At 43.0% G+C, this 72,089-nt stretch overlaps 4 protein-coding genes and 1 pseudogene across 5 annotated transcripts in view; 3 read left to right on the top strand and 2 right to left on the bottom strand.

Annotated features, from left to right (window-relative positions):
- Window positions 1-15,568: 15,568 nt before the first annotated feature.
- On the top strand, window positions 15,569-24,118 carry LOC111982738 (period circadian protein homolog 2-like; annotated as a pseudogene).
- A 2,847-nt stretch (window positions 24,119-26,965) lies between these two features.
- On the bottom strand, window positions 26,966-28,754 carry LOC111949916 (transcription cofactor HES-6). The gene is made up of 4 exons (XM_023967259.2): window positions 28,403-28,754; window positions 28,199-28,285; window positions 27,978-28,053; window positions 26,966-27,849 (listed from the first exon to the last, which is right to left on the bottom strand). Exons 1-4 carry the CDS (start codon window positions 28,484-28,486, stop codon window positions 27,395-27,397), a joined length of 702 nt encoding a protein of 233 aa, XP_023823027.1. The 5' UTR covers window positions 28,487-28,754; the 3' UTR covers window positions 26,966-27,394.
- A 3,166-nt stretch (window positions 28,755-31,920) lies between these two features.
- LOC111982836 (transcription factor HES-1) lies at window positions 31,921-33,938 on the bottom strand. Its single transcript, XM_024014460.2, has 4 exons — window positions 33,659-33,938; window positions 33,424-33,519; window positions 33,229-33,307; window positions 31,921-32,662 (listed from the first exon to the last, which is right to left on the bottom strand). Exons 1-4 carry the CDS (start codon window positions 33,719-33,721, stop codon window positions 32,280-32,282), a joined length of 621 nt encoding a protein of 206 aa, XP_023870228.1. The 5' UTR covers window positions 33,722-33,938; the 3' UTR covers window positions 31,921-32,279.
- A 10,658-nt stretch (window positions 33,939-44,596) lies between these two features.
- LOC111982834 (calcium-binding protein 39) lies at window positions 44,597-58,006 on the top strand. 2 transcript variants are annotated; one of them, XM_024014458.2, is made up of 9 exons: window positions 44,597-44,797; window positions 49,281-49,441; window positions 49,995-50,159; window positions 50,767-50,885; window positions 52,764-52,932; window positions 53,081-53,140; window positions 53,585-53,650; window positions 54,043-54,186; window positions 54,294-58,006. In XM_024014458.2, the coding sequence occupies exons 2-9, from the start codon at window positions 49,328-49,330 to the stop codon at window positions 54,480-54,482; spliced, it is 1,026 nt and encodes a 341-aa protein (XP_023870226.1). In that variant the 5' UTR covers window positions 44,597-44,797; window positions 49,281-49,327; the 3' UTR covers window positions 54,483-58,006. The 2 variants fall into 2 exon arrangements, with proteins under 2 accessions (XP_023870226.1, XP_023870225.1); XM_024014457.2 differs by having other exon boundaries at window positions 44,598-44,802.
- A 9,017-nt stretch (window positions 58,007-67,023) lies between these two features.
- Window positions 67,024-72,089, top strand: part of LOC111949509 (integral membrane protein 2C) — a 10,572-nt gene continuing 5,506 nt past the window's right edge. Inside the window, exons 1-4 of the mRNA XM_023966745.2 lie at window positions 67,024-67,249; window positions 69,066-69,212; window positions 69,514-69,702; window positions 69,814-69,924. Coding sequence (XP_023822513.1) covers window positions 67,154-67,249; window positions 69,066-69,212; window positions 69,514-69,702; window positions 69,814-69,924 — 543 coding nt within the window. The 5' untranslated portion in view covers window positions 67,024-67,153. The remainder of the gene's footprint in view (window positions 67,250-69,065; window positions 69,213-69,513; window positions 69,703-69,813; window positions 69,925-72,089) is intronic.

The following is a 72,089-nucleotide window of genomic DNA, read 5'->3' as shown; positions in this document are numbered from 1 at the left end:
CAGTTGACTGCCTTTAAACAGCTTGGAACATTCCAGAAAATTATGTCATGGCTTTAGAAGCTTCTGATAGGCTAATTGACATCATTTGAGTCAATTGGAGGTGTACCTGTGGATGTATTTCAAGGCCTACCTTCAAACTCAGTGCCGCTTTGCTTGACATCATGGGAAAATCAAAAGAAATCAGCCAAGACCTCAGGAAAAAAAGTGTAGACCTCCACAAGTCTGGTCTTCCTTGGGAGCAATTTCCAAGCGCCTGACGTACCACGTTCATTTATACAAACAATAGTACGCAAGTATAAACACCCATGGGACCACGCAGCCGTCATACTCCTCAGGAAGGAGACGCGTTCTGTCTCCTAGAGATGAACGTACTTTGGTGCGAAAAGTGCAAATCAATCCCAGAACAACAGCAAAGGACCCTGTGAAGATGCTGGAGGAAACCGGTACAAAAGTATCTATATCCACAGTTAAACGAGTCCTATATCTACATAACCTGAAAGGCCACTCAGCAAGGCAGAAGCTACTGCTTTAAAACGCCATAAAAAAGCCAGACTACAGTTTGCAACTGCACATGGACAAACATCATACTTTTGGAGAAATGTCCTCTGGTCTGATGAAACAAAAATAGAACTGTTTGTTATGTTTGGAGGAAAAAGGGGGACGCTTGCAAGCTGCAAAGAACACCATCAACACTGTGATGATGGGGGTGGCAGCATCAGTTTGGGGGTGCCTTGCTGCAGGAGGGACTGGTGCATTCACAATAGAGGTGCTCATGAGGGATGAAAATATATGTGGCTATTATTGAAGCAACATGACATCACAGTCAGGGGAAAGTTGAAGCGTTGGGATCGCAAAATGGTTCCTTCCAAATGGCCAATGACCCCAACGCAATGACCTACCAAAATGGGTGGCAAAAATGGCTTTAACAGACAACAAATGTCAATGTCATTGGGCGAGGCCATCACAACAGTGCCCCTTGACCTCAATCTACAGAACATTTGTGGCAGAACTGAAAAGCCGTGTGCGAGCAAGAGAGGCTTACAAAGCTGACTGCGTTACACGCCAGCTCTGTCAGTAGGAAATGGGCCAAACAATTCAACGCACCTTATTGTGGGAGCTTGTGGAAGGCTACCTGGAATGTTTTGACCCAAGTTAAACAATTTTAGCAATGCTCCCAAATAACTAATTGAGTGTATACAAGGATCTGTTACACTTCTGACCCACTGGGAATGTGATTAAAGAATAAAAGCTGAAAATAAATAATTCTCTATATTCTAACATTTCACATTCTTAAAATAAAGTGGTTGATTCCTAACTGACCTAAAACAGGTTATTTTTTACTCGGATTTAAATGTCAGGAATTGTGAAAAAACAGTTTAAATGTGATTTGGCTAAGGTGTATGTAAACTTCCCACTTCAATTGTACATGTCAGTACATCCAGTCACCCAAGTCAGACTGTTATCTCTGCTATCGCATGGCAAGCGTTACTGGAGCTCCAAGTCTAGGACTAAAAGGCTCCTTAAAAACTTTTACCCGAAGCCATAAGACTGATGAACAATGAATCAAATGGCCACCGGACTATTTACATTGACAACCCCCCCCCCCCCCCCCCCCCCTGTCGAGCCCCCCCGTCGGTGGGTCCGTCGAGACCTGGGCATGTCCAACAGATGGAGCCATCGCCTCATGATGTATACTCCGTCTGTCACCAGGCCTCGGGACGGTCTCCCCTGGTGGCTACCTGCTGTATGCCGACACTACATGATTAAATTACCTCAACTAACCTGTACCCCCGACCAACTACTCGGTACCGGTACCCCCTTGTATATAGCCTCGTTATGTTTATTTTATTGTGAGACTTTTTATATATTTTTACTCATTTATTTGGTAAATATTTTCTTAACTCTTCTTGAACATGCCACTGTTGGTAAAGGGCTTTGTAAGTTTAAGGCATATCCCCACGGGTAAGGTCTACACCTTGTTGTTATTTGGCGCACTGTTGACAAATAGTTGATTTGATACGTACAACAAGTAGTTCACGTGGGCAACGGGATGCTGATGTTCAAACATTTGTGAAACAGGTGCGTCATGTGGGGTTATTGGTGATGGGCAGGCATAAACTACGGACAATGAAACCAATTGCACAAGGCAATTTGAATGCACGGAATACTGATGAGGATCCTGAGGCCCATGTCGTGCCTTTTATTTTTTTTTCCGCCTGCCATTCCCTCATGTTTCAGGCAAGGATCTGTACACAATTTCCTGGTGATGATGAAGTAATGTTCCAGTTCTTCCATGGCTCTGCATACTCACCAAGACATTGTCACCCATTGAGCTGCTTGGAATGCTCTGGATTGACATGTACAACAGGTCGTGTTTCATTCCCGTCAATATCCAGCAACTTTCAGAAAGCCATTGGAGAGGAGTGGAGAACATTTCCACAATCAACAGCGCTGGATCAAACTCTGTTGAAGGAGATTGTCACCTGCAGTGACGGCAAATGTGGTCACACAAGATGACTGACTGGTTTTCTGATCCATTGCATTCCTTTTTAATTAACCTCTTATGGGAATCCCTGTCACGCGCCAATCCCTATACGGGATCGATTTGACAACATCCACGTGGAAATGCCAGCGCGCCAAAATTCAAACTACAGGGAATATCAATATTCAACATTCACGACAAAATATGTGTAATACATCAAAATAAGCTTAACTTCTTGTAATCCAGCCGCCGGTTGTGTCGATTTCAAAAGGACTTTAACGGCGAAAGACACACATGCGGTGGTTACTTGCGAGGACAGCGCCCCGCATTACAAACACATGAAAAAAAAATCATTCAACCGAGGCAGGTGCGACACAAAAGTCAGAAATAGCCATATAATAAATGCCTTACCTTTGAGATCTTCTTTTTGAAATCCCAAATGTCTCATTTGACACAATGTGAATGGCCCATTTTGTTCGATAAACATCCTTCTTTATATCCCCAAAATGTCCATTTATTTGGCCGTTTGATTCTCAGAAAATAACCGGTTCCAAACTCGCCCACTGACTTACAAAGTATCTAATCAATTACCTCTAACTTGCCAAACATTTCAAACAACGTCCTAATCCAACCTCAGGTATCCTTAAAATGTAAATGATCAATAAAAAATCATACGGTATTTAACCTGGTTTCTTAATACCTGGATAAAAACAACGGGAAGCGCGTTCCAGTTCACGCGCACCAAAACAGTAAGAGTCCACCTGCGAGCGGAACACTTACAATGAATAGCCCTACTTCTTTCATTTCTCAAAAGAAAACATTGAACAATTTTATTAAAGATGTTGACTATCTAGTGGAAGCCAACCAGGGTTTCCTCATAAATAGGGCTTCCGTATGAAAATCATTGGGAAATTCCTATGACCTCAAGTTTGTTTTTTCCCCCTGGATGGTTTTTGTCCTCTGGGTTTTTGCCTGCCAAATCAGTTCTGTTATACTCACAGACTTATGTAACAGTTTTAGAAACGTTTAGAGTGTTTCCTATCAATCTTACCAATTATATGCATATCCTAGCTTCCTGCGGCCTGAGTAAAACAGGCCGTTTACTTTGGGCACGTTTTTCATCCGGATGTCAAAAATACTGCCCCCTAGGCCTTAAGAAGTTTTTAAAGGTATTTATGACCAATTATACATAATCTTGTATTCCCAGTTGTGAAAGTCCATAGGCTTATAGGGCCCTAATAGTTTATTTTCACTGATTTCCTCTTTATGAACTGTAACTCAGTCAAATCTTCTGGAAATTGTATGCATGTTCGTTTATTATTTTTGTTGGGTATATTACAGTGCAAGAAAAAGTAGCGTGAACCCTTTGGAAATTACCCAGGTATTTTGCATAAATTGGTCATAAGATTTTATCTGAGCTTCATCCTAGGTCACAACAATAGACAATCACAGTTTGCTCTTTGACGGCTAGGGTCAGATTTGTTTAATTTTTTTAAATTAACGTTCCCAAAGGTAAATGGACTATTTCTCAGGTCCAGATCGTTAGAAATATGGCAATATAATTTACAGGATTAGGATGAAACACTCCAAAGTTTCAGGAACTGTTCAAATATTGTCTGTGAGTATAACACAAACTGATTCTGCCAGGCGAAAACCTGAGAATCTAAACCGGAAGTGATGTTTTTTTTTTTTTATCTGTGTTTCCTGGCCGTCTTTTCTTCCAATATTAAAGAAGTATCAACCAGATTCCTTTCCAATGGCTTCCTTCAGGGCTCCTGCCCAGGCTTTTAGACATAGTATTCAGGCTTTTTATTTTTAAAAATGAGCGGAGAATTTTATTCAAAACAGGTCAGGTGTCCTCTGATTAGTTCCTGCGCGCGAGAGGGTATCTCTTTTTGACCCAAGTTAAACAATTTTAAGGCAATGCTCCCAAATACTAATTGAGTGTATACAAGGATCTGTACACTTCTGACCCACTGGGAATGTGATTAAAGAAATAAAAGCTGAAATAAATMATTCTCTAWTATTCTAACATTTCACATTCTTAAAATAAAGTGGTGATCCTAACTGACCTAAAACAGGTTATTTTTACTCGGATTAAATGTCAGGAATTGTGAAAAACAGTTTAAATGTATTTGGCTAAGGTGTATGTAAACTTCCCACTTCAATTGTACATGTCAGTACATCCAGTCACCCAAGTCAGACTGTTATCTCTGCTATCGCATGGCAAGCGTTACTGGAGCTCCAAGTCTAGGACTAAAAGGCTCCTTAAAAACTTCTACCCCGAAGCCATAAGACTGATGAACAATGAATCAAATGGCCACCGGACTATTTACATTGACAACCCCCCCCGTCGGGGGTCCGTCGAGACCTGGCATGTCCAACAGATGGAGCCATCGCCTCATGATGTATACTCCGTCTGTCACCAGGCCTCGACGAGTCTCCCCCTGGTGGCTGACCTGCTGTATGCCACACTACATGTATAAATTACCTCAACTAACCTGTACCCCCGAACACTGACTCGGTACCGGTACCCCCTGTATATAGCCTCGTTATTGTTATTTTATTGTGAGACTTTTTATTATTTTTTTACTTCCATTTATTTGGTAAATATTTTCTTAACTCTTCTTGAACTGCACTGTTGGTAAAGGGCTTGTAAGTAAGCATATCACGGTAAGGTCTACACTTGTTGTATTTGGCRCATGTGACAAATAGTTTGATTTGATACGTACAACAAGTAGTTCACGTGGGCAAGCGGTGCTGATGTCAACATTGTGAACAGTGCGTCATGGTGGGGTTATGGTATGGGCAGGCATAAACTACGGACAATGAAAACAATTGCACAATGGCAATTTGAATGCACGGAGATACCATGATGAGATCCTGAGGCCCATTGTCGTGCCTTTTATCCGCCGCCATCCYCTCATGTTTCAGCAAGGATCTGTACACAATTCCTGGGAGATGAAAATGTTCCAGTTCTTCCATGGCYTGCATACTCACCAGACATGTCACCCATTGAGCTGCTTGGAATGCTCTGGATTGACATGTACAACAGCGTGTTTCAGTTCCCGTCAATATCCAGCAACTTCAGAAAGCCATTGGAGAGGAGTGGGAGAACATTCCACAATCAACAGCCTGATCAACTCTGTGAAGGAGATGCGTCACCCTGCATGAGGCAAATGTGGTCACACAAGATACTGACTGGTTTTCTGATCCATGCATTCCTTTTTAATAACCTCTTATGGATCCCTTCACGCGCCAATCCCTATAGCGGGATCGATTTGACAACATCCAGTGAAATGGCAGCGCGCCAAATTCAAACTACAGGAATATCAATATTCAACATTCACGACAATATATGTGTAATACATCAAAATAAAGCTTAACTTCTTGTTAATCCAGCCGCTGTGTCAGATTTCAAAAAGGCTTWACGGCGAAAGCASACCATGCGGTTATCTGAGGACAGCGCCCCGCATACAAACACATGAAAAARAWMATTCAACCAGGCAGGTGCGACACAAAAGTCAGAAATAGCCATATAATAAATGCCTTACCTTTGAAGATCTTCTTTTTGAAATCCCAAATGTCTCATTGACACAATGAATGGCCATTTTGTTCGATAAACTCCTTCTTTATATCCCCAAAATGTCCATTTATTTGGCGCGTTTGATTCAGAAATACACCGGTTCCAACTCGCCCAACATGACTACAAAGTATCTAATCAATTACCTCTAAACTTGGTCCAAACATTTCAAACAACGTTCCTAATCCAACCTCAGGTATCCTAAAATGTAAATGATCAATAAAAATTCATACGGTATTAAACTGTTTCTAATAMCGGATAAAAACAACGTGAAGCGCGTTCCAGTTCACGCGCACCAAAACAGTAGAGTCCACCTGGAGGGACACTTACAATGAATAGCCCTACTTCTTCATTTCTCAAAAGAAAAACATTGAACAATTTATAAAGACTGTTGACATCTAGTGGAAGCCAACCAGGTTCCTCATAAATAGGGCTTCCCGTAGAAAATCATTGGGAAATCCTATGACCTCCAAAGTTTTTTTTTCCCCCTGGATGGTTTTTGTCCTCTGGGTTTTTGCCTGCCAAATCAGTTCTGTTATACTCAACAGACATTATTGTAACAGTTTTAGAAAACGTTAGAGTGTTTCCTATCAAATCTACCAATTATATGCATATCCTAGCTTCTGGGCCTGAGTAACAGGCCGTTTACTTTGGCACGTTTTTCATCCTGGATGTCAAAATACTGCCCCCTAGCCTTAAGAAGTTTTTAAAGGTATTTATTGACCAATTTATACATATCTCTGTATTCCCAGTTGTGAAATACATAGCTTATGGCCTAATTAGTTTATTTCACTGATTTCTCTTATGAACTGTAACTCAGTTAAAATCTTTGGAAATTGTATGCATGTTCGTTTATTTTTTTTGTTGGGTATATTACAGTGCAAGAAAAAGTAGGTGAACCCTTTGGAAATTACCCAGGATTTCTGCATAAATTGGTCATAAGATTTTATCTGACTTCATCTAGGTCACAACAATAGACAATCACAGTGCTCTTGACGCTAGGGGTCAGATTGTTTAATTTTTTTTAAATAACGTTCCCAAGGTAAATGGACTATTTCTCAGGTCCAGATCGTTAGAATATGCATATAATTTACAGATTAGGATAGAAAACACTCCAAAGTTTCGAGAACTGTTCAAAGATTTGTCTGTGAGTATAACAAAATGATGTCTGCAGGGCGAAAACCTGAGAATCTAACCGGAAGTGAGTTTTTTTTTTTTATCTGTGTTTCCTGGCCGTCTTTCTTCCAATTTAAAGAAGTATCAACCAGATTCCTTTTCCAATGGCTTCCTCAGGCTCTGCCCAGGCTTTAGACATAGTTTCAGGCTTTTATTTTTAAAAATGAGCGAGAGATTTTTCAAAACGAGTCAGGTGTCCTCTGATTAGTTCCTGCGCGCGAGAGGTAGCTCTGCCATTTTCTTTTTTCTCTCTTATTAGAATAGGTTACGGTCCGGTTGAAATATTATCGATTATGTTTGTTAAAAAACAACCTGAGGTTGAGTTATAAAAAAACATTTGACATGTTTTACGACCATTATGGATACTTTTTGTGGAATTTTCATCGAACGGGAACGAGGCTTTGGTTTTCTGAACATAACGCGCAAACCCAATGGCGTTTTTTTTGTTATAAAAATAATATTTATCGAACAAAAGAACATTTGTTGTGTAACTGGGAGTCTCGTGAGTGCAAACATCCGAAGGTTATCAAAAGGTAAGCGATTAATTTTATTGCTTTTCTGACTTTCGTGACCAACGCTACCAAGCTAATATAAGGCTAACTGCTCTAGCATTGATTGATACACTCACAAAGCTTGGACTGCTTTCGCACGAAAGCATATTTTCAAAATCTTGACACGATAGGTGGATTAACAACAAGCTAAACTTGTTTTGTGTTATTTCACTTGTGTATTGCATGATTATAAATATTTTTTAGTAATATTTTTGAATCTGATACGTTTGGGAATTTTCTTCTGCCTTTCGGACCGGAACGAGGCTGTAGTTTTCTGAACATAACGCGCAACCCAAAATGGCGTTTTTTTGTTATAAAAGTAAATATTTATCGAAGAAAAACTAACATTTATTGTGTAACTGGGAGTCTCGTGAGTGCAAAACATCCGAAGTTATCAAAGGTAAGCGATTAACTTGTATTGCTTTCCTGACTTTTGTGACCAGCTAATTTGGGGCTAGCTGTTCTAGCATTGATTGATCACTCACCAAAAGCTTGGATTGCTTTTCGCTGTAAAGCATATTTTCAAAATTGACACGAATAGGTGGATTAACAACAAGCTAAGCTGTGTTTTGGTATTTTCACTTTGTGATTGCATGATTATAAATATTTTTTGTAATATTTTGCACCCCTGCAATTCAGCGGTTGTTTAGGAAAATGATCCCGTAAAAGGGATCCGTAGCGGCAGCAGAAGTTAAATGTAAATAACACATAACAATTATATGTTTTCATGTCTTTATTGAACGGACTGTGTAAACATTCACAGTGCAGGGTGGGAAAAGTACATGAACCCTTGGATTTAATAACTGGTTGTACCCTGCTTGGTGCAGCAAATAACCTCAACCAAACGGTTTCTGTTGCAGATCAGACCTGCACAGCAGTCAGGAGGAATTTTGGACCGTTCCTCTTACAAAACTGTTTCAGTTCAGCAATAGTCTTGGGATGTCTGGTGTGAACTGCTCTCAAGGTCATGCCACAGCATCTCAATCGGGTTGAGGTCAGACCTCTGACCGGGCCTTTCCAGAAGGCGTATTTTCTTCTGTTGAAGCCATTCTTGTTGTTGATTTACTTCTGTGTTTTGGGTAGTTGTCCTGTTGCATCACCCACACTTCTGTTGAGCTTCAATTGGCGGACAAATAGCCTAACATTCTCCTGCAAAATATCTTGATAAACTTTAATACATTTTTCCGTCGATTATAGCAAGCTGTCCAGGCCCTGAGGCAGCAAAGCAGCCCCAAACCATGATGCTCCCTCCACCATACTTTACAGTTGGGAGGAGGTTTTGATGTGCTGTGTCTTTTTTTTCTCCACACATAGTCTTGTGTGTTCCTTCCAAACAACTCAAATGTAGTTTCATTTTTCCACAGAATATTTTGGAACATCCAGGTGCACTTTTGCAAACTTCAGACATGCAGCAATGTCTCTTTTGGACAGCGGTGGCTTCTTCCGTGGTGTCCTCCCATGAACACCATTCTTGTTTAGTGTTTTACGTACGTAGACTCGTCAACAGAGATGTTAGCATGTTCCAGAGATTTCTGTAAGTCTTTAGTGACACTCTAGGATTCTTCTTAACCTCATTGAGCATTCTGCACTGTGCTCTTACAGTCATCTTTTGCAGGATGCCCACTCCTAGGAGAGTAGCAACAGTGTTGAACTTTCTTCATTTATAGACAATTTGTCTTACCGTGGATGATGAAACATCAAGGCTTTTAGAGGTACTTTTGTAACCCTTTCCAGCTTTATGCAAGTCAACAGTTATTAATCCTAGGTCTTCTGAGATCTCTTTTGTTTGAGCAATGGTTTCACATCAGGCAATGCTTCTTGTGAATAGCAAACTCAAATTTTGTGAGTGTTTTTTATAGGGTTAGCTGACTCCTGACTCCAATTAGCTTTTGGAGAAGTCATTAGCCTAGGGGTTCACATACTTTTTCCAACCTACACTGTGAATGTTTAAATTATGTATTCAATATAAACAGGGAAAATACAATCATTTGTGTCTTATTAGTTTAAGCACACTATGTTTGTCTATTGTTGTGACTTAGATGAAGATCAGATCAAATGTGATGACCAATTTATGCAGAAATCCAGGTAATTCCAAAGGGTTCACATACTTTTTCTTTCCACTGTGTAATTTAACCACTGATTTTATGTAACATATTGCATGGATATGTATTGCTTRATCATATCTTTCCATAAATGTTCCTATGGTTAGATGCTCCCAGATCTACGATAAATAGAATACATTGTACAGTAATATTGGGGTGTGCTTTAAATGGAGAGGATTTCTGGTTAAATAAATCTGTTCTATCACTAAGTACTGCTGGTAAGAGATACACACCCACCATCTAGTTGTTCTGCTGCAGTGACTCACTTCTCACCCTGCTTATGGAATCCCACTGGGGTCTAGGTCCACTCGGTCTCTGGGTACAGGACACTCGAAAAGGATGTGTCATAGTGTGAGTGTGTATTGTGTGACATAAACAGTGCATTTTTTAATAAAGAACTCAGTCTGGGTYTCAACTTACTGTTGACAGTTAGAATAGTACAAGGTGCAATTTGATTGTGCAAGGTGCAATTTGATTGTGCATCAGCAGTTTTTCTCTTGTTATATCCAGTCACTGACAGTCACTCAATTAGCCATGTCAGCTAACATTTTTTAGATTGGTAAGTTAGTCTAGCCAGCTATCTAAACGTATCTAATCATGGTTGAATTATCGACCGGCATCGAAAGGCAAGTGCCCAGGGGCCCTGACCTCTAGGGGGGCCCCATTGATTTTGTTAGTCTCTCTCACTCAGATATCATATTAACATGGCGTAAGTCATGCAAAATGTGTAGAATTGCAGGAAATTWGCTTAAAAACTGCAAAAGATTATCTCGACTCTATGACAAGATATGTAGAATTGCAGGAAATTGCCTGTAAAACTGGAAATGTTTCTCTCCGCCGCATGGAAAAATATGTAGATTTACATCAAACTTGCTTTATAACTGCAACATTTTCTCTTCACAGTGAAGATGGGGACTAATAAAATGTTTTACCCTCGAAGTGGGGGGCCTCCAAACCAAATCTCACTTCGGCCCCCAAGAAGCTAGGGCCGGCCCTGTATGTAGGCCATCAACTTTTCAACAATTTAGGTTAATTTAGAAACCTCAAAGTAAGCGCTTTTTTATATTGTTTTCATTGTAGGCTACCATGGACATCTCATTGCAACACTTCTGTTAAATAATAGTAACTAACAATAGACCACTAAAGCGCAATGTRATCTGAGTTATATCACTTATTGTAGTCTGATCAATACTTTAGTGACAATTTACACTTTTTTTCAATTTGTAATTTCACCACTGACTGTTGTTTTGGACCATCTCTATTTATAGCTAGCAGATTGTAACGGGCTAATATGATGCTCCATTAGCCGTTACAGGCAGTGGCGAYCCGTCATTTTGAGCCCCACATTTTTATGGGKGGGGGGGGSKYTYYYSTKTTKYRYRTKWTWTTKKSGYKWWWAYRYGTSWCAYATMWSWKTKYRMAMAMWRTRWAAAAAAAAWAATCKAAWTCATTGASTTAATAAAGCCRCAGTCAAACATGGTCTCTTTTTTGCTTTCTTGAGTAAGGCAGCTCCAAAATGCAGGTGTTTCAGCCTAGCTCAATGTTTTCTGTGGTGGTGGTACAAGCTAGCAGATTGTGTTATTGTGTTTTGGAAGGTGTTTTATGTTTTTCTGTTTTGTAATGGTTCAAGTCTATTGTCTATAGCGGCATGTATGTATGCTCATGTCTAGCTGGTTAATGTATGTAATGTAAGGGGTGGGTAATATAACTGAATGTCAGACCATTCTGACATGCAGCTAGCTATGTCATATTTCACATTTAATGAAGTCTCGGAAATATGTGTGTGTGTGTGTTAGTGTGTAAATCAAATCAAATGTTATTTGTCACATAACATGGTTAGCAGATGTTAATGGCAGTGTAGCGAAATGCTTGTTGCTTCTAGTTCCGACAATGCAGTAATATCCAATGAGTAATCTAACATAACAATTTCACAACAACTACTTATACACACAAGTGTAAAGGAATGAATAAGAATATGTACATAAAAAAATATATGAATGAGTGATGGTATAGAACGGCATAGGCAAGATGCAGTAGATGGTATAGAGTACAGTATATACATATGAGATGAGTCATGTGGGGTATGTAAACATATGAAAGTGGCATTGTTTAAAGTGACTAGTGATACATTTATTACATCAAGATGCAGTAGAGATGGTATAGAGTACAGTATGTACATATGAGATGAGTAATGTAGGGTAGTAAACATATATGAGTGGCATTGTTTAAAGTGGCTAGTGATACATTTATTACATACTTTTCCCATATTAAAGTGACTGGAGTTGAGTCAGTATGTTGGCAGCAGCCACTCAATGTTAGTGATGCTGTTGAACAGTCTGATGGCCTTGAGTAATACTGTTTTTCAGTCTCTCGGTCCCTGCTTTGATACACCTGTACTGGTTGATGCACCTGTACTCACGCTGCTGCGCGCTTCTTCACCACGCTGTCTGTGTGGGTGACCTTTCAGTTTGTCCGTGATGTGTACGCCGAGGAACTCAAAACTTTCTACCCTCTCCATTACTCTCCCGTCGATGTGGATAGGGGGTGCTCCGTCTGCTGTTTCCTGAAGTCCACGATCATCTCCTTTGTTTTGTTGACGTTGGTGTGAGGTTATTTTCCTGACCACACTCCGAGGGCCCTCACCTCTCCCTGTAGGCCATCTCGTCATTGTTGGTAATCAAGCCTACCACTGTAGTGTCATCTGCAAACTTGATGATTGAGTTGGAGGCGTGCATGGCCACCCAGTCATGGGTGAACAGGGAGTACAGGAGAGGGCTGAGAATGCACCCTTTGTGGCCCCAGTGTTGAGGATCAGCGGGTGGAGATGTTACCTACCCTCACCACCTGACGGCTAGCCCGTCAGGAAGTCCTGGACCCAGTTGCACAGGGCGAGGTCGGAGACCCAGGGTCTCGAGCTTGATGACGAGTTTAGAGGGTACTATAGTGTTAAATGCTGAGCTGTAGTCGATGAACAGCATTCTCACATAGACATTCTTCTTGTCCAGATGGGTTAGGCAGTGGCCAGTCTGATTGCGATTGTGTCATCTGTGGACCTATTGGGGCGGTAAGCAATTGGAGTGGGTCTAGAGTGTCAGGTAGGGTGGAGGTGATATGGTCCTTGACTAGTCTCTCAAAGCACTTCATGATGACGGAGTGATGCTACGGGGCGGTAGTCATTTAGCTCAGTTACCTTAGCTTTCTTGGGAACAGGAACAATGGTGGCCCTCTTGAAGCAGTGGGAACAGCAGACTGGGATAAGGATTATTGATATGTCCGTAAACACACCAGTCAGCTGGTCTGCGCATGCTCTGAGGACGCGGCTGGGGATGCCGTCTGGGCCTGCAGCCTTGTGAGGGTTGACACGTTTAAATGTTTTACTCACGTCTGCTGCAGTGAAGGAGAGCCCGCAGGTTTTGGTAGCGTGCCGTGTCAGTGGCACTGTATTCTCCTCAAAGCGAGCAAAGAAGTTVTTTAGTCTGTCTGGGAGCAAGACATCCTGATCTGCGATGGGGCTGGTTTTCCTTTTACAGTCTATGATTGACTGTAGACCCTGCCACATACCTCTCGTGTCTGAGCCGTTGAATTGCGACTCTACTTTGTCTCTATACTGACGCTTAGCTTGTTTGATTGCCTTGCGGAGGGAATAGCTACACTGTTTTTTATTCGGTCATGTTTCCGGTCACCTTGCCCTGATTAAAAGCAGTGGTTTGCGCTTTCAGTTTTGCGTGAATGCTGCCATCAATCCACGGTTTCTGGTTTGGGAATGTTGTAATAGACGCTGTGGGTACGAAATCAGTAGTGCAGTGYGGAACATATCCCAGTCCACGTGATCGAAGCAATCTTGAAGCGTGGAATCCGATTGGTCGGACCAGCGTTGAACAGACCTGAGCGCGGGAGCTTCCTGTTTTAGTTTCTGTCTATAGGCTGGGAGCAACAAAATGTAATCGTGGTCAGCTTTTCCGAAAGGAAGGCRGGGAGGGCCTTATATGCATCGCAGAAGTTAGAATAACAATGATCTAGGGTTTTGCCAGCCCTGGGTATGCTGATATATATCGATATGCTGATAGAATTTATGGAGCCTTGTTTTCAGATTAGCCTTGTTAAAACCCCCAGCTACAATAAATGCAKCCTCAGGATATGTGGTTTCCAATTTACATAGAGTCAAATGAAGTTTTTTCAGGGCCGTCGATGTGTCTGCTTGGGGGGGAATATACACGACTGTGATTATGATCGAAGAGAATTCTCTAGGTAGATAATGCGGTCGTCTTTTGATTGTGAGGAATTCTAAGTCAGGTGAACAGAAGGACTTGAGTTCCTGTATGTTGTTATGATCACACCACGTCTCGTTAATCATAAGGCATACATCCCCGCCCTTCTTCTTACCAGAAAGATGTTTGTTTCTGTCGGGCGATGCGTGAAGAAACCAGCTGGCTGTACCGACTCCGATAGCGTGTCTCGAGTGAGCCATGTTTCCGTGAAACAAAGAACGTTACAGTCTCTGATGTCTCTCTTGAATGCAACCCTTGCTCGGATTTTGTCTACCTTGTTGTCAAGAGACTGGACATTGGCGAGTAGTATGCTCGGGAGTGGTGCGCGATGTGCCCGTCTACGGAGCCTGACCAGAAGGCCGCTCCGTCTGCCCCTTCTACGGCATCGTTGTTTTGGGTCGCCGGCTAGGATCCGGTCCATTGTCCTGGGTGGTGGGCAAAACAGAGGATCCGCTTCGGGAAAGTCGTATTCCTGGTCGTAATATTGGTGAGTTGACGTTGTTCTTATATCCAATAGTTCCTCCCGACTGTATGTAATAAATCTAAGATTACCTGGGGTAACAATGTAAGAAATAACACATWAAAAAAACKAAATACTGCATAGTTTCCTAGGAACGCGAAGCGAGGCGGCCATCTCTGTCGGCGCCGAAAGTTYGCCGACAGAGATGTATGTAACAGGATAGCTGTTGTCTCACCTTTAGGACCTCTCTTTTAGAAATGGTTGAACTGGATCGAACTGGTATGAGACTTAGTCTGGTTGGAGAAGGGCAGGGAATGGTAAGAAAAATTTGAATAAGTATACAATACATCATCTTTTCCTACACTGGAAAGACCAAGGCACTTAGACTTCRATGGCCTGGCCTTCAAGGGTGGACTGAGGCTTCGACTGTGTGTGTATTGAGGCGGCAGGTAGCCTAGTGGTTAGAGTGTTGGGCCAGTTACTGAAAGGTTGCTGGATTGAATCTGCGAGCTGGCAAGATAAAAATCTGTCATTCTGCCTCTGAACAAGGCAGTTAACCCACTGTTCCCCTTTAGGCCATCATTGTAAATAAGAATTTGTTCTTAACTGACTTGCCTAGTTAAATAAAGGTCCAATTTTAAAAATTAGTTTTCCTGATCAGGGCCATTTTAATACCGTTCTGACTGACTCTCTCCTGATGACAGCTCTGGTTTTCCTGATCAGGGCCATTTAAATACCTTTCTGACTCACTCTCTCCTGATGACAGCTCTGGTTTTCCTGATCAGGGCCATTTTAATACCTTTCTGACTGACTCTCTCCTGATGACAGCTCTGGTTTTCCTGATCAGGGCCACTTTAATACCTTTCTGATGGATTCTCCTTTAATAGGTTTTTGTTTTGTCCAATAGGATATTTTTGCTGTGGCTATCTCTCTCATCACAGGGAAGATGGTGTACAATGCTAAGTTTGTAGAGTTCCTGACCCCTCAGGATGTCAGTGTGTTCTACAGCTTCACCACACCCTACCGCCTGCCCTCCTGGAGTATGTGCACTGGAACAGGTACCTATGACCCTTCTACTCATGCAGACGTATCTCTTCCCTTCTACGCACTCAACGATACAAGCTGTACAGTAAATCAAATCAAATGTATTTATAAAGCCCTTCTTACATCAGCTGATGTCACAAAGTGCTGTACAGAAACCCAGCCTAAAACCCCAAACAGCAAGCAATGCAGGTGTAGAAGCACGGTGGCTAGGACAAACTCCCTAGAAAGGCCAGAACCTAGGAAGAAACCTAGAGAGAAACCAGGCTATGAGGGGTGGCCAGTCCTCTTCTGGCTGTGCCTGGTGGAGATTATAATAGAACATGGCCAAGATGTTCAAATGTTCATAGATGACCAGCAGGGTCAAATAATAATAATCACAGTGGTTGCCGAGGGTGCAACAGGTAAGCACCTCAGGAGTAATTGTTAGTTGGCTTTTCATAGCCGATGATTCAGAGTATCTCTACCACTCCTGCTGTCTCTAGAGAGTTGAAAACAGCAGGTCTGGGATAGGTAGCACGTCCGGTGAACAGGTCAGGGTTCCATAGCCGCAGGCAGAACAGTTGAAACTGGAGCAGCAGCACTGCCAGGTGGACAGCAARGAGTCATCAGGCCAGGTAGTCCTGAGGCATGGACTCATGCATATGCATGAGGAAGCACATCTACACTCATATCCTGTGGATATTGATGAGCAGCAGGTAGGCTGTTGGAAATAGACTCAACTGGATTCATCTGGCTGCTTGGATATATATTCATCCTCTCGCTCTCTCTCTCTCACGGAATCGTCTCCCACAGAGTGCATGCAGGTGAAATCCTTCTTCTACTGTGAGTTCGAGATGAGAGATAGAGCAGGAAACTATCGATCATAGTTCTAACAGTCTGACTCAGAGGAGTGAGAAGGGGGGGAATAGAGTGGTAGGGAGAGAGGACGGATGTGAAGGGGGATGAGGGAGTCAGTTTTGTTATTTTATCCCCACCTACTGGTCAGGGACTGAGGCGATCTGTATGGTGTAAAGAAGCAATTTAGTCTTGTACAGGGGGAGGTAGGATTGGTGTGTGTGTATATATACAGTGCCTTTGGAAAGTATTCAGAACCCTTGACTTTTTCCAAATTTTTATATGTTACAGCCTTCTAAAATGGATACACACAATACCCCATAATGACAAGCGAAAACAGGTTTCTGCACTTTTCATAAAAATAAAAAACAGAAATACCATATTTCCATAAGTATTCAGACCCTTTGCTATTAGACTGGAAATTGAGCTCCAGTGCATCCTGTTTCCATTGATCATCCTTGAGATGTTTCTACAACTTGATTGGAGTCCAAATGTGGTAAATAAAATGTACTGGACATGATTTGGAAGGGCACACACCTGTCTATATAAGGTCCAACAGTTGACAGTGCATGTCAGAGCAAAAACAAAACCATGAGATCGAAGGAATTGTCTGTAGAGCTCCGAGACAGGATTGTGTCGAGGCACAGATCTGGGGAAGGGGACCAAAACATTTCTGCAGCATTGAAGGTTCCAAAGAACACAGTGGCCTTCATAATTCTTAAATGGAAGAWGTTTGGAACCACCAAGACTCTTCCTAGAGCTGGCCGCTTGGCCAAACTGAGCAATCGGGGGAGAAGGGCCTTGGTCAGGGAGGTGACCAAGAACCCGATGGTCACTCTGATAGAGCTCTAGAGTTCCTCTGTGGAGATGGGATAACCTTCCAGAGGGACAACCATCTTCRCAGCACTCCACCAATCATGTCTTTATGGTAGTGGCCAGAYGGAAGCCACTCCTCAGTAAAAGGCACATGACAGCCCGCTTGGAATTTGCCAAAAGGCACCTAAAGACTCTCAGACGATGAAAAACAAGATTCTCTGGTCTGATGAAACCAAGATGGAACTCTTTAGCCTGAATGCCAAATGTCACGTCTGGAGGAAACCGGGCACCATCCCTACGGTGAAGCATGGTGGTAATGTGGGGATGTTTTTCAGCGGCAGGGACTGGGAGACTAGTCAGGATCGAGGCAAAGATGAACAGAGCAAAGTACAGAGAGATCCTTAATGAAAACCTCCTCCTCGAGCGCTAAGGACCTCAGACTGGGGCGATGGTTCACCTTCCAACAGGACAACGACCCTAAGCACACAGCCAAGACAATGCAGGAGTAGCTTTGGGACAAGTCTCTGAATGTCCTTGAGTGGCCCAGCCAGAGCCCGGACTTGAACCCGATTGAACATCTCTGGAGAGACCTGAAAATAGCTGTGCAGCAATGCTCCCCATCCAACCTGACAGAGCTTGAGAGGATCTGCAGAGAAGAATAAGAGAAACTCCCCAAATACAGGTGTGCCAAGCTTGTAGCGTCATACCCAAGAAGACTCGAGGCTGTAATCACTGCCAAAGGTGCTTCAACAAAGTACTGAGTAAAAGGTCTGAATACTTATGTAAATGTGATATATCAGTTTTTTATTTGATTTTTTATAAATTAGCTAACATTTCTGAAAACGTATTTTTGACTTGTCATTATGCGGTATTGTGTGTAGATTGATGAGAGTATATATATATATATTTTTTTTTATCCATTCCATATATATTTTTAATCCAAGTTWAGACTTAATGTGTGAATGGGGGTATTTTTGTTGGTACTTTTTATCCCTTTTCGTCCCCAATTTTGTGATCTCCAATTGGAAGTTACAGTCTTGTCCCATCGCTGCAACTCCCTTACAGACTCGGGAGAGGCAAAGGTTGAGAGCCATGCGTYCTCTGAAACAAGACCATGCCAAGCTGTACTGCTTCTTGACACACTACTCACTTAACACCGGAAGCCAGCGGCTCAAATGTGTCGGAGGAAACTCAGTACACMTGGCGACCGTGTCAGCGTGCATGTGCCCAGCCTGCAACAAAAGTCGCTAGAGCGCGATGGGACAAGAACATCCCAGCCTGCCAAACCCTCCCCTAACCCGGACAACGCTGGGCCAATTGCGTGCAGCCTCATGTGTCTCCCGGTCGCGTCCGGCTGCGACACAGCCCGGGATCAAACCCACATCTGTAGTGACGCCTCTAGCACTGCGATGCAATGCTTTAGACCGCTGTGCCACTCWGGAGTCCTTCTCAGTACTTTGTTGAATGCCTTTAGCAGCCTTGAGTCTTCTTGGGTATGACAATACAAGCTTGGMACACCTGTATTTGGGGAGTTTCTCTCAGTGCCTTAGACTGCTGCGCCACTCGGGAGGCCAGTTCTCTTGGAATTTAAATGAGAGTTGAAAAGAAATTGACCCAACCCTGTTATGTAGCCAAAAGCATACAGGGGTAGAAAGCATCCAATTACACACTCCTATACCCTGTCTGTCTAACAGTTCTGCAGTACGTGGAACAGCTTTTTGACCACTCAAACCGGTTCTGTGCGCGGAAYGGCGAGTATGTCATCATAGATGCCAGCTGGTCCAGCTTCGTCAACCCCTGGAGCCGCACGGTCTCCTTTGACATCGGCAGGCACAAAGTCTGCATATGAGTCACACACACACACAAATTATTGGTAGTGACACATGAACAATATATCAGGCCAGTGAGACATCACTGGAGTGTCAGTTATGCATCAGTGTCTATGAAATGTAATTTGACATTTTGTCTATGATGTTTTAGGGTTCCGGTAAATGAAGACATGTTTGCAGTTCCTATCGTCACAGATGGGAAGTTAATGGACTCTGACATCCAGGAGATAACTGAGGGGATCCACAGACTGCTGCTGCAGGTCAGCACACAGACACACACACACTTTACAATTCGCATTCTTTCTCACATGGCACTATCCTCTGTGTGTTTCTATAACAACACTTTTTCTCCTACAACCGGTCCACAACATGGGCTCCAGTGGTTACGGTAGCCATGGCAGCAATGGTTTCCACGAGCAGCTGCTGAGTATGGGGTGGCCTAGCGAGACCAACGGGAATGCCCTTGAGAACAGGATTATAGTTGAGGAACCAGGCAAATCCAAGCTGGTGAGTTGATGCCACTCTCTGCATTTCTTCCCTGGTTGTCTTCAGTATTCTAAATCAATGTCTCATGATTTTCTCTGCTTGATCACTTGCTCTGTCACAGACAGTCAGTAGTGTGTGTGTGTGTGTGTTGGAAAATATTGACGGTTTTGAGCTTGTAAATGCGTGCGTGTGTATATGCACATGTCTGTGAGAGTGTGTGTTTGCTAACAGATGTGTGTCTCCAGCTGGAGCTTAGCAGCTGAAGAGTCCTGTGATGTTTCTGAAGGACTCAGCGGTGCCCCCTCTGCTGGTCAAGGACATTACTGCTACTGCTGCTGCCAGTGTGAAGGAGGTCACCTATAGCGACCAGACTGTCTACTCCTACCAGCAGATCAGCTGTCTGGACAGTGTCTGCAGGTCTCACAGGGTATATACAATATCTCCATCACACTGCTAAACGTCCCATAGAAACAATCACTCTAAGGCTTGATGTGTGAGCATAACTAATAGCAGTGTCTTCTTCACCCTCTTGTCCTTCAGATCTAGGCCTGTCTATGAAGGCCCCTAAGAAGCTTTCCTCTGGCGCCGCCCCGGTGGTGGGGGGGCCCCTGGCTCTGCCCAGCAAGGCTGAGAGCGTGGTGTCAATCACCAGCCATTGTAGCTATAGCAGCACCATTGTCCATGTAGGAGACAAGAAACGCCAGGCAGAATCTAGTGAGCATACACACACACACTGTGTTAGGTTTCATTCTAATTGGCTGTTTCCTGTGATTGACCTCTCCAGAGATTGCTGAGAGTCCCGCCCCTCCACCGCTGCCAGTCAGTGTGGTATCCCCGCCCACCCAGGAGAAGGAGGCCTATAAGAGGCTGAGGCTGACCAAGCAGGTGTTGTCAGCGCACACACAAGGAGGAGCAAGCCTTTCTTGCCCGCTGTAAGGAACTTCGCAACGCCAGAACCTTCCAGAAAGACTGCTCCACGTACCTGCACAGACCGAGAGGTCTGACCAACACCCAGGGTAAGCAAAATGCATAGTTACATACACACAGTATTGTGGAAATTTGGCTTTGGGAACATTTGAGCTAGACGATAAGATCCATCTCATAGATATTCTTCAAGACTGACTGTGTTGTGTGTCTTCTCTCCTCAGAAGCCACAGGTAGCGGGAACGTTGCTAAACAGAGCACCAGAGCTCCCCCGCTGCAGCCAAGAAGGGCAGTCGAAATAAGAAATCCAAGAAGCCCCGCGTGAAATGTCCTGACTCCACTGTAAACCCCGCCATCCCCTGCAGGGCCTGAAACAGATGCCCTGGTCCCCATTTGAAGCCTCCCAGTCCCAGGCCTTCTCTGGACCCTACCCTGCCATGGTGCCAGGCTACCCCTGTCAGGCTACCCTGCTGCCCCTACCGCCCCTGCCCAGATCACTCCCTCTGACCCCACTGTCTCCACTGGCTTTGGGGAGGGCCAGAGCAGCCAGGCTCCACCCACTGCTACGCCATACAATGCCCCTATCGTCACCCCCCTTGTGCCCAACTACCTATTCCCTCAGATGGGACAAATGGGACAAATAGGACAGCTTAGTAAAATGGGACAGATAGGACAGATTGGTCAAATAGCCGCAGCACCTTCCTTCTTTCCTGAGCAGCCCGCCTGCCAGCCCCAACCCACCCACCTTTCCCAGGACAGATGGCCTACACAACCCATCAGGCCTTCCCGTGCTAGCCCTCCTTTCCAGTGCAGGCTCAGTTTGTCCCCCAGGATTCCTACCCCACCGAAGCCTTCCCCTTCGGCCAAAGCCCCGGCCATGGAGACCAGAGAGGGGGCAGTGTCCCGCTGCTCCATCCCTTCCTCCACTGGCCAGGAGCCGGCTGAGTCTCCCCCACTGTTTGAGTTTCGCTGCAGCTCTCCCCTGCAGCTCAACCTGCTGCAGCTAGAGGAAAGCATGGCACCCCATAGTGGGGCTCCAGGGAGCAGAATAGCAGCAGAGAAGAGTCTGGCAGCTCAGCCTGAGGAGGACCTACAGCAGGTGAGACACCTGTTGTAGAAGAGGAGAGGATGTGTTATAGATTTAAGCAATAAGGCCAGAGGGGGTGTGGTATATGGCCAATATACCACGGCTAAGAGCAGCCACGCGGCGTGCCTGGAAACAGCCCTTAGCCATGGTATATTGGCCGTTTACCACAAAACCCCCCCCCCCCCCGAGGTGCCTTATTGCTATTATAAACATGTTACTAACGTAATTAGAGGAGTAAAAATAAATGTTTTGTCATACCTGTGGTATACGGTCTGACATACCACGGCTGTCAGCCAATCAGCATTCAGGACTAGAACCACCCAGTTTATAATGTATATTATAGGTGTACCTATTAGATGTGTAGGTGAAAGCTTATTTTTGCGTCCATCTCTGATCTGTAATGGTTGTTGTTGTACCTCAGTTGGAGAGTTCAGGTTATTGTGCCCACAGTGACAGCCACTCCTCTTCCTGTGACCTGCTGGACATCCTGCTGCATGATGAGACAGACTCAACCTCTGTGTCTGGCTCCCGTTCTGGATCTGGGTCCCGCTCTGGTTCCGGGTTCAACGGCAGGGGAACGAACATCCAGCAGTGCCTCTGGCAGCATGAACGGTCAGTACAAACACAGCAGTCATCCATACCTCACCTTGCCCAACCAAACTGCAGCACTGTGTCTCTCTCAAACTCTCAACCTCTCACGTTTAAATATTCCTCTAGTCTTTAGGGAGCAGTGACACTTGCAAATACATTGGCAGTGTGGACTGTCTGGAGAATGACCCGAAAGTCAAGGCTAAGGCCATAAAGAGAGTGGAGGCTGAGTCCGAAGCTGAACAGAGCCAAGTCTAGAGTCAAGGCCAGGGGGAGGGAGAACAATTCATTGAGTACGTCCTCCGGGAACCCCTCTGGCTGCTCATGGCCAACCCTGATGAGATCATCATGATGACCTATCAGATGCCCTCACGGTGAGTCATTGACAGGACCACCAACCAATAGCAGAAGGGGGTCATTGTGCGGATGTTTTTCTTATGAAATGGTTTTTGATTGGTATTTTATTACTGTTCTTATTTGATCTTGCTGGAAGATGTTGTCAAAGGCTGAAATTAAATTAATGTTTACTTGCTCTTTGCTTATAATTACCTCCTTTTTTGTTCGTAGCTTGTGACAAAACAATGTTTCACTATGTTGGTCATCAGACCTCAGTTCTTATCAAGCCATACTAACAGAATAACTCCAAACTATACAGACAATTATTTCTACTGACCTAGACTAGTGCATGTTATCTTTAGAGTTTCCTGAAAATCCATGAGCCGACAATACTCTGTCGATGTGCCCTTGAGCAAGGCACTTAACCCTAATTGCTCCTGTAGGTCGCCCTGGATAAGAGTGTCTGCTAAATGATTAAAAAAATAAAAAAATAATGTAATTGGCTATTAGCTAATTCAAAAACCCATGTTGGTAACACTATGAAGAGTAGCTAAGTAGATGAGAAGCACAGTTGTTAATCATTTCTAACAGAGCTATCTCTCTGTGTGAACAGGGACATCCAGAAGGTGTTGAGGGAGGACCAGCAGAGACTGAGACTGATGCAGAAGAGCCAGCCACATTTCTCCTCTGTCCAGCGGAGGGAGCTAGTGAAGGAACAGCCCTGGGTGAGGATGGGGGTTCTGCCCAAGGCCATCAACGTCAAGGTACGTCAAACATCTGGCTTCACACACACCTCTCACACACAAACAAATTTACCTCCCACTCAAACACACATGCACACATACACACACACACAGATGTGCCTATGTCGTCATGTGGGTCAATACATTTACATTTACATTTAAGTCATTTAGCAGACGCTCTTATCCAGAGCGACTTACAAATTGGAAAGTTCATACATATTCATCCTGGTCCCCCCGTGGGGAATGAACCCACAACCCTGGCGTTGCAAGCGCCATGCTCTACCAACTGAGCCACAATACTGTACTAACCTACACGTATCCTTGTATTTTATCAGGAATGTTTGTACTGTGAAGACTCGGCCTCAACCCCTATCGAGGAGGACCTTCCTGATATGGAGGAAGAGGAGGGGGACTCACAGGAAAAAATGGTCTGCGTGTCAGAAAAGGCCAGGGCCGATTTGTCTTCCCAGTCCGCCCCTGGCAGTCAGACTTGAACAAAACAGGGAAATTCAGACACATAYAGTGCATTCAGGAAGTATTCAGACCCCTTGACTTTTTCCATATTTTGTTACATTATAGCCTTATTCTAAAATAGATTGAATTGTTGTTTTTTTGTGCCTGTCAAAATCAGTCTGCCTGGCAACCGGCCGTGATCAGGAGTCCCAAAGGGCGGCGCACAATTGGCCCAGCGTTGTCCTGGTTAGGGTTTGGCCAGGGTAGGCCGTCATTGTAAATAAGAATTTGTTCTTAACTGACTTGCGTAGTTAAATAAAGGTTAAATAAATAAACAAATTAAAACTATCATACCCCTTTAAAAGGTACTTAAATATTTTGTCTTTCCCATTCATCCTCTCAATGGCACACACACACACACTTAAGGCTTAAAAATCATTCTTTAACCTGTCTTCTCCCCTTTATCTACACTGATTGAAGTGGATTTAACAGGTGACATCAATAAGGGATCATAGCTTTCACCTTGATTCACCTGGTCAGTTTATGTCATGGAAGGAGCAGGTGTTCTTAATGTTTTGGACACTCAGTGTATATTTGTCTCACTGCTACTTTGAGAAGCTGATATTTTAGCACAGTTCATTGCTATTTTGTAGGCGCTTTCCCCCCAGTGTTAATTAATCTGGACAGGTAAGGGTTTGTTTTGTTGTGATGGTTTTCACCCTATATTTTACTTGAATGTGGGCTATAATAACATTTTAAGGCTGGAACCTGATGAAGAAGGCCAAAACTCAGATGGTAAGATTGTGTGACTATTGTTCAAAAGCAGCTGGCAATTTCGAATATCGACAGATTGGMTTCTTTGACTCAAATCAGTGTAGTCAATGGTAGGATTATCTGTTTATGAGTGTTGTGCTTGTGAAAGCATCAAACAGATCAGGGAAAGCGCACAACAAACTGTCAGAGCGGATGAAGGGCTAGGCTGAGGCGTTCTGTTGTTAGATCAATGACTGTTCTTCAGAGTCAGACAGTTGATAGGAGAGACGCATCCAAGGATGGAATGGGAGTCCCAGGGGATCCGTATCAAAGCCATATGCTCTCATTCACGTTTCAAATCCTCATGCCAACTGACACCGGCCACTAACCTTTAACCCCGGAATTCAAATTCACCGTCACGAATCCTCAGCTGATGCGTTTGGATGTTGTGCAATTGTTATTTTGCCCTTGTCATTCACGGATTGCTAAAACGAATTTTGTAATGTCGTCGACATGTCATATGTCATTTTAGATGAATGGTGATGGTGCGCCATTAGGATAATGATGGGAAACAGGCCCGGGGTCCCTGTTTTGATGCAACAGACTGCTTTAKGCACATTTGGGACTATGGGTTTACCAAGCAACAACGGGCTTTGGGAAACTAATGGGGAAAATGGCTCATGATACAGATGTCATCATTTCAAAAGTCTATGATTTGGTCTTATAATAAACTATCTATATAATAGTTTTGTTATAGCCTAAGTTATTTGTTTTGTCATTCTTTCGGCCCACATTTCTTTAAAAATGTCCTTTGACAGGTGCAAAGACGAACCAAAGATATAGGCTACTGTGTCTGTGTCAGTATCTTTCAACTCCCCGACTTTGTCGCCATTCAGTCAAATGGTAGCCTGCCGATCCAAAGCTTTGATCAGTGTATCCTCCTCTGCTTCCATGCCCGCTGTTCACACCTCGTCAAATTCGTGGCACAGGTGTGAACAGCTTCAAACCCCCTGCGGCTGCTCAACGCTAATCCGACTTGTCAGCCATTCCTTCATCAAAAGCTGACAACAGTCTGTAAATCTATTMATGTGGATTTGACAAGAAATTAACATCCGTAATGAATGTATTTTTCAGTAAACGTTTTTCTTTTATGTAAGAAATGCCAAAAGTGCCCGTTGTTGCAAAATCACCCAGCCACCCATCAATGGTTTTTCCAGTGCTTTTATCTTCTTTATTGGTGGCACTCATTAGTGCACAGTCGGTTTATTGTACTTGTGATTGAAACATGTCTGTCTAAGCAAATCGATGAGCAAAGGATGTTGAATYTGTGTTCATATTCCACGGTGAGCTATGCATGATAGCCTAGTCTATCTAGCCTATAGGCAGGCCTGTCATTTTCGTATCGGTAGTCTATATGCAGGTAACCCAATTGCGGTTTCATAGTCAAAGGGCAAAGTAGGCTAATGGCTTTTGAAAGGGGCGCGCAATTATTATGGTTTAGCGTTAATATTCAATAGGAGGCATTGGAAATGGAAGCGCGCAGCACTTTCTAGCCTACTTTGGGCACACGTTATTTCAAGTCAAKATTTGGATTTATGGTGATTAGAATTGTACAGCAATGTGCCTTTTAAAATTATGTCAAGGAACTGTAGTGGTGGTGCCGGTTTATACAACCGACCGTGGACAGGATCTAACATTGCTCTGTAGAATATGGCAACCAATGTACCTGACGTGTTACCAGTGACACTTGGTGTGGCAGGGACATCAGAGGTGCGACTTTAACCAGGTATTGGCGTTGCTTTCCGCTGCACTAGCGGAACGTTTCATGTGCGCACAGGACGCGAAGCGCGCCTTTGTACTCTAGGAGAGGACGCCTGTGGGGGAGAGGACGCCTGTGGGGGAGATATTTTAAAAATTGAACGTGGCTGAACTGGACGCGACACAGACCTTATAATTTATTCGACTGAAATGGGATGATAATGGAATCGCTCGATCATGTTTTATTACATGTTATAAATTACAGGCCTATCACAAATGTATCTTTCAAGATTGACTTTGCATTATTTATGGACTGTTTCCATGTGCTTTAAAAATAATGAATGAATAAAATGCCTCAAACACGGGATTTTGATAATGGGAGTGTGGCACTGGCCTCTTTTCATAGGCTTATCATTTTRTTTCAATTCGTTTTTAGCAATTGGATAATAACCTGACTAGCAAGAGTAAGTGTTGTTAGTTTATGTTTCAGGCTGCAGTTCCTCTTAATTGCTTTAATGTTTGTCAATTGGGCGATTCAATTGCCATGTGATATTAGGTACTCTGCCAATCGTTTAAAATGTTATGCAAACAGACGTCAAGTCATTCTAGCCTGAAATGCCTTTTAACTGGTTTACTTAGTCGTTCTGTAAGATGGTGTAAACAAAAACAAGCACAATTTATACAAGAAGATAGTMATTTTCATTAAATTATTTTATTARTCACATTGACATTTTTTAGGACAAAACATTCTACACATTGTTAAAGCGTCAAGTGGTTGGGGGGAAATATAAGCGTTTCTCTTGAAGGTTAAATGGCGAATGAACTATAGGCTACACGCCCAAGGGCCTTTTTTCTTCACTGGAAAAAAAGATTTATAGCCTATTTGAGGCATTGCCGAAGTATTTCGGTCTCTAAAAGAGCTTTTTATTATGCAAATCCTCTATACATAATGAGATATTTACAAAAACAAATATGAGCAGTTCTCAATTGCGCAATAGCAGGAAGTGAATTTCCGGCGACATGCGCTTTCCAGGTAACAGACGATGTCACAGCCTGGGGCCAGGTAGACTCCAAACTATTCTATTAAATCCCAAAGGCAGACAGTTGACCAGTACGGGCCACTACCAGGGCCTCCACATGGATTTGGAGTAGGTGATAGTGGGCATGTTCTGGGCTTCTTGGTTCTCCAGTCCGTCGGTAGCGCGCTGGTTGTGCTCGCTGTCTGTCTCGTACTGGTCAGAGCACAGGTCCTCACTGGAGGCGGCGGGGGAGAGGGCCGAGGAAGAGCCGCTGGCTATACTTCTGCATCCGGGTGAGGCTAGGGCCACGCTCACTGCCTCGCCGGCTGGCCAAGTGCTGCCGTTGTTGCTGGAAGTGTCCGATATTATATCCATAACCATGTCCTGGAAGTGGTCCTCGTTCAAGGGCATACACTCCAGCAGGTGGTTCAGTAGCTCGGCCGCCACCGTCGCGTCTATCCCGGGACAGTTGGACACAAACATATGGACCTCATGCATGCACTGGATGTAGCCTGCTGCAAACCTCTCGCTGGCCTCCCGGTTCATGATGTCAGTCTCTGAGGAAGAAATTAAATTAGGCCTACTTAAATTCAATTGCACTCCCACAGTGGGCGTTATATGTTAAGCCGCACCTGATATGAGTGGAGGAAAGGGTCAATAGTCTGTACCATTGCTCACTGCTTACCTTGGGGACGATCCTTGAGAATGTGCTCCACTTTTTTCACCGTCATCTCCAGGACCTCTGCATTCTCCACCTTTGACTGAAACCGAGGGAAGACGAAGTGAAAAATATTAGATTTAATTCGCTTCTATTGTATGACCGGTATTATTGCAGAAGCTACGCTCAAGCCAATAAGCGCAGCCGCGCCAGGTGAGTCTATAGAGGGGTAGGTGCGCCAAACTCACGTCGGTGTCAGCGAGCAAGGTCCGGAGCTCCTGCAAACTCTCATTGATACGAGCACGCCTCTTCTTCTCCACCAAAGGTTTTCTCGCCTGTAACAATGACACATAGGCCAGTTAGTACGTTGTACCAATGTAATAACTGCATTACTAGGGTAGGCTACTCTATAGAAACGGATCCGCGACACAACAGCGACAGATGCCCCTTACCTTTCTATCCCCTTTATTAATCCCGTAGTAGTCATCCTCATCCATGCCAAATCCGTTCTTGATGTGCAGAGCCGAGGGGGCCATGTTGGTTTTGAGCCCGAGCSGTGCAGTCAGTCTGAGATCCCAGTTTGTATTCCACTGCTATTTTCCCGATCCGTGAAAGAGAGCAGCTGGCAAACGGAACCGGTCAGATAAAATGTATACACGACAGGCGAGACGCCCTGTGATTATTGTACAATCTTCGCGAGACGTACTGCTGGCACTATAGAGCTGTTGTAGGTATTTATAAGGACTCATTTGCATATGAATGTGTGGTTTGTCTGCACTAGCCAGGGGACAACAGAGCACACACCGCGAGAGCCAATCAGAGCCCTCTCCTTTGTCTTCCGCCAGCCCTTTCTGCGCGGTGAGAATCAGTAGTGGTAACAAGTTATCTTTTGGGTTGCGTATCCGGCGACAGTGTTTTTTGATGTTGTTGATCAACCGTAGGCTATTCACTTAGGCTACTGTTTAAGAAATAATGACAATTTTKGAGAAAAAAAAGTAGCCTACAAGTGCATTGCATAGTAATAACAACGTATGTAACTTATAACATGTTTATTAGACAGCTTTTGGCATCTTCCATCTTGTCATCTGTTTGTGTCCTCCATAACTGCACAGTATAGGCTACATTCTGTGAAAGGAAATAGGATGGGGTGTAGGCTGCTATCACAAATTATATACCCATTCAGTGGGTCATCAAAGCGCCAATGTGTCCAATGTATTTCACCAGGTAGGCCAATAGGACTATTTATGGCATAACACAGAGAGATATTATGCAGATGTGTCAAAAAATAATAATAATTACATTTTAGTGGCACATAGCTTTGGACGTGGAGAATTTGTAATATGTTTTTCATTACAAATCCTGACAATCTGCTGATTATCTCAAGACTCGGTCATTTTTTTCTCTTTATTTTCTTGCCCTACCCAGTACCATTTTTCGTATGTCCCTGTGCAAGGCTCAGAAGATTTCCCCAGTGCGGGTTCTCCGATGTAACGCGATGCCTTCAGTTGGCAGCTGCTGGCGGAGGCCCCTTGGCCTAAACTGAATCAGACTGGGAATTAAAGGCCCTTCCCCAAAGAAAGCGACAGGTGTTAGCCTGCCCCTCATTTGTTCTCTCACTTCTTTGGTGACTTCTGGTTTGGGTGCAACKGCACTCTCAGATGCCCCCTTCCCTTAAAACGCACAGAAGAAATAAGTACCCAAAAAAAGACTAAGTAGACCCTAGTTTTAAATGTTAATCTTTAGAGTTCATGCATGTTTGTATTTGCTCATCCCTTACAGTTAACAAAATAACTACAGGCTTATGTTCAAGAACATTTGGGTTATTATGGTTGAGTTTACAGAGTCAGCCCAATTCTGATCTTTTGCATCATTATTGGCAAAAGAGCTGATCTGGTTGGCCAAAAGACGTACGAGTGTAAAAAGATCAGAATTGGGCTGCCTATGTAAAAACAGCCTATGTTATGTCTAGAAATGGACTTATATCCATTAGCCCAATTTCGTTGTGGGTGTGTGCACTATTCTTTTATGCACAATTGTCTATTTGTTTACGTCTGATAGAAGTGTTCAACCTTCTGGGCTCGTTGCATGTATTGTGTATGTATACAGCGCATTGTCATGCAAATTACCAATACACAATAGCGCATTTGTGTCTATCTAAACCAGCACCAAAATGTGTCATGTCACTAAATTCTCCAGGTAAACAACATGATACCATTACGAGTGAGTTTTATGCACAAGATTTTCGCTACAGCAATTAGGCATCAGTAAAATATCTACAACCTAAATGAACGCCGTGTCCAAAGGCTTTGAAGTGGAGGGGTTTGGCACCTCGCCACCCCACGCTCCGCTCCAGATCTCCTCTTAATGGTCTGGACTGGGGAGAGAGCAGCTGTCTCGGTCCGCTTTTGTTCGAGAACCCGCAGAGGGACCGGGCGCCCCTCTCCATCTTCTCGCTTCCCTCCCTTCTCTGCCACCACCCGGCGGCTTCATTAGCTCTGTGGCCAATTATTATGGGTTTATAGTCAGGAGGAGAGGGACCATTTACTACAGAAACGTTTTCAATTTTCGAATTCAATAATAATTTTTTAAAATGAGGTTCATTTGTCAGGATTTTTTAAATTCACAATTGAATGAGTGGCGCAGCGGTCTAAGGCACTGTATCTCAGTGCAAGAGGCGTCACTGCAGTACCTGGTTCGAATCCAGGCTGCATCACATCCGGCCGTGATTGGGAGACCCATAGGGCGGTGCACAATTGGCACAGCATCGTCCGGGTTTGGCGGGGTATTCCGTCATTGTAAATAAGAATTTGTTCTTATTAACTGACTTGCCTAGTTAAATAAAGGTTACATTTATAAAAACATGTTTTTAATTGTAAACAAATAATGGTTTGCCTATACTGTACTTGAAAATAATTATAAACGTGTTTCCTTCTACTTCAAGTCCAGTAGGGAGTACACAAATATTGCCAGCGATCAACCAACGTCATATCCCCTGTCATCTAACYACCGCACAATTCTGATATTTTTCACTAATTGGTCTTCTGACCAATCAGATCACTTCTGAAAAAGATCTGACGTGATTGTTCAGAAGAGCAATTATTGGAAAAAARGTTCAAAATTGGGCTGCAGGTGTAAACACAGGCTAGAAACCACCGACCTAATTTCCTCACCACATACAGGTAACTGCCAAAATAAAGGAAACACCAACATAGTGTCTTATTAGGGCGTTGGGCCAACACGAGCCGCCAGAACAGATTCAATGTGACTTGACATAGATTATACAAGTGTTTGGAACTCTATTGGAGGCATGCAACACCATTATTCAACGATACATTTCGTAATTTTGTGTTTTGTTGATGGTGGTGGAAAACACTGTCTCGGGTGCTGCTCCAGAATCTCCCATAAATTGSGTTGAGCTCTGGTGACTGACACACACACGTTAAACCTGCTATGCTCCTTTGAGACCCCTTCTTCAAAGTCACTGAGATCTCTTCTAGCCATGGTAGCTAAAATAATAGGCAACTGGACATTTTTATACATGACCCTAAGCATGATGGGATGTTAATTGCGTAATTAACTCAGGAACCACACCTGTGTGCAAGCATCTGCTTTCAATATACTTTGTATCCCTCATTTACTCAAGGTTTCCTTTATTTTGTCAGTTCTGTCCTACTGGACTAGGTAATTTCTTTAATATTACTGAAACCATTTGCTTATATTCATTCACATTGCAAGCAAGAGTATAATATGAAATAAAATGAACGTTTTTAACCGTTTTTAATAGTTTATAAATGCACAATAATACTGTAGTGGCTGTAGGCCTCAGCATCATTCATTTCTTTTAACATGGGTTTATCTCATCATGTTGATAGGATCAAAACATATTTCAATATAAGAGAGAGAGAAAGTGTCTGTGTTTTTGTGTGYGTGCGCGAGCATAGGTGTACAAATAAAATTGATAACATCTACAGAAATTCCATACACATTTTTATTAATATTGGTTAATAATATACAAAGAAGGGAGCAGTACAAAAGCTATTTGTGACTAGAGCTAAGAAGCTAAATGTTTTATCTTATTATTTAATAAATAAAGATGTTAATACAATAAATACAAGAAAAAGATTAATAAGAGCCTTCTACAATGCAGGCTACGGAAAGTAGACTTCGGAGAGGAAGTACTGAAAGGTCTGTTTATATACCACACCTAGATCAGAAACGCAACCGCCCCACAATCCAAAACAATGTCTTCTGAGTAGCATATCTATAAGATACATAACAGAGGAGGGTCTAACATAGGGATCCAGCACACACCCAGAGGGCCGGTTTAGTTTACCARGGCCTCCACATCTCCAGCATGCCCAGGTGGGGGCTCCCGGGCAGGAGCAGGGGCTTGTCCTGGGGCCCCACCACATGGCACAGTGGCCCCTCCATCTGGCCCTGCCTCCCAGACCTGGGGTCCCCTCTGAGAGGTGTAGTGGGGGCTCCTGGCCCCTGGCTGGGTGGGGGGGTGTCGGGCCTGAGGTTGGGGTTGGCCTGAGAGGGGTGCTCTTCGCTTGAGCGGGGCAGGGATTTGAGCAGGTGGTTGAGCAGGCGGGAGCCCAATGTTTTGTCCATCCACTCGCAGCTGAGCAGCATGTTGTGGACCTCGTGCATGCACTGGATGTAGCCTGTGCTGTACTTCTGCTGTGCTTCCAGGCCTAAGGTGGGGTCTGCTGTGGAGGGGAGGAGACACTGGGTCAAACATGGGTCATAGCACAATCTGTTGGTGGCAGGATGTATTGCACCCAGACTGGCCTATTCACCAAAATACATTTGTATAATGCATAATGCATTTCTTAATCCTGAAAGGGGAGCACATTTTTGTTTTTACCTTAACACTACACAYCTGATTCCACTAATCAAATGTTTAAATGATGAGTTGATTAGTGGAATCATGTGTGTAGTGCTGGGGAAAAACTAAAACCCYTTGGGTCCCCATGACCAGGATTAAGAAACATTGACTAATCAATTGTTTTATGTTGAAACCAAGAGAAAATATGGAGAAAACCACAATTAAATCATACAACTATGAGTACTAATACTCAAAAAGTATTATTCTTATTAGGCAACATAGGACTGTTATTCAATCACTGATGAAAATACTCCCACCAGTCTCCGTAACTACTTTCTAACGTGCCGACTAGGCCCCCAACTGCTTTCATAGAGTATTGCATGCAGGCACAAYTTTGAAAACTCACTTGTATGTTTCTTCCGTCAGGTCACTTTATTGGACACTTACCACTGAATCTATGTGTCTGAACATTCTGCAGGTGTTTCACTGTCATCTCTAGAATGTCCGCCTTTTCAAGTTTCGATTGCTGTTGGGGAAAATTTAAAGTTAGTGTCAAGAAATAACTTACATTGCGTCTTTCACACTCCATATAATTGAGCATTTCTAACAATTAAAATACAGTGTGTATATAGGCCTACTCACGTCAAGACTGAACGCCCCGACCACGGTTTCTTTCAGTTGATCCAAGCAGTTATTAATCCTCTCCCGTCTTTTCCTCTCAATGAGCGGCTTGCGCAACTAGAGATGGAAAGCGATGGGTTAATGGCGACCAGATACAGACACAAACTGGACCAGATAATCACTAAGCGTGAGCATCTCCGAAGAAAGACACATGTTGATGTTTAAGTKTATCTATCGACGGGGACAAAGGCAATACCTTTCTCTCCTCCTTGGCACTCGAGTGTCTCCCCACGTTGTGCGCCATGGCGCTGGTTGTCATCTCTCCTTTACGCTCGGTATAGTTGTATATAGAGTATAGCTCTCCTCTCCCGGCTGAGTCAAGGATCTGTCTGTAAGGCCCTCCGCGCGGCGCACCCCTCTTATTTATAGGGAAGAATTAGCATGTGAATGCTCGAGCTCTTTGGCTGAGGTATTTTCCCACACACGGTGTCGCTTCCATCAGTCAGGGATGACAGGTCACTGCTTCTTTTCAATAGCCGAGGTACCAGCCCTGCAAAAAAACACAAGCGACAGATGTCCAGCCTGAAACCATGCACCCTCCATCGACCCCCCCCTCCGCTCCCCCCTCTGCTCCCTCCTCTATCTCTCTCTCTCGCTCTCTCTCTCTCGTGAAGCAAAGCGCACGGGTCCCCTCAGGATTGTCATTCCCAGGGCCGAACAAGAGTGTGTAATTACCGTGGTTACACCAGGGACCCCCTCGGCCATTCATGCCAATGAGCTGGGAAAGCATTAGGCCTACCCGAGAAAAGGCGAAACCTATCCCCTGAAGTTTCACACAGAAAAAATACCCACAACGCCTAGTGGCCCTGTGGTCATTGTTATCGGTCTGTATCGTTGTCGATACTAACAAGTGCTCAGGGAAGTGTTGATGCTGAGAAACTAGTGATTAAATCCTGAGTGAAGAGTAGGACTAAACTAATTGCTCTGAGAATTTAAGCCACAAGCCTACAGTATAACGAAAAGTGTTCATATTTTAAATTKAATGTAGCCTATGTTTCTCCTGAGATATAGCCTAAATTATGTTCGCGCAAGGGATATATACTGTATGTTCATGACTGGAAAACCTATTGGCAATTACACTCAAAGTTAAAGAAGCTTATTTYAAACTATTTTCAACTCTGCACTGGTTTAGCAATTCAGTAGGTCTAGGCTACTCAACGAATTATCAACAGGTGGTCAGGTTTCATTSTAATTAATTGATTAAAATTCAATACATCGATTACAAGTGTTTTATGTTCTGAATTTCGTTGAAATAAAAATGAAATCCCTTCACCTAATGGTTTTGGGGGATATGGGTGGGGGTAAATAGGCCTATTTCCACATGAATTCCGATGCTCTTTGGGTTGTCTAATATCGACAAGGACAAATGACTTCAATATCCTTTCGGATATTGATCATGGCTTATTATTAATCAAGACTTCTTTTTTTTATGTACAACTTTTGTTAGCCTAAGCCAGATAGAGGAAGCGTTTTTAAACTGTACCCTAAACATATATTGTCAACTTTTTCTAACTCATTGAGTCAGGGAGAGCAGATGTCAGAGTGACCACGYAGACAGATGTCACACCCGCGCGCTGGCCCTTGGCGTAAGGGATTCATGGCGGGGGCTCTGTGTTTGACTTGAGCCACGCGACTGTCAGACGAATGCTCGAACGTGGGAAACTCCGCCGAACAATGGGCGGTATTCAGCCGAACCTAATCACCATGAAGAGAGTAATAACCCTGTGGAGGGAGAAGTGGACGGTCCAGCCCGGGAGAAGGCTCTCTCTCAGTGAGCCCCGGAGCAGGAGGTGACTAATGGGAAGTTAAGGCAGGTGCGCCCTGACCCCTGGTTTTCGGGCAGGTGTGTGATCATCACAATAAAGCGTCAGTATGAGCAATAGCCTATGTGTGGTCCTTGACCACTTTTATTGGTTATTCATGCAATACATTTTGATATCACATTGTTATGCATGAGACTAACATATGGGMCTATTTGTGAATGCAACAGGTATTAATATAACRCWTGTTGAATTTGCAAACATGAAACAGTGTAGCCTAATGTGGTCAATTCGAATTGAAGGCAGTCAATTCAATACGTAATTAGAATTTATAATACAACAATTTAAAAACTTTGGAAAATTAATAGCTTCTGCTTTTCAGTTTATTGAGAAGCCATTGAAAATAAATAAGACATTTTCAATAATTGAATTGAAATTTCAGTTTACTTCCAATTGCCTGAATGACTGCCATCAATTCGAATTGACCCAAACCCTGAATAGTAGCCTATTAACAATACAAGAGATGTCCAAACAGGTTAACTCATTTTTGCATAGGCTTTGGATGATATTGTTGTTATTTATTGGAAGGATTACTGTAGGCTAAAAGGAGTGTGATCCTCAGAGCCTTAATAATGAACTAACCTTCAGTAGGTAGCTGGCAATGACAGGCGGACAAGTTTGCATCAGCGAAGCTTTGAATGAGTGTACCGATTTGAGTCCATTTTCTAAACCACAAATCCAATCTATATGCCTATATAGTCACAATGGGTGGCCTTCTGAAGAGGCTGTGGCTGATGAATACAGTGAGTGGTGGGGTYTCTTTTGAAACTCCAGAAAACTTGGGCGACTTTTGGGGAGGCCTATAACCATACAAAGCGCAATGGGACATCTGGCCACGCGACCCACAGTCAGCCGCCTGTCGCTTATCACTAGGAAACGTCCTTCAGAGGGACACACATAAAGACCCCACAGTCGCGGAGCATGCGTTCTCTTCCAGAGAGCAGCAACGTCTCACCAAAAGAAAAACTTGCTTCATGCACAGGACTATATAGCCTAACAAGGCAATTAGATTTTAGTGGGTCAACTTTTTATATAGGCCTACCTAATTGATCCAATAGCCTATCCTAACCTACATTAGTCTATTCAATGTTGGAGTGTCAATTTCGAGTTGTGACATGCGGAGGCTCTATAATGGGAACTTCTAGAAAGTTCCATCTTGTTATGGTTCGTGGCACAGAACGGCCAAAAATCAATGAATCCGGCAAAATCGTTGAGGCAGCAAGGGGGAGAAACTATCAGAGAGACCGAATTAAAAGGCCAACTTGTGAAGAGGTGCTTGCGCCCTTTCACGCCCTCTCTCCTTACCATCTGGTCACGCGTCCCCATGATCAGAATTAGCGTGGGAATGACAATGCCACAATAGCTCCCAGGCTCACACACCCTAAGCGGCCCAGTGGCCCACTCGTCTTGGCTGCTAAATTATGAGGAGCACAATCATTCCTGTTGGGCCAGTGTGCCCGTGGTCTACATCCGCTTTTTTAGGTGACTTATTCCGGATCTAGACGCATATACTGTATCTGAGGCGCTTCACACTTGCAACATCAGATTTTGTGAAATGCGCATTGGGAATGCATATACTGTAGAGGTACACTGTCTGCTACATCAGCGACATTTTGCTATTTTTTTACGTATTGTATTAGCCTTTAATACTGGCCAAATTGGTCTCCATCCCTCCATCCATCCTTCCAATGAAATTATCTATTTTCCATATTTATTTGTCACTATTTTCTCGAAAACCTGCATATCTATTAATTGAAACAAAAACAATATATCCTTCTAAAAGTAAATATACCTCTTCATGATGTGAGACATGTTTTTTAAACTTTAGTGATGCATTATTGTGCTGTTATTACACTTATAGGTAATTTTGGGTATAATCAACAGTAGAATACTGTGAAACGTTTTACTGCATACTGTAATTCCATCCCACAGAATCGACAATATTTTTGGAGTGCTAACAACCTTTGGCCCTCCAGTGGGTGCATGGTATGTTGGCTCATTAATTAACATACTTTGAGGGTGCCTTGTAAAAGCCTATCATTTTTTTGCACCTGTTGGTGAGAGTGCTTTAGTCCTACCAATTTCACCGGTATATGGTAGTAGTGCCCCATCATTAAAAAATGTATTGTATTATTTTTTTGGTCTGTTTTGACCTGTAGTTGCTGCCAGTTTGGAAGCCTTTGTTGCCAGTTTGGAAGCCTTTGTTAAGGCCTCTTGGAAGTGAAACACCAAATATTCATATATATTCATATATATGCTGTAATGTGTAAACACATTATCTAGCAGATGACCTGCTTGCACCAATTCCATGTAATTACAGTAAAATGCTGTGACTTAGAAACCCCAAATCCCTCCATGAATTTCATTCATCCAGCCAGCCATCCATTCATTCATTCATTCATTAAGATAGCGGTAGCATGTACTTTTTTAAACAAGTATAATACAGTCAATTCTACGGTATTGTACTGTGTGTCATTACACAGTACTTGCTTTGATACTGCATTTAGATTTCAGCAGGTGTACTGCAATATGAAATACAGTAACTTAAGCTACTTTCCACTTTGCTGCCTGTAGTTACTGTCAAATTCACTGCGACTCCTTTACAGTGTTGCTGCTTGTAGTTACTGTCAAATTCACTGCGACCCCTTTACAGTGTTGTTGCTTGTAGTTACTGTCAAATTCACTGGCGACCCCTTTACAGTGTTGTTGCTTGTAGTTACTGTCAAATTCACTGCACAACCCTTTACAGTGTTGTTGCTTGTAGTTACTGTAAATTCACTGCGACCTCCTTTACAGTGTTGTTGCTTGTAGTTACTGTCAAATTCACTGCGACCCTTTACAGTGTTGTTGCTTGTAGTTACTGTCAAATTCACCACAACCCTTTACAGTGTTGTTGCTTGTAGTTACTGTCAAATTCACCACAACCCTTACAGTGTTGTTTTGCTTGTAGTTACTGTTAAATTCACTGCGACCCCTTTACAGTGTTGTGCTTGTAGTTACTGCAAATTCACTGCACCCCTTTACAGTGTTGTTGCTTGTAGTTACTGTCAAATTCACTCACCCCTTTACAGTGTTGTGTGCTGTAGTTACTGTCAAATTCACTGCGACCCCTTTACAGTGTTGTTGCTTGTAGTTACTGTCAAATTCACCACAACCCCTTTACAGTGTTGCTGCCTGTAGTTCTTCAACTTTTTAAGAAGGGTGATGGAATGATGGCAGGGGTTTTGGGATCTTGTTTTCCCCAACATGATCCAGGCACATTTTATTTAACCAATGTGCAATAATTGGCGATTACACTTGTTTTCCATAGGCCTAAYAATGAACATAATGTTGTGTGRGCAGTATCGCATTTGCACTGAAACCTTCAAGTAAATTAGCCTAATTGTTGCAATATTCCCAGCACAATCGGGAAGATTTGGTGCAGTCAGTGTGTAGGCCTAAACCTGCTTCAGTAGCCTAAAGTATATGTTGAAACTTTAGACTCTTTTGCAAAATATTAGTTTTACAGACAGCCCTTGTTTTAACGGAATAATAATGGGCTAAACCAGTTATAATTTAGTCTAATAATTGGTCTTAATTGATAGGCTAGCCTAACCTTGGCATATATGCCTAARGTTGTAACAAATGTAGGCTAGCTACTTTACAGACATTTTCTTGTTGGTCCCATATGTTTTAAGGGCCTAGTCATTTTCAATCGGTGCTTGAAATCTCTTGACACTTTAGCGCACAACCCAAGGCTCGCCCTGACTGCATAACATCAGTTATTCATTGTGCTATTTTCTGCATTGAACCCCCAAAGATATTTAATTCCTGTACCTATTGTATGTGGTATATTTTTTATTGATTCCATAAATACACGCTTCTAAATAGCCTACACATTAATTAATGTTGTAATATCTAGGGCAGACCCAGTAAACTTGAATTTAGGCTTACGTCATTTGTCCATTAGCCTTTCAGAGTCASCTGTGATACGTTGTTGCATGTTGCTACAATGTTTTCACTCTGTGTTGAGGRGTCTATATTGGTCCAAACTCAACCATGTGATGACACTGCACCTGTGCATAATATAACAAATATTTAAGAGTGTCATAATAACAAGTAGAACATTACAAGAGTTCCAGAACACTAAATTCTAGGTTAATTTCTTGATTTGTGATGGCAGGAGAGAGGGTACATTTTAAAGCGAGGCACGTGAAWGTATTATTTGTTGCAAATTTGAACAAAGGGTTTGTAGAGAAATATCGAGTTTAATATCTCATAATATTTAAGTAGGCTGTTTATTTTTTTCATTACCAAATGTCTTCTATCTGTTGTGAATGTAATTTGGGGCCTAATGAATTTAATAGGCCTTCTTTCTCCCTCCAGTGACGCAGACAGACGCTAGTGAGGAAGGGCACTGCAGGCCCTGTCATCCCTATATTGTAATTAAGAGCAATATATCGTCGCATACAGGCCTAAAATTACAGGTTAACTACATGATCGACTTCAGAATCCTCATGCTTGCATTTAAAGACTTTGATGGATTAAACCCCATATACATCAGTGACCTTGTAACGGCTTTCTTCCTGGGATGAAGGAGAGGACCAAAACGCAGCGCGGCTAGTGTTAAACATAATTTAATAAAGAATGTGAGAACACTACAAACAACAAAACAATAAATGTGAAAACCGAAAACAGTCCTATCTGGTGCAGAACACAAAGACAGAAGACAACCACCCACAATCCCCAAACACAAAACAAGCCACCTATATATGATTCTCAATCAGGGACAACGATTGACAGCTGCCTCTGATTGAAAACCATATTAGGCTGAACACAGAAACAGACAAACTAGACACACAACATAGAATGCCCACCCAGCTCACGTCCTGACCAACACTAAAACAAGCACAACACATAAKAACTCTGGTCAGGRCGTTACAGACCTCATCTCAATCAGCGGGCCACCTCGCACTCTCTGCTCTAGGCACTCCCTACTGCTTCAAGTCCGCAAGACATGTCTACGAACTAAGTGGGACCGAGCCTTCTGCTTKCTGCCTTGCCCCTCGCCTATGGAATGCTCTCCCTGCCCATCTGAGAGCCGCTCCATCACTCTGAACTTTTAAAACTGACTGCAAAACTCACTTCTACAGACAGTATTTTCATAGTCCTAGTCCCATTCTAAAATGTATTTAGCACCAAGCTCACTATTGGTATTTTACCTCCCTTGATTCTAAATGCACATTCTAAATGTACTTTATGTTGTTTTTATACAGTACCAGTCAAAAGTTTGGACACACCTACTCATTCCAGAGTTTTTCTTTATTTTTACTMTTTTCTACATTGTATAATAATAGTGAAGACATCAAAACTATGAAATAACACATATGGAATCATGTAGTAACCATAAAAGCAATTMTTCAAAGTAGCAACCCTTTGCCTTGACAGCTGACTACAACTAAACCCCAAAAGAGATTGTATTTGAAAATAACAGTAATTTCATACATTTATTACATTGAGACACGATCACATATGTCTCTTATTTTATTAGTGGGAATACTTGGGAACAAATYCCCTGAATTAAACTCATTTTTAGCTGAATTCCTGATGATTTTAGTCTCTTTTTTTTAACCAAAAAACTAAACAGCCTGTTGCCGACCCCTGTCGTAGAAGGAGACAAAGGTAAACACAGGTTGTGTTTGTGTGTGTGTGAATGTGTAAATGATGCAGACAGTCCCCCTGTGTGAGGAGAATGAGAAAGAGAAGGCCCTGTTGRTTAAAGCCAGAGAGAGGACCATGAGATACTTAAAGGAGGAGGCTTACTACCATGAGGAGGCTTACTACCATGAGAAGGTCATCAAAAACCTAGTCCAGACCCTGGACAGCGCTCTGGTGCTGAACAAGAGTGAAGAGGAAGCTAAGCTGGAGGAGAGGATCGATTTTGAAAGGATGGTTAGGAGGTTTGGGAAGAGTGAGAGATTGATGAGGCTAGGGCTAGAAGTTGCAGGAAGCATAGACAGAAAAAGATCAAGACACCCGAAAGTAAAGAAGCTAATGAATGGGAGCCAGCCAACTAGTGAAGGTGGCAGAGGAGAAAGAGAGTAAAATAGGTCAAAGTGCAAAGTCAGTGAAAATTGACAAGGAAAACCGTTGCAGAGTTCATGGAAAAAGTCCAATAATGTGTTTGAGGGTTTTGAGAACGTCCAAGACATTGACATGTGTCACATGGTCAGAAAGCAGATCAMGCAAGACCAGATGATGTTGGATGCTTGGAAGCTCCAGCAGGAGTTAGTCGTGGGCTCTTTCAGAAATGACTGGAGAGAGCTGGAGGAGGGCATCGAACCCATGCTGGACAGAGTACAGGAAATAGCCGCTGGGGAAGTTGAGGTAAGAACACCACAGCATGCTGTAAGTCAGCTGGTAAAATGGTGGAAACAGGGAGTGAAGAAATAGCATTCAGGTTTCTTTACAACTCACATTGTGCACTATAATAGMCATCAGTATTGCCCTGGTATTTTGGATTGGGTTTTTATATAAATGATTTGTGCATGTTATGTTTAGCCCAGCCGGGTCACCCATTGTACAAGTCAGTATTTGACGTCATCCATGTCTAAGGACATCAGGAGATGGTGAAAACCAGCCACTAGGGGGCAACAGTGAGCACTGTTACCGTCAAGTAGGTTTCGATTTTGCTACAGCGTTGTGGACGGCATGGCAGATAGGTGTAAGCATCTGATTCCAAAGGTTGCAAGTTCAAAACCCAGCGATAGAAAGTTGATTTTGATATTTTTGTTTTAAGGCTATCCCAAACCTTAACCCTTACCTCAACCATTCTGAGTTAATATCTAACCTTCAAAATTCAGACTTAATGCCTAAACTTAACCTTAAACACTTAGAAATTTGACGTTTGGAACAAGTTAGAAATTTGAAGTTTGAGAAATGGATGAACGTCTAATTCTGATGTGAGACTGTGAGAGCTGGTAGGTTTAGCCATAGCCCTGCACCTCTGTCTCCTCTCTCATGCAGAATGACTTCGCTACTCTTGAGTCAGTGGTAGATTGTTTACTGGATTCATACAGTATTTATACAGAACAGACATACTATATATGAATTACTGATTCATTACTGCAGCTACAATATTCTCCCAGTATGTGAGACTTGTAAGGTTATGATACACATATTCCTACTGGGCAAATACGGGTTGAATCAACATTGTTTCCATGTAATTTCAATGAAATGACGTTAAACCAACGTGGAATAGATGTTGAATTGATGTCTGTGCCCAGTGGTCTGTATCTTGTCACTGTGATCTTGTGATTAATCATGTTAACTAATCTTGTACCGCTAATCTTCCCATCAAGAGTCAGAACTACAGGTCACCTGCTCCAGTGACTATGACCTCCTTGACCTCTGTCTCTATGACCACTGACCACTTCTCCACTGAACGCTACCCTCCAGACCACAGCCACTCCCCCCCTCTTCCTCCCCATTCGCATCCCTCCCTCTAACCTCCAAACTACCGCCGCTCCACCCCTCCCTCTTCCCCGCCGCCTGCCCCCACTGAAGGTTCCACTGCCGACCCTGGCATGGCCATAGACCACCCATCTCCACCCAGACTGAGGGAGGACAGACAGGCAACTCTGACAGGGCTGGAACCCCTGTACTGGTAAGAAGACTGATRAGAACCAGGCTCCCTCTCTCTCTGTCAGTCAGATCCACACACATGGTGTCACATAGAGGAAAGCTAGTGTAGATCTGTCAGATTATAGCTGCGCTGGATAGATGTTGAAATGTATTATGTTTCTCACTCTGGACACTAATGGAGATCATACAGGAGAAACCAATGAGATGGATTATGATGAGGTAGAGGAGATTGTCATACTGCCTGATGAGATTGATTTTGAGGAGGTAGAGGAGATTGTCATACTGCCTGATGAGATTGATTTTGAGGAGTGGAGGAGATTATCATCCTGCCTGATGAGATTGATTATGAGGTAGAGGAGATTATCATCTGCCTGATGAGATTGATTATGATGAGGTAGAGGAGATTGTCATCCTGCCTGATGAGATTGATTATGAGGTAGAGGAGATTATCATTCTGCCTGATGAGATTGATTAGATGAGTAGAGGAGATTGTCATCCTGCCTGATGAGATTGATTATGATGAGGTAGAGGAGATTATCATCTGCATGATGAGATTGATTATGATGAGGTAGAGGAGATTATCATCCTGCCTGATGAGATTGATTATGATGAGGTAGAGGAGATTCACATACTGCCTGATGAGGAAAGCTTCCAAGTAAAGCAAGAGAAGGAAGAAGTGAAGGAGAAGAATGAACAGGAGAATGAGACAGAGGAGGGCAAGAAATGTCACAAGACCATCAAGAAGAGGTGAGTTTAAAGTAGACAGGAGAAAATGAATAGTGGAGGGAGGGAAAAGCTAACAGACAGATGGACACATAAAATGAGATAGTAAAGGACTGTGACTCACAGTTTTGAAGTGTTGCAGTAGTGTCCATATTGTTCCATTCATGTCAGTGGTTACTGTCTCCCTCACAGGTTTATCAGATGGCTGAGGAAGATGTTCTGCTGTGGAGGCTGCCTTCAGAAATGCTGAACTGAAATCTTCATCACACCCCAGCCAGAGATCCCAAAACACACATACACTGATGTGCGCCACAGACATACACGTCAGGGATTTACATTTTCTTTCATCCTATTTTTCAATAAACAWAAAATCCCATCCTGATGTTTGTTTTGCTCAGATTAGCCAGTCTTGGTTTTGGGAAGGCTCCAAAGCTAATAGAATACAGTGGTCTTATTTCATTAATTACAACTTTATAAGGTGTAGCCTCTTTACTCTGGGAGAACTGTACACATTGGTCTCCCRGAGTGCCTTAATAAGGTTGTGCCTCACAGGGAAGTCAAGAATAAAGAGAAAAAGCATGCACGCAGAATTGCTCACCAAACATACTTTTTGTCTAGGGTGTGTGGATTCACCTTAGCCCTCTTTAGGTGTGTGTGGATTCCAATGATGTATGTACTGTATACACCACAGGAGGTTGGTTGCACCTTAATTGTAGACAGGCTTGTGGTAATGGCTGGAGTAGAATGGTATCAAATATGTGGTTTCCATGTGCTTGATGCCATTCCATTAGCGCCGTTCAAGACATTATTATGAGCCGTCCTCCCTCCTGTGATATACACATATTTATATACATCATTGGTGGAATCATTCATGCACTCTTTTCCTGGTGTACGAGTGCCTCCCTGTGGACACTCGYGAGCCCCATGTGCCGATGCTATAGCGTTATACGACCAGCGAGGGGCGGTAGACCTCGATGCCCAACCACATTGCTAACCAGTCCACTCGTACACATAAAAGGACTAGGAAACCTAGCTAGCTAGCTATAAAACATTTAAAACAGGGGGAGGCGACAAATAAGGAAAACAAAGGAGTTTATAATCCAACGGGACATAGCTACATTTCCGTTAGCTGTTCAAGCACATCGGTGGAGAGTGAAACGATCGAGTTTGTAAGGTTTGATATTATGTGTCGTTTAAATGACAATTAGCTGGTTTGCCTACATTGGACAATGTTCGCTAACGCCAGRCAGTTAAAATAGCTGTCTAGCTAACGAAGTTAGCRAGCTAGCAGAGGTCTGTCAAAAGCTTTCAAGCATACAACGTTATTTGTTAGCTAACGTTAGCCTGGCTACAGTAACTTATCAGTATGAAGTTAGCTAGCTAGATATTATCTAGCTAGCTGCTACACACGATAAGTTAGCAAGACCTTGAACACAAACTAACAGGATCGCCAAAAGTAGTTAGTACAGTAGCTAGCTGGCACGGTTGTCTAGTTAACGTTAGTTGGCTAACTAGGTTTCTAACTAGTTAASTAGCCAGAAAGCGTTGCCGTTGTCTTAGCTAAGTTAGCAAGCTAGTCATATTTAAAGGCCTGTTGTGTATTTAGGCCTCCCGTATAGACCACAATATGAGCTAACGTTGGTTGGCAGGCAGGCTGGAGGGGTTGCACGATAATTGATGGACACGGATTGAAATCATCTGATAATGAAACAAAAATAGTACGTTAACCAAATAATTGACTGGCTAGCAAGGTAACTACCGAGTTATCAAACATTTTAGAACTAGTAGTTTGTTAGCTAGCCATCACGAAATATTGTGCGCAGACGCTGGCTGACATCTTCACCAGACACTTTTGTATTGTGCGGTTCACTGTGCGCTTGCTGATGATAGCTAAACTAATATGGCAATGAGCGGTTGATGCAATGTTTTATTGTGGTAGTGAATAGTTAGTTACCTAACTACCTATGCAGTTGCTAACTAACTAGTTAGCTACACGATATTTTCCAATTTAGCTCTCCAATGCTAGCCCGTGCTAGTTAAATTAGGGACCAATACCAGTCTAGCAGGCTACCGGTCTCACACGAGTTGCATGTACTAGTACCAAAATCATAATGGAAAAGCACCATGCAACCTGCAGAGSTACAATTGTGAATGAGTTATTCCCTATCTAGTTAGTTAATACTTAACAGCCTTATGTGTTATCTGCTGGTGTACGTCATGCTAAAGGCGGTCACATTGGAGTAGAGCAGAGTTGCCCAAACTTGATTTTGGGGCCTCCCCTGGGTGCACGTTTTGTTTTTTGTCCTAGCACTACACAGTTGATTCAAATAGCTAACTCGCCAAGCTTTGACTATTTGAATCAGCTGTGTAGTGTTAGGGGGGGGTGGAACAAAACATGTACCCATTGGGGTGGGTTGTGGAAACCCTGGAGTAGAGAAGTGGTGCCTAAATTAACAAACTTTAGCCTGTGAGTGAAAGGTGGATTKACCACCTGGTGAAGTTGAAAAGTGTGCTGAGATTAATATCGAATTAGCCAGAGTTCAAATTGGGGGCGGGGGTAGATGTCAGTGTTTTCAATTTCAATCTGTTAACATGTGACACATCACATATGTGACCAGGCTAGGTCTTGCTTTAGTGCTGGTTGGTTATATCCTTGGCTCCAGTGCTGGGTTCTAATTCTAAATGTAGATGCCATGCCAAGACATAGGTCAGAGTCTGAGCCAGACTGTGCCAGACTTTGGGTTCACAGGTCAGGTGATGATCCCACCTGGAAACAGGTTGCCAAAGTAGATGACCGACAGACCGAGCTGGTACATCACCCTGGGTCTCATTTAGTATCCACTGCATTTTGGCATTGGTGTAAAGTACTTGAGTAAAAATACTTGAAAGTAGTACTTAAGTAGTTTTTGGGGGTATCTGTACTTTACTATTTATATGTTTGCTAACTTTTACTTCACTACAATTCTGAAGAATATATCTGCTTTTTACTCTGTACATTTTCCCTGACACCCAMAAGTACTTGTTACATTTTGAATGCTTAGCAGGACAGGAAAATGGTCTAATTCACACACTTATCAAGAGAATTTCCCTGATTATCCCTACTGCCTCTGATCAGGCAGACTCACTAAACACACATGCTTCGTTTGTAAATTATGCCTGAGTGTTGGAGTGTGCCCCTGGCTATCCATAAATATTGCCATCTGGTTTGCTTAATATAAGGAATTTGAAWTTATTTTTTACTTTTAATACTTAAGTATATTTTAGCAATTACATTTACTTTTCATACTTAAGTATCTTTAAAGCCAAATACTCAGGTATGACAATTAGGTACTTTTTTCACCACTGCATTCTGGGAGTAACTTCACTGGTCTTGACTGTACACATAACATTGCWATTGGAATCCTTGCTGTCTTTTGATAGCTGAGGACAACTCAACCCCACTCTCTTATATCGAGGCAGAGTTGAGCATTGATAACRGGTCACATGATTTGCTAGCAACAATATTAAGTGCCCATCAATCAATACTTTTATTGAATACAACTACCTACTTTCCTAATTTGTGTTGCTCAGTGCAAATGTGCTTATGCCAATTGGATCTCAGTTTAGGTAGTATTTCAAGGGCACTGCTTCTCCAGTTAAGCAACACAATTGACGAAAGTTGGTTGTATTCAAGTTTTTATTAAAAGTATGAATTTTAGTACCCCGCGGAAGGACCGCAGTTAGGTACCAACAGGTACAGGTAGGCATTTTAAGAATGACAATTTTTACAAGTATCGACTGATGGTGACTCGATGTTGTTGCTAGAAAATCACACGACCAGTCATCAATAATCAACTCTGCCTCGATATGAGAACAGAGTTGAGACTTCCTCAGCTGTCTTTGGACTACCTGTATCGTCATGTCTGTTTATAAATGGGGGACATTTTAATTTGGTCACCTTTCTGCACCCTTTCCATACAAACAGCACACCCATCCCTTCATGGTGTGAGTTCAACCCTTCCTTATCTGATCTTCTGCCAGAYCAAGGAAGCCAAATTTAACACCAGGGATGTCATTGACACCTTGAACAGCTGTGATRCAGCATATATAACCCCACCCATGTCCCAGTTACCTAATATCAGTAGGTAGATCCAGCTAAGGCCTGTATTATAAAAAGTGAATGGGTAGGTCATGGAATGTGGAAATTTTGATGGGGGTGGAGGCCATAAAAAAACGGAACTAACMATGAGGGGCCGCAGTTGCTCGGGGGTCTGCTCCCCCTGTGCAATTCTACACATTTTGCCACTGGGTGGAGAGAAGATTTAGTGATTTTAGAACTAATTTCATCCAATTCTACTACATTTTGCCATGGGTCTGAGAGGAAAATTGGCTGYTTTACAGCCAATTTCCGGCAATTCTAAACATTTTGACATAGGGTGGATAGAAAGATATCATTAACGGCATACATGAGTGAGACTAACTAACAAAATCAAATGGGGCCCCCAAGCCGGTAATTTSAGCATGATAACAAGTTTAGATAGCTGGCCACTAAACTAACTTGTCAATCTAAAAATTGACTGACTATCAATGACTGACACAGCAAGAGAAACTGCTGATGCACAACCAAATGTAGAAATTGCACCCTGTGTATTCTACTATTCTAACTCACAACAGTAAGATGAGACCCTGAGTTCCCTATTTATTTATTATATATTTTTTATTTGGAAATTCATCCCAGGGATGCCAGTTTCCCMTCCCCGTCCTAGATAAATGCTCAGTGAGAGAAGTTCTGACACGTCCCACTGAGGGGCTCATGCATTCCCCTGGCTCTCACTGCTCTACGCCCTGACTAGATAAGGTTATAAGCACATTAGTTTGTCTGGGTAGGGGTGTGAGTTGAGAGAAAGGATATGTGGCTGAACAGTGGTGTGTTTGTGTGTTAACTACACTATTGGGGAGAGGCTGGAGAAGTACCGGTAACAACATGAGGGGTCATGTAGAGGCCCCTTTGGAGTAGGGTAGGGCAGAGGACATTCTACCTCTGGTCAATGATTACAATCAGTCATGTCTCAAGCAACATCACCTCCCCTTATGATGCAACTGGTCAGTAAACCAATCAATAAAATCCATAGTTACAAAGTAAACAGAATTCCTGCAGTTAGCCTGCCCTTTCAACAACCTCACACACAATTAAACTAATGATTCTAATGCTTGATATCAAATCTCAGTATGAAGGTGAGAATCATTTTGCTTTCAGCTGTTTCTGTCTTCAGATCAATCTGTTTAGCCTGCCCCTCTACAACCTGTTGTTTCTTAGCATTATGAATCTTAGTGTCAGTATGACTTATGAATTGTGAATCAGTAGGCTATGTTGTATCTTGGTATCGGTATGATGAATAGTGAGTCATGTAATAAGTGCTGCCTGCCTTGTGTGTTGTACTCTGCCCAGTATTATAGTCCCCAGGTAAACTCCTGGCCCTGGGTTGGTTCATGGGAGAGGTCTGATTAGTACCTTTGTACTGATTGGCTCCTCCTCACTGACTCAGAGAGCTCAGTACCGATGCAGTTTGAACAACTTCTGTCACACAGTTTGGTTTAGTCTTTCTCTGCGGATCCCTTGCCTTCATTATCCCCTTCAGTTGTTGATATCGTTTCTCTCTCCCCTGTGGATAGGTAGGACTGTGCACTCGCTGCTTGGTCGACCACGGTAACTCACCACCATGCCGTTCCCCTTTGGCAAGTCCCACAAGTCGCCGGCRGACATCGTCAAGAACCTGAAGGACAGCATGACGGTGTTGGAGAAACATGACATCTCTGACAAGAAGGCTGAGAAGGTAAACAACCAATACACACACACACACACACACACACACTGATACAGACGAGTGCCTCCTAGGTAAACCTCTCTCCCACTACTCTAACATGACTAGTGACTTCAGAGATTCTATGGAAGCCATGGAGTGGGGAATTTCAAACCTGTCCCTCTGAGTTTGAACTGACTACAGTGTAAAGCAGGGCTCTAAAACCCTGTTCCTGGAGACATACCCTCCTGTATGTTTCCGCGCCAACTCCAGCTGTAACTAACCTGATTCAGTTTATCAACCAGCCAATTATTAGAGTTAGGTGCCCTAGATTAGGGTTGGAGTGAGAACGACTAGAGACGTCGGTCTCAAAAACCTGTTTAGGGTTTAGTTTCCTTTCCTTCCTTTCATAACAAGCCATATCTAGACTGAAAATAGTGTATGATGGGATCATTTCAGGACAACGTAGGATGGTGGGTGTTTGCTAGATCATAGAAAACACTATGGTGACTGATGGAGAGCTAGCTAATGTAATGTAGAGAGCTAATTTCTCCTGTCTCTGTCTTTTTTTTGTGTGTGTGTCCAGGCCACAGAGGAGGTGTCTAAGAGCCTGGTGGCGATGAAGGAGATTCTGTATGGCACCAATGAGAAGGAGCCCCAGACAGAGGCGGTGGCCCAGCTGGCCCAGGAGCTCTACAACAGCGGCCTGCTCAGCACCCTCGTAGCTGACCTGCAGCTCATCGACTTTGAGGTGAGACACTGTTTCTTTCTGTTTGTCTGTCTTTGAGACAGATGCAGGGATATGAGAGATTTCTTTTGAGATGCTGACTAGAAAGGTGGGTATCTTTGGGACGGAGAGACATTTTATGTCAATGTACAGAAAAAGACAAGACTGACTGTTCTCTTTTACTGGCACATGGACAGGCTTTCACTTTTTTTTCTTTGCTTACGTGTGTGTTTCACTGAGTCACCTTATCAGCCTGAGTCAGTGTGGTGTGACTCCTCTTTGACAAGCTCAACCTCCATCATTCAGTTGGTCTATGTCATTCTCACCCATCAGAAGAGACATCTGTCTTGGCTATTCCTGCTATGGGGAGGCTGAATTTGATAATAGGTGCAAAACCACTCAATGATACTATTTTGAAATGTGACGATTCACTAATGGTGCTAATGGGTGAATATGTTTTGTCACCATAACATGTATAAGAACATTGCATTCAGAAAAACTTCACTATTAGAAGTTCAAAATACGAGAACTTTGTTTAGTAACTACTGCTGGAAACCATGTCTGTTTGAAATCTGACCCCTTGTGATTTTTCACACCTTTCCAACATTCTGTCATTTCTGTTCACCATCAGGGTAAGAAGGATGTGGCTCAGATCTTCAACAACATTCTGAGACGTCAGATCGGGACGCGGACGCCCACAGTGGAGTACCTCTGCACTCAGCAGAACATCCTCTTCATGCTGCTCAAAGGGTGAGGTCTGTGGCACCTAAACCTACACTACAACCTGTTATTTACAATGTTGGGGTGTGGTGCTTTTATGTTAGGTAAAAAGTGGATACCTTTTAAGTCAGTCAAGTTAAGTTTTATTTGAAGGGAATTACCACATTGTCTCAATACACTTTACAGAAGGATTAAATCAATCGAAATGGAAAGATAAATATTGCAGAAATGGACAAACAGCAGATATTGATAGTAATACCTGAAGACATTGACAGTGTCCTATATCAGGGATAATTTTGTTCTGGAGCGGATGGTCGGAACATAATTACAAATACTTTGTAGACTGCAAATAGATATGTTTGACTGAAACATAAACATTTCAAACCTTTGTGTACATTTGTATACGATCACGTGTTTCTGTATTATGCGTGGWAATAATTACTTGGAGCTGATTTCCAGTGTTTGTAGTGTTTTATGCCCCCCCCATAAGAAACCTGGGGGSCCAAATAAAATCCCCCGCRGGCTTCCAGTAGGGGATCCATGTCCTATATCCTATTTCAATGTCCTGTCATTTACAGTGTCATGGGTTGTAGTGTGCAGTCTAGGGTTGGCCCGATTATTACCATAGCATCGTGATGTGACAAACAATGGTTTAGCCTATTTGAACTTGACTGGTACCTGCCGTAAAGAACAAACTCTCGCAGGGCAGCACACAAGTGACATTGAGTAATTGTCCTATTCCTGTTTGCTATAACCTATTTCAATAAATGTGTGGTACGGAAAGCAAGAGAGGAAKGTAAGGCCAGACATAGATCATTATGTTTCTAAATACCGGACACTCCTTAACCATTTTGTGTTTAGCTATTTTAAAACTTGGCTTGTATTCCCTTCTTTCTCTCCATTCGATAGGCTATATGAATATGACTGAAGGCTATGCTTCATTGTGTTGTGCATGGCTTTCTCATAATCAATCAATGTAAAGGAGTTCAATCTGTTATTTTTATCGCCTAAACAACGTAGCCAGAGGACTAATAATGAGGGAGAATAAACCATATCAATAGCCTATAGAACACCTAATGACCAGTTTTAATCAAGTTTAAGCTTATTAAGAAATAAATGATCAATGCGGACCATGAAAATCCTTCCAAGCGAGGTTGAAAACCAAATGGCCAATAACCTATTCTTAGGCTAGTAGGAGGTATATTATAAAAGCTTTACGACAAGTTAGTTATGAACGTTCGCTTATTTCCCAAATATTCTAGCCTAMGATGGTGTTGTACTAAAGTTGTGGCTTTCAAAAATGAATGAAAGTMTCTATAGCCTAAGACTAGGCATTGGGTATTGTCAATCACAGCTTTATGTTAGAACAAACAATATTATGCATTTTTATATTACTTTGAGGCAATTATTATTCAGTTGTGAAGACTGTAGACTGCTATCCAGCTCATGATGTAGTCCTAAAACCACTCACTACAGTTCTTCATCAGTCACTGCTCCATCACAGCGCGCCACACACACACACACACACACACACACACACACACACACACACACACCTGCTCCATGCTAAAGCTCCTCCACCAGAAAGGAGTTTTATAAAAGATGTGCCTGCTCTTGGCCTCTAACCAGGCTTTCAACATTATCTTTCATCATAAATCATCCAGTTGCATTCCATTTCATGTTGTAGCCCAACTGTCGTTTTTAGCAGTTTTTAAAAATATATATATAGAGTAAAAAAATATAAATAAATGTGTGTGTGTGTGGGTTTGGCCAATAGGGGAGGGTGATATCATCATATCACAATGTTTTATGGGTACGTAATCACGATACAACAGGTTGAAGTCGCCCAACCCTATTTGCATCGTATTAACTGGATACCTCCTTCCTATTCCAATGTCCTCCTGGCAGGTACGAGTCTCCAGAGATYGCTCTGAACTGTGGCATCATGCTGAGGGAGTGTATCAGGCACGAGCCACTGGCCAAGATCACCCTGGGGGCCGAGCAGTTCTACGACTTCTTCAGATACGTGGAGATGTCCACGTTCGACATCGCTTCAGACGCATTCGCCACTTTTAAAGTGAGTTTTTGAAGAAGAAAAATATATATATATTTTTTTTTCTTAGAACTGTATCTCAGACCCTCTAGGACTGTGAGTTTCTTGGGACTTAAATAGAGGGCCTGTATTTTTGAGCTCATTGGTTAAAATACCTGTGTTGTTCTTCCAGGACTTGCTAACGAGACACAAGATTCTGAGTGCAGAGTTCCTGGAGCAGCATTACGACAGGGTAAGTCCGGGTTACATTGAAATGTAACCCGGTAAGAACACATCTCCATGACGCGTTTCTTCAAATGTTCCTTTCGCTGAATAGCAACCTGTCASGGTTAACAGAGCTTTTTAAGACAGTCTGAGGTCACGCCAGGACAAGCTGAGTTTATTTGTGCTAAACCCCAGTCTGACTATTTCAGAGACATCTCTGAGATCCATAAAGTATACCAGGGAATATGGAAATTAACTTGCAAGTGGCAGCACAGTACTCAGGAACTGTTTTTCTCCTAACATATAMGCCAGGCATTTGACACAATGTGGCTGTTCTGAATACAAGGCAGCTCCCTGTCTATCAGTGCTGGAAGATCACTAGTTGGCTTGTCACTGAGTTTTCAAACAAGCAGATGCACTCTGAAATAGCGGCTTGACATTCACTCTCGATTATTGTCTTTCTCCCCTCCAGTTCTTCAGTGAATATGAGAAGTTACTCCACTCAGAGAACTACGTGACTAAAAGGCAGTCCCTCAAGGTAAGAACGTGGGTTCTGTTCCTGTTGTAAACACCTCTCATGTAGTATTTCTATGCGTATGTTTTTAATGGCTAAATATAGAGGTGGTCTCTTRCATGGTGTTTGGTTACTGAAAATAGCAGCAAGCTGACCGATGTAGCACCACCCTGTGGATGGAGTAGGTTTTAGATTTCATCTGCCTGGTAACGTCCTCTCCTATTTTTGCCAATGCATAGCAGTATCTTCACTTTGCCTTGTGTAAACCCAACTATAATGATTAAATCTATTTTATATAGTTTTAGTGGAATCTTATGGTTCAAACATGGCATTAAATAAATAATTACTTTTTCACCTACCCCAGACTGTAATTGCAATTAATACTTAATGTTTTTTGTCACTCTGAAACAATTTAGTTGCTGGGAGAGCTTCTTCTCGATCGACACAATTTCACCATCATGACGAAATACATCAGCAAGCCAGAGAACCTCAAGCTAATGATGAACCTTCTTCGGGACAAAAGCCGCAACATCCAGTTTGAGGCCTTCCACGTCTTCAAGGTAAAATAAAATAAAAAACAGACTAGCACAAGGCTATAGTAGGCGGTGCAATTTGACTGAGTTGAGTTGGATTGTAAGAATCATTTGTSCTCTTCCTTCCCCTGTAGGTGTTTGTGGCCAACCCCAACAAGACACAGCCCATCTTGGACATTCTTCTGAAGAACCAGACCAAACTCATCGAGTTCCTCTCCAAGTTCCAGAACGACAGGACGGAGGACGAACAGTTCAACGATGAAAAGACGTATCTGGTCAAACAGATCAAAGATCTGAAGAGGCCAGCCCCCCAGGAGGCCTGAGGGAGGGGCTTAAGGTGTCCAGACAACATCTGGATAACAGACATGTCAGCAGCTGCTGCTGTTCTAGTTTTTCCACCATTTGAGGAAACGAAACAAAAAAATAATGCACCCACATCAAGTCATCAGGAATTCTCCAGCTCATTCTGCTGTTCAACACAACGGACATTAGATTTTTCTTCTGATTTATTTTTCTCCTTTAAAAAGAAGAGCTGAACATAATAGATGCTGCACATTAAGACATGTGGAAGAGTAACATCAACAACACAACAAAGGTCATTCARGCAAATAGTAACAATGAAATCTACTACATCTGAGCGCTATGCAGACTTCTGACGCACACACATATAATGCTATAATATCAGCATAAAACTTGAGATGGCAAGGTACTAGCAAAGTGAACATTGGGGTGTTGGTTGCATGCCTTGTTCAAATGTGACAGATCCATGGCTGTGCTTGGGGCTAAACGCTGGCTGAGAGATTACATTTCCAGTCTTGCCCTGTCTACTTAGTGCCACAGACGGCAAAAAGCACATACCAGCTACAACTCTTATCTATGCCTTCATCGTGCGCAACAGTGATGCATTTTAAAATGAGTTCTCAAATGGCCTCACCGAACCATGCAGCTATTGGTGTTGTGAAACAGCACAAAGCAGATGGTATGGATAAAATGCTAGATATTATTTCGGTACATGCCTGAATTGGGTTTCTTTTTTTGTTCTGGGAAAGGGTGAACGTGTACATATGCCATTAGTGTTKTTTTGCTTTGTAGATTTTGTTGAAACATTGACACATGGCTATACAGTACTAGTCAAAAATGGACACCTACTCATTCAAGGGTTTTTCTTTATTTGTGCTATTTTCTACATTGTAGAATAATAGTGAAGACAAATTATGAAATAACATATGGAATCATGCAGTWACCAAAAAAGTCTTAATTTTAGATTCTTCAAAGTAGCCACCCTTTGCCTTGACAGCTTTACACACTCTTGGCATTCTCTCAACCAGMTTCACCTGGATTGCTTTTCCAATGGTCTTGAAGGAGTTCTCACATGCTGAGCACTTGTTGGCTGCTTTTCCTTCATTCTGTGGTCCAACTCTTCCTACCCATCTCAATTGGGTTGAGGTTGGGTGATTGTGGAGGCCAGGTCAACTGATGCAGCACTCCATCACTCTCCTTGATCAAATAGCCCTTACACAGCCTGGAGGTGTGTTGGGTCATTGTCCTGTTGAAAAACATATGATTGTCCCACTAAGCGCGAACCAGATGGGAATGCGTATCACTGTAGAATGCTGTGGTAGCCATGCTGGTTAAGTGTGCCCTGAATTTTAAGTAAATCACTGTCACCAGCAAAGCACCCCCAACTCATCACACAACCTCCATGCTTCACGGTGGGAACCACACATGTGGAGATCATCCGTTCACCTACTCTGCGTCTCACAAAGACATGGCGGTTGGAACCAAACATCTTTAATATGTACTCATCAGACCAAAGGACAGATTTCCACCGGTTTAATGTCCATTGCTTGTGTTTCTTGGCCCAAGCAAGTCTCTTTCTTATTGGTGACCTTTAGTGGTTTCTTTGCAGCAATTCATCCATGAAGGMCTGATTCACGCATCTCCTCTGAACAGTTGTTGATGTGTCAGTGTTACTTGAACTCTGACACATTTATTTGGGCTGCAATTTCTGAGGCTGGTAACTCTAATGATCTTATCCTCTGCTGCAGAGGTAACTGGGTCTTCCTTTCCTGTGGTGGTCCTCGTGAGAGCCAGTTTCATCATTAGCTACAAGTGCTACTGCACTTGAAGAAACTTTCTAAGTTTTTTAAAATTCTCTGTATTGTCTGACCTAAATGTCTTTTAAAAGTAATGATGGACTGTTTCTCTCTGCTTATTTGAGCTGTTCTTGCCATAATATGTACATGGTCTTTTACCAAATAGGGTTAGGGGTCTGTATCTTCTGTATACCATCCCTACCWTGTCACAATAGAACTGATTGGCTAAAATGCATTAAGAAGGAAATTCCACAAAATAACTTTTTTTTAAAGGAACACCTATTAATTGAAGTGCATTCCAGGTGACTACCTCATGAAGCTGGTTGAGAGAGTGCAAAGCTGTGAAGGCCAATGGTGGCTACTTTGAAGAATCTCTAATATATKAATTTGTGTAACACTTTTGGTTACTACATGATTCCATGTGTTATTTCATAGTTTTGATGTCTTCACTATTATTCTACAATGTAGAAAATAGTAAAACTAAAGAAAACCCCTTGAATGAGTAGGTGTCAATTTTTKACTGGTACTGTGTATATATATTTGACTTTAAATCAACAGTTGTTTTTTTTGTTAATTCTAATCAAGTACATTTTTAAAACAGTGACAGGGGTAAAATCAGACATTATGCGTTTCATTTTACTTCTGAATTGAAATGGTTTTTATTTGTACATAACTTCCAGCCAGGGCCAGCTCTTACATTGTTAACCATTAATAATAATTAGTACAGCTGAGGAATGTCATGGTATTAGCCTGGATCTCTTCTTAATCCTCTTTTTCCGTCTGTATTTAAGTAACTCAGTTCAAATGTGCTGGGTGCCAGGACAGTGGGGTGGAGGGGAGGCCGGCGGGGAGGGGAAGAGTTCTAACGGAAACATGACATTTGTGCTGAGCAGCCAGGCAATGGTTGCGTGCTATGTCATCAACTGTCATTGGCTGACAGATTGCTATAACATGATGGGGTTAGCTGATATGTAAAATATCTATCCAGGCGTTTAAGATCTGGCAGGCTTCAGCAACGCTTGGGCAGAGGAACACACCCTTCATCTCCCAACTGGAATCTGATCTGGGTGTTTGTGTGGGTTTCAGGGTATCGCAACATTCTCCCCCCCACTCATCCACTCTGGTTTATTATTATATTCTAACTTCACCGCTTTCTGGTGGTGTCGCAACATTCTGATTTTACCCCCCCATTTCATTGGGGTTAAAATTCCAGTACAATCCCAGAGCATTGTGTATGTTATTTGGAGATTGTTTACTTTACACTGACTGAGCAAATCTGCCATTTGAAGCACAGTATTTATTTGAGGGATGGAGTTGATTGGATTATATGAATATCTTGCATATATATCACTCAACAGACATGTTTAATTGCAGTGAAGGAAATGGTCAGAGTGATGTTGAGCCGAGTGCTTTTGACTGAACGCTCATCCATATATCCCAATAGACGACTGATCAGCCATTTCATTGTGCAAACCAACAGAGAACAGTACGCTAAAGACCAGTATTCCTCAATGCATATTTAAATTGCATGTTCCTCTACTGGCTGCATGGTACTCTACATACAATGTTGTGCTGGAATTTTCTTCCAAAAAAATAATTTACATTTGAGAATAGCCAAATAATCTCATGCTATGTCTGACCTCCTAACCTTTGACTCCAGTCCCAGCACATTGTGTATGGGTGCTTTCAGAAGTGTCAAAGGCTCTACAATCTAAACAGAAATAAAGGAAAAACATTTGGAATAAATTGAACCTGTGGTCAGTGTTATTAGTCTCTCATTGTCCTTTCCTGTATCTGTCTTTGTGCTGAATGTCTGGAAGAGTAAAATAAAACACGTGTTAATGATACGTTGAGACAACGGTGCTTGAGGGGATTGGGAACAGAAGCCACTTGAATTTGGACGCACAAGGTTCGATTTCAAACAAGGAAGTGAAATGGAATCTATCGTTCTTTATTGTGGTAGGCAGTTTTAGCAACAGCTGTGCTGGACTGTGGTCAACATGAATAATAGTTCTGACGGTACAGGTGGGGATGAAAGTCATGGATCTGGATGGTCTATGGTGAAAAAGAATGTCCCTGGTATAAGTGCTGCTGACAGCAGTGGCACTTCTAGTGTTGAGACCGTGAAGAGGGTCAATGTAGTGGAAAACAAAAGTAATGGAAAATTGTAATCATGTTTGATGTGACCACAAGGTCTCATTTACACCCTATTTGATTAACCAATGTCGTTAAGAAAGAGATAGGGGAAGTAACATTAGCCCGGTTCATTGGTAATGGTAGACTGTATTCTGTGCTGACCATGTGCAGCAAGGGAAGATTCTGAAAATGAAAAGTCATGTCCCTGGAGCTTCGGCTAGGCTGAGGGGGGTCATTTCTGGGGTTCCACTATCTATGTCCATATRTGATATAAAATATAGAGGGGGTTATAGTGGTGAAAGCCAAAAGGATGTTCAGTAAGAAAGMGGGGCAGAGAAGTGAAAGCCTGTCAGTATTATTGTTTGAGAAGGTTGTACCTAAGAACAGATGAGCTTCCTGGCTTTCACTGTTAGAGTTTGTCCCACCCCCATTAAGGTGATTTAAATGCCAAAGAATGAGGCTCTGTGCAAAGGAAAGAAAATATGTGCCATATTTTGGAGGGGAACATGATTATGGTGAATGTGGGAACAATGTCAAGGTTAAATGTAATTGTGTGAGGGGACACAACGCAGCATTTGGTGGATGCCAGGTGAAGAAAGAGRCTGGAGAGGCCCAAAGATATAAAATCACTCATAATGTCTCTTAAGCAGAGGCTGCAAGACAGATTGGTGGAACTATTAGGCATAATGATGGAGATAACAGGGTTACTCCTGGAATAAGTGGACCTACTGTATGAAATGTTGCTTATGTTGGTAAAGACACGGATACGAGACCTGTTCAGAAATCTTGTGACCTCTGATTTTGAGTGCTGYGAATTTATATGTACCAATGAGTGAAGTGGGTGAGAAAAGGAAGTCGGTTACTTGGTGGACTGAAGAGTGCACTGCGGCTATTCGAGAAAGAAATAGGGCTTACAGAGTGTTTGTGTAGGAATATGACTCCTGAGAATCTAGTTGATTTCCCAGAGAAGAGAGCTTTAGTACGTAGGRTCATTAAGTCTGTCAAGAGAAATGCATGGAGACAGTTCTGCTATTCAATAGGCAGGGGTACTGAGCTGGGGGAAGTCCACTCGAATTCCAGTTTTGGTTGTGGGTCAACAAATGGCTGTAACTGATAAAGAAAAAGCTGACTTGTTGGGGAAGACATTTGCTAGGGTACATAGTGGGATAACTTTGCATGAAGTATATAAAGCAACGCAGGTGTGAGATTTTAAATGCTCATGCTAATGTGTATATGAGAAGGGATACTGTTGACTCTTCTTTGGAWCCTGTTTTTACCATACATGAGATGCGTTCAGCCTTAATAGGCTGAAGATATATGGGGAAAGGGTGAATACCTAGTCAGTTCTACAACAGAATGCCTTCATCCTAAATGTGTCTTCCGCATTTAACCCAGCCCCTCTGAATCAGAGAGGTGCAGGGGGCTGCCTTAATCGACATCCATGTCTTTGGCGCCCGGGGAACAGTGGGTTAACTGCCTTGCTCAGGGGCAGAGCGACAGATTTTTACCTTGTCAGCTCGGGAATTCGATCCAGCAACCTTTCGGTTACTGGCCCAACACTAACCACAGCACCAGGTCATGATCAAATCAAATCAAATTTTATCTGTCACATGCGCCAAATAGGTGTAGACCTCTAGAGTGAAATGCTTACTTACAAGCCCTTAACCAACAATGCTTTAAGAAGATAAGGAGAAAAAAAGAAAAAAAAAGTGTTAAGTAAAAAATAGATAAGTAAAACATTTAAAATAGAAAATAAAAGTAACAAATAACTAAACAGCAGCAGTAAAATAACAAGCGAGGCTATATACAGGGGGTACCATTACAGAGTCAATGTGCGGGGGCACCGGTTAGTCGAGGTAATGGAGGTAATATGTACATGCAGGTAGAGTTAAAGTGACAATGCATATATTATAAACAGAGAGTAGCAGCAGCACAAAAGAGGGGTCTGGGTAGCCCTTTGATTAGCTGTTCRGAAGTCTTATGGCTTGGGGGTAGAAGCTGTTAAGAAGCCTTTTGGACCTAGACTTGGCACTCCGGTACCGCTTGCCGTGCGGTAGCAGAGAGAACAGTCTATGACTAGGGTGGCTGGAGTCTTTGACAATTTTTAGGGCCTTTCTCTGACACCGCCTGGTATAGAGGTCCTGGATGGCAGGAAGCTTGGCCCCTTTGATGTACTGGGCCGTACGCACTACCCTCTGTAGTGCCTTGCGGTCGGAGGCCGAGTAGTTGCTATACTATGCAGTGATGCAACCAGTCAGGATGCTCTCGATGGTGCAGCTGCAGAACCTTTTGAGGATCTGAGGACCCATGCCAAATCTTTTCAGTCTCTGGAGGGGGAATAGGCTTTGTCGTGCCCTCTCCACGACTGTCTTAGTGTGTTTGGACCATGATAGTTTATTGATGTGGACACCAAGGAACTTGAAGCTCTCAACCTGTTCCACTACAGCCCCATCGATGAGAATGGGGGCATGCTCGGTCCTTTTCCTGTAGTCCACAATCATCTCCTTTGTCTTTATCATGTTGAGGGAAAGGTTGTTGTCCTGGCACCACCCGGCCAGGTCTCTGATCTCCTCCCTATAGGCTGTCTCATTGTTGTCGGCAAACTTGATGATGGTGTTGGAGTACTGTAAGTAAGCATTTCACTGTAAGGTCTACACCTGTTGTATTCGGCGAATGTGACTAATAACATTTGATTTGATTTGGGTCATGCCTGGCCATGCAGTCATGAGTGAACAGGGAGCACAGAAGGGGACTGAGCACGCAACCCTGAGGGGCCCTGTGTTGAGGATCAGCATGGCGGATGTGTTGTTCCCTACCCTTACCACCTTGGGGTGGCCTGTCAGGAAGTCCAGGATCCAGTTGCAGAGGGAGGTGTTTAGTCCCAGGATCCTTAGCTTAGTGATGAGCTTTGGGGGCATTATGGTGTTGAACGCTGAGCTGTAGTCAATGAATAGCATTCTCACATATGTAGGTGCTCCTTTTGTCCGGGTGGGAAAGGTCAGTGTGGAGTGCAATAGAGATTGGATCGTCTGTGGATCTGTTGGGGCGGTGGTTTGGAGTGGTTCTGGGGTTTCCGGGATGATGGTGTTGATGGTGTTGATGTGAGCCATGACCAGCCTTTCAAAGCACTTCATGGCTACAGACGTGAGCGCTACTGGGTGGTAGTCAGTTAGGCAGGTTACCTTAACATTCTTGGGCACAGGGACTATGGTGGTCTGCTTGAAACGTGGGTATTACAGACTCGGTCAGGGAGAGGTTGAAAATGTGAGTGAGGACAACTGCCAGTTGGTCCGTGCATGCTCTGAGTACATGCCCTGGTAATCCATCTGGCCTCGTGGCCTTGTGAATGTTGACCTGTTTAAAGGTCTTGCTCACATCGGCTTTGGAGAGCATGATCACACAGTCGTCCGGAAGAGCTGGTGCTCTCATGCATGCTTCAGTGTTGCCTTGAAGCGATTATAGAAAGCATTTAGCTCATCTGGTACGCTCGCGTCACTGGGCAGCTCGCGGCCGGGTTTCCGTTTGTAGTCCGTAATAGTTTGCAAGCCCCGCCACATCCGACAAGCGTCAGGGCCGGTGTAGTAGGATTCAATCTTAGTCCTGTTTTGACGCTTTGCCTGTTTCAAATGTATTTATTTATAAAGCCCTTCTTACATCAGCTGATATATCAAAGTGCTGTACAGAAACCCAGCCTAAAACCCCAAACAGCAAGCATTGCAGGTATAGAAGCACGGTGGCTAGGAAAATCTCCCTAGAAAGGCCAAAACCTAGGAAGAAACCTAGAGAGGAACCAGGCTATAAGGGGTGGCCAGTCCTCTTCTGGCTGTCCTCCGAGAGAGAGAAAGAGAGAATTAGAGAGAGCATACTAAAATTCACACAGGACACCAGATAAGACAGGAGAAATATTCCAGATATAACAGACTGACCCTAGCCCCCCAACACATAAACTACTGCAGCATAAATATGGAGGCTGAGACAGGAGGGATCAGGAGACACTGTGGCCCCATCCGATGATACCCCCGGACAGGGCCAAACAGGCAGGATATAACCCCACCCACTTTGCCAAAGCACAGCCCCCACACCACTAGAGGGATATCTTCAACCACCAACTTACCATCCTGAGACAAGGCCGAGTATAGCCCACAAAGATCTCCGCAACGGCACAACCCAAGGGGGGGCGCCAACCCAGACAGGAAGACCACGTCAGTGACTCAACCCACTCAAGTGACGCACCCCTCCCTAGGGACGGCATGGAAGAGCACCAGTAAGCAGTGACTCGACCCCCTGTAATAGGGTTAGAGGCAGAGAATCCCAGTGGAGAGAGGGGAACCAGCCAGGCAGAGACAGCAAGGGGGTTCGTTGCTCCCGACCTTTCCGTTCACCTTCACCCCTGGGCCAGACTACACTCAATCATATGACCTACTGAAGAGATGAGTCTTCAGTAAAGACTTAAAGGCTGAGACCGAGTCTGCGTCTCTCACATGGTAGGCAGACCATTCCATAAAAATGGAGCTCTATAGGAGAAAGCCCTGCCTCCAGCTGTTTGCTTAGAAATTCTAGGAAATTAGGAGGCCTGCGTCTTGTGACCGTAGCGTACGTGTAGGTATGTACGGCAGGACCAAATCGGAATGACAGGTAGGAGCAAGCCCATGTAATGCTTTGTAGGTTAGCAGTAAAACCTTGAAATCAGCCCTAGCCTTAACATGAAGCCAGTGTATGGAGGCTAGCACTGGAGTAATATGATCAAATTTTTTGGTTCTAGTCAGGATTCTAGCACCGTATTTAGCACTAACTGAAGTTTATTTAGTGCTTTATCCGGGTAGCCGGAAAGTAGAGCATTGCAGTAGTCTAACCTAAAGTAACAAAAGCATGGATGAATTTTTCTGCATCATTTTTGGACAGAACGTTTCAGATTTTTGCAATTTTACGTTTATGGAAAAAAGCTGTCCTTGAAACAGTCTTGATATGTTCGCAAAAGAGAGATCAGGGTCAAGAGAACGCAAGGTCCTTCACAGTTTTATTTGAGACGACTGTACAACCATCAAGATTAATTGTCAGATTCAACAGAAATCTCTTTGTTTCTTGGGACCTAGAAAAGCATTCTGTTTGTGCCGAGTTTAAAAGTAGAACGTTTGCAGCCATCCACTTCCTTAGTCTGAAACACAGGCTTCTAGCGAGGGCAATTTTGGGCTTCACCATGTTTCATTGAAATGTACAGCTGTGTGTCATCCGCATAGCAGTGAAAGCTAACATTATGTTTTCGAATGACATCCCCAAGAGGTTAAACATATAGTGAAAACAATAGTGGTCCTAAAACGGAACCTTGAGGAACACCAAATGTACAGTTGATTTGTCAGAGGACAAACCATTCACAGAGACAAACTGATATCTTTCCGAGAGATAAGATCTAAACCAGGCCAGAACTTGTCGTGTAGACCAATTTGGGTTTCCAATCTCTCCAAAAGAATGTGGTGATCGATGGTATCAAAAGCAGAACTAAGGTCTAGGAGCACGAGGACAGATGCAGAGCCTCGGTCTGACGCCATTAACTTCTCTGCGCTACAGATCCTTTAGCGGGATCATTTTCCTAAACAACCGCTGAATTGCAGGGCGCAAAATATTACTAAAAATATTTATAATCATGCAAGTGAAATATACCAAAACACAGCTTAGCTTGTTGTTAATCCACCTATCGTGTCAGAATTTGAAAATATGCTTTGCAGCGAAGAAATCCAAGCTTTTGTGAGTGTATCAATCAATGCTAGAACAGTTAGCCCAATTAGCATGGTCACGACAAAGTAAACAGAAATTGAGCTAAACATGTATATTTACACATAAACCAGAACAAACTTGTTTATCATCGTACTTATATGCTTTGCACAGAAAAAAATCAGCTTGTGAGTGATCTGATAGTAATGATTTAGTTATGGTGCTGGTCTTCAGAAAAGCAATAAAATGAATCGCTTACCTTTGATAATCTTCGGATGAATGCACTCACGAGACTCCCAGTTACACAATAAATGTTATTTTTCTTCGATAAATATTACTTTTATAACAAAAAAAACGCCATTTGGGTTGCGCGTTATGTTCAGAAAACTACAGCTTCGTTCCGGTCCTGAAAGGCAGAAGAAAATTCCCAAACGTATCAGATTCAAAAAATATTACTAAAAATATTTATAATCATGCAATCACAAGTGAAATATACCAAAACACAGCTTAGCTTGTTGTTAATCCACCTATCGTGTCAGATTTTGAAAATATGCTTTGCAGCAAAAGCAATCCAAGCTTTTGTGAGTGTATCAATCAATGCTAGAACAGTTAGCCTTATATTAGCTTGGTTAGTTTGGTCACGAAAGTCAGAAAAGCAATACAATTAATCGCTTACCTTTGATAATCTTCGGATGTTTGCACTCACGAGACTCCCAGTTACACAATAAATGTTCTTTTTGTTCGATAAATATTACTTTTTAATAAAAAAAAACGCCATTTGGGTTGCGCGTTATGTTCAGAAAACTAAAGCCTCGTTCCGATCGACGAAAAATTCCAAAAAGTATCCGTAATGTTCGTAGAAACATGTCAAATGTTTTTATAATCAATCCTCAGGTTGTTTTTAACAACATAATCAATAATATTTCAACCGGACCGTAACCTATTCAATAAAAGAGAGAAGAAAATGGAGAGCTACACCTCTTGCGCGCAGAGAACTAATCAAAGGACACCTTACTACTATTGAAAAAGCTCGCTAATTTTTCAAAATAAAGGCCTGAAACTATGTCTAAAGCCTGGTCCACAGCCTGAGGAAGCCATTGGAAAAGAAATCTGGTTGATACCCCTTTAAATGGAAGAAAAACGGGCAAGGAAACACAGATTAAATTTTAAAAATCACTTCCGGTTAGATATCCTCAGGTTTTCGCCTGCAGAATCAGTTTTGTTTATACTCACAGACAATATTTTGGACAGTTTTGGAAACTTTGGAGTGTTTTCTATCCTAATCTGTAAATTATATGCATATTCTACGATCTGGACCTGAGAAATAGTCTGTTTACCTTGGGAACGTTATTTAAAATAAAAATAAAAATCTGACCCCTAGCGTCAAGAGGTTAAAAGGTCATTTACCACCTTCAAAGTGCAGTCTCAGTGCTATGATGGGGTCTAAAACCAGACTGAAGAATTTCGTATACATTGTTTGTCTTCAGGAAGGCAGTGAGTTGCTGCGCAACAGCTATTTAAAAAAAAATAGTTTGACGGTTCRTCTGAGGGCATGGCTGGATWTCTTATAAGCGTCCGGATTAGTGTCCCGCTCATTGAAAGCGGCACACTAACAAGCTCGGTGCGGATGTTGCCTGTAATCCATGGCTTCTGGTTGGGATATGTACGTACGGTCACTGTGGGGACGACGTCGTCAATGCACTTATTGATGAAACTAGTGACTGAGGTGGTATACTCCGCAATGCCGTTGGATGAATCACGGAACATATTCCAGTGTCTGCTAGCAAAACAGTCCTGTAGCGTCATCTGACCACTTCCATATTGACCGAGTCACCTATACTTCCTTTATTTTTTTTTTTATTTTTTTACCCAATTTCATGGTTTCCAATTGGTAGTTACAGTCTTGTCTCATCACTGCAACTCCTGTACAGACTCGGGAGAGGCGAAGGGCGAGAGCCGTGCGTCCTTCAAAACACAACCTGCACTGCTTCTTGACACAAGACCTGCTTAACGCGGAAGCCAGCCGCACCGATGTGTCATTGGAAACACCAAACACCTGGCGACCGTGTCAGCGAGCACTGCGCCCGGCCCACCACAGGAGTTGCTAGTGCGTGATGGGACAAGGACATCCCTGCCGACCAGACCTTCTTCTAACCTGGACCAATTGTGCGCCACCCCATGGTTCTCCTGGTCGCAACAGAGCCTGGATTTGAACCCAGAATCTCTAGTGGCCACTGCGCCACTCGGAATTCCCTTACTGGTACTTCCTGCTTTAGTTTTTGTTTGTAAGCAGGAATCTGGGGGATAGAATTATGGTCAGATTTGCCAAAAAGGGGTTATTTCTGGGGTGGCGCGAGAAATATAGGTAGAGGATATAACTTAAGACATTGATGGAGTGGTTGGTGTCGACATCGACTGACCTGTATGGTGGACGGAGAAAATAAGTCCACTTCATCGATGCTACTGTTCTTTGATGAAGAGTCTCTCCTTTTTGAGCTCCAGAGTGGCACAGCGGCAGCKCACAATTGGCCCAGCATCRTCCRGGTTAGGATGGGTTAGCCGTCATTGCAAATAAGAATTTGTTCTTAACTGACTTTCCTAGTTAAATGAAGGTTATAAATAAAAATTCTCATGAAGTTAGGATTCGAGAGATACCCTGTAAGAGCTTTTTGGGGTCTTTGTGATTTCACAGCCAAGGMGGTGCAAGAAATCCTGTCAGTGAATGTATCTACAGCACAGGCCCCTGAGTCTGTGTAGGGATGTATTTTGGAGTGGTCTGTGATTGAAGAAGTGTGACGTGTTTTATTTTCTATGATTTCGTTTCACCCCTTTCCCGAAATGTTAATTGTTTTGTTTCTTATTCAATAAACCATCCAGCTAGTGGCGGTAATGCACATTTAACTCCAACCGCCGTTAAACCCCATCGAAGAAGAACAAGACAACCAGATACATTGTGTCAGTAACAACAGTAAAGGCTCACATACGAGTAGGGGATCTAGCTACCGTAGCTAGAGGAAACGAAACCCACCGATTAGTCTTTGACAGGTACAGCAATGGTCAAGATCACTTTCCTGTCCGTCGCGGGTCAGAAAGTCGAGAAGGAGGAGAATAATGGCGAAAAGACCGAAATTCTCATAACCCATCCGATGGTAAGTTAGTGATGCATTTTCGTTGTGGTTGCAACATGATATCGCTTTGTGTGCATTGCCCTTCGATAAAACAGAGCTAGCTAGCGCTACCTCCAATAATTATTTACTCGCGCGCGGTGGGCTGTCAAGCGTCTGCGGGGCATTTTACTTGAAATGTACCGGAACACTGAAGAACGCAGTAGGTGCATTTGAACATTATTTGAGGTCAGAGCAGCCATTGTCATTTGGCAAGAAATAAAACGATGCTGTGCGGCTAACAAGCTATTTGTGGAAATGTCGGCACTTTGTCAAATAGCCGATTGGRTGAACAAAGGGGAACTGCTAACATTACTATTGAACATAGTTAAGTGGATGTTCTTAGACAAATTAGCTTTATCAACATCAATTATTTAGGCAAACGTTAGRCTATGTGAATTGAACTCCAATGTGGTCAACATTGGAGTTCAACTATTAGCTGTAAGAACCTAAACCAAGGAGGATCAAGTTATTTATTTTGCTTTAAGCATAAACCTATAATGTTTGCTGTGGATTATGAAGAATTATCTCTTGGCAAATGTGAATGGATTACAAGAAAAACATGTTACCAAACACAGGCAGCACACAAAATGGCAGATGGAGGTTACTACTGCTTGCCATGCAAGTTCATATTTCATAAGCAGCATCACTGTGCCATCAGTAGGCTACAGTTCTCAACTTGTGATGCAGTGGTTCTAGGAAAGCTTCGCTCCCCAGCATCCTGCAGTTTCAAATCCAATCAAATATGCTTTGCTTTCAGTCAGCCAAAGGTTAGAAGGATGCATCTAAACCAATTGGGGTGTATGTGTGCCTGTTTTTATCTCAAGGGGAAGTTGGCAGTTGCCTATTGGCCATTATCTTCTATARCGTTTGTTGGAAATGTAGATAGACCATTGTCATGTTCTCAGTCCATGTAAGGCCCTCTTATCTCAATCAGCAGGGAAGGAGAACACTGGTAGCTATCTGCCTCTGTGGGGAGCACACACACACACATACATACGCACAGACACCCACACACAGACAGCGAAAATTATGTGTAGTCTATCCCTTCGTCCTTGTTCATTTTATCTCCTAGTTTATCCTTGAACACAGGTTGTCATAACACCACGGTTTTTGGTTTGATAGTCTGTGAGCTGTTTTCATACGCAGGCAATAGCAATGTCAGGAGAATTTCACTCCAAGTACCAGCTAAGAATAACTTGCTTTCTTGTCTCCTACGCACAGAGCTCATCCTCCAGGATAAATGTACCTATCCACCCACGTAGTTGCACATATACGGTAGAAAGGATGGTAGAAAGCCAACCCGTGACACGCTGCCAACACACCGGTTGAGCGTGTGGCAGCGGCAGATGGGGTGAGAGACTGGGGGTGGCATTACTCTCCGTCTTATAAGTGCCACGTTACTAACCACTCTGTCATCCCTCTYTCTGCCACCCACGTTGCTGTTTCCCTGCTAAAACATGCAGATTTATTCCACCTACCGTAACTATAGCTGCAGGTTTCAGGATTCACTTTTGTAGTCATCTTTCTATCTAAGAGCAGAAACATAATACTCCTAACCCAACCTGACTTAGTCTGCCCCGTCTTGATGTGACCATAGAATATCTGTGAAACACTAGCTGTGAGTATCCTTTTTACCTAGGAGGGGGGGTGATAAGTAAGTAAGCCTTGGGCAAGGAAGCTTTGTCTGAGTTTGTTCATAGCGTGAGGCAGCTTGATGTAGAAGTACACCACCTGGACAGGACACTAGCCTGGTGTGTGTGTGTATTCATGTATGTGACCCTGTGTGTCACCCTGTCAGGAGGATGATGAGGAGCTGGTTCTGCCTCTGCGCTCCCAGAGGTCTCCTCTGAACGGCCTATGTTGCCTGACCTCTGGCCTGGTGGTCTTCATGTCTGGCCTGGTGTTGGCTTCCATCTATGTCTACCGCTACTACTTCATACCCCAGGTACCTAGCATCTACATACAGTGACCGTATGAGACAACACTCTGATGATACCACTTAGGCCTATCCTCTATTGTCCTATCTTTTGATGTGGGATTTGCAAATGTGCTTCCTGGTGTAACTGTCTCTGATGGTGTTGTTGTTATGATGTACATTGGAGATCAGTGTTCCATTTGGTTATCAGCACGTTGGTCTTTCTATCCCAGTCGGGGATCATGAAACATTTAATAATAGTAGAGACTGTGATAATGAAGATGATAGTTAGGGATAGCCTTGCTAACGGTTCCCTTGTGCCTTGACCTAGATCCCAGAGGAGAGTCTGTTCCACTGCAGGGTTCGTTATGAGGACTCTGTGTACGCCCCTCTGAGAGGCAGACAGGAGCTGGAGGAGAACGTGGGCATCTACCTGGAAGACAACTATGAGCAGATCAGTGTGCCTGTGCCCCATTTTGGAGGAAGTGATCCTGCTGACATCATCCATGACTTTCACAGGGTGAGGAGGACCGGGCACATGCACACGCGTACACACACCTCTTGTAGGATGGAGAGTCAATCAGCCAGGTTTTTGACAGTTTTAATTAGTTTTCTCTGTCTATGTCACCAGGGACTAACTGCCTACCATGACATTGCTTTGGACAAATGCTATGTCATCGAGCTCAACACCACCATCGTCATGCCCCCACGGAACCTCTGGGAACTGCTGGTCAATGTTAAGGTAACATAAGTMCTGTCTCTCTCTCTCYCYCTCTCTCTCTCTCTGTCTGAGATACCATCTCTCATATTCCACAACCTATTATGTTCTCTCTCCCTTCTCTGTCCTTCTCTCGCTCCCCCTCTGTCCCTCTCAATTCAATTCATAGGGCTTTATTGGCATGGGAAACATATGATCACATTGCCAAAGTAAGTGAAATAGATGATAAACAAGTGAAATAAAATGAACAGTAAACATTACACTCACAAAAGATCCAAAGGCATAGATACATTTCAATTGTCATTGTCTATATACAGTGTTGTAATGATGTGCAAATAGTTAAAGTAGAAAAGGGAAAATAAATCAACATAAATATTGGTTGTATTTACAATTGTGTTTGTTCTTCACTGGTTGCCCTTTTCTTGTGGCAACAGGTCACACATATTGCTGTTGTAATGGCACACTGTKGAATCGATCAAAATTGGATTTGTTTTCAAATTCTTTGTGGGTCTTTGTAATCTGAGGGAAATGTGTGTYTCTAATATGGTCATACATTTGGCAGGAGGTTAGGAAGTGCAGCTCAGTTTCCACCTCATTTATTTTGGCAGTGTGCACATGGCCTGCCTTCTCTTGAGAGCTAGGTCTGCCTACGGTGGCCTTTCTCAATAGCAAGGCTATGCTCACTGAGTCTGTACATAGTCAAAGCTTTCCTTAATTTTCGGTCAGTCACAGTGGTCAGGTATTCTGCCACTGTGTACTCTCTGTTTAGGGCCAAATAGCATTCTAGTTTGCTCTGTTTTTTTGCTAAATCTTTCCAATGTGTCAAGTAATTATCTTTTTGTTTTCTCATGATTTGGTTGGGTCTAATTGTGTTGCTGTCCTGGGGCTCTGTGGGGTCTGTTTGTGTTTGTGAACAGAACCCCAGGACCAGCTTGCTTAGGGGACTCTTCTCCAGGTTCATCTCTCTGTAAGTGATGGCTTTGTTATGGAAGGTTTGGGAATCACTTCCTTTTAGGTGGTTGTAGAATTTAACGTCTCTTTTCTGGATTTTGATCATTAGAGGGTATTGRCCTAATTCTGCTCTGCATGCATTATTTGGTGTTTTAMGTTGTAAACAGAGGATRTTTTTGCAGAATTCTGCATGTGGAGTGTCAATTTGGTGTTTGTCTCATTTTGTGAATTCTTGGTTGGAGAGCGGATCCCAGACCTCACAACCATAAAGGGTAATGGGTTCTATAACTGAATCAAGTATTTTTAGTCAGATCCTACTTGGTATGTTGAATTTTATGCTCCTTTTAAAGGCCCTTCTTGCCTTGTCTCTCAGATCRTTCACAGCTTTGTGGAAGTTACCTGTGGTGAGGTAAGTAGAGGTGTGTATAGTTTTTTGTGTGCTCTATGGCAACAGTGTCTAGATGGAATTTGTATTTGTGGTCCTATGAACTGGACCTTTTTTGGAACACTATTATTTTGTGTCTTACTGAGAYWTACTGTCAGGGCCCAGGTCTGACAGAATCTGTGCAGAMRATCTAGTTGCTGCTGTAGGCCCTCCTGGGTTGGACAGAAGCACCAGATCATCAGCAAACAGTAGACATTTGACTTCAGATTCTAGKARGGTGAGGCCGGGGGCTGCAGACTGTTCTAGTGGCCTCGCCAATTCGTTGATATACAGTCCCTTCRGAAAGTATTCAGACCCCTTGACTTTTTCAACATTTTGTTACGTTACAGCCTTATTCTAAAATACCCCATAATGACAATGTGAAAAGTTTATTTTTTTGTAAGGTCCAACAGTTGACAGTGCATGTCAGAGTAAAAACCAAGCCATGAGGTTGAAGGAATTGTCTGTAGTGCTCCGAGACMGGATTGTGTCGAGGCACAGATCTGGGGAAGGGTACCAAAACATTTCTGCAGCATTGAAGGTCTCCAAGAACACAGTGGCCTCCATCATTCTTAATTAGAAGTTTGGAACCACCAAGACTCTTCCTAGAGCTGGCTGTCTGGCCAAACTGAACAATCCGGGGAGAAGGGCCTTGGTCAGGGAGGTGACCAAGAACCCGATGGTCACTCTGACAGAGCTCTGGAGTTCCTTTGTGGAGATGGGAGAACCTTCCAGAAGGACAACCATCTCTGCAGCACTCCACAAATCAGGCCTTTATGGTAGAGTGGCCAGACAGAAGCCACTCTTCAGTAAA

The sequence above is a fragment of the Salvelinus sp. IW2-2015 genome, linkage group LG22, assembly GCF_002910315.2.
Source record: "Salvelinus sp. IW2-2015 linkage group LG22, ASM291031v2, whole genome shotgun sequence".
In the NCBI taxonomy this organism is placed as follows: Eukaryota; Metazoa; Chordata; class Actinopteri; order Salmoniformes; family Salmonidae; genus Salvelinus; species Salvelinus sp. IW2-2015.
Note: the sequence above shows the minus strand (reverse complement) of the source record. Positions and strands in the feature narration are given on the sequence as shown.

Bases quoted from the DNA above. Each gene is read 5' to 3' on its own strand.
- LOC111949916 (XM_023967259.2), bottom strand. From the start codon at position 28,486: ATGGCCCCCTCGGCTCTGCACATCAAGAACGGATTTGGCATGGATGAG. The intron at 28,286-28,402 runs GTAAGGGGCATC...TCATTGTTACAG, and splicing joins TTAATAAAGGGGATAGAAAG to GCGAGAAAACCTTTGGTGGA. The intron at 27,850-27,977 runs GTAAGCAGTGAG...TTTCTTCCTCAG, and splicing joins TCTCAAGGATCGTCCCCAAG to AGACTGACATCATGAACCGG.